Source organism: Linepithema humile, chromosome 1 (assembly GCF_040581485.1).
Source record: "Linepithema humile isolate Giens D197 chromosome 1, Lhum_UNIL_v1.0, whole genome shotgun sequence".
Taxonomy (NCBI): Eukaryota; Metazoa; Arthropoda; class Insecta; order Hymenoptera; family Formicidae; genus Linepithema; species Linepithema humile.
Window position 1 is genome coordinate 32,896,587 of NC_090128.1, and position 71,812 is coordinate 32,968,398.

General features: G+C 33.7%; 8 protein-coding genes across 15 annotated transcripts in view; 5 read left to right on the forward strand and 3 right to left on the reverse strand.

Moving 5' to 3' along the window:
• Positions 1-661: 661 nt before the first annotated feature.
• On the forward strand, positions 662-2,889 carry LOC105670984 (protein gooseberry-neuro). Its single transcript, XM_067348080.1, has 4 exons — positions 662-671; positions 861-1,057; positions 1,633-2,062; positions 2,282-2,889. The coding sequence occupies exons 1-4, from the start codon at positions 662-664 to the stop codon at positions 2,500-2,502; spliced, it is 858 nt and encodes a 285-aa protein (XP_067204181.1). The 3' UTR covers positions 2,503-2,889.
• A 482-nt stretch (positions 2,890-3,371) lies between these two features.
• Positions 3,372-5,254, forward strand: LOC105670996 (uncharacterized). Its single transcript, XM_012364795.2, has 3 exons — positions 3,372-3,498; positions 3,889-4,119; positions 4,384-5,254. Exons 1-3 carry the CDS (start codon positions 3,463-3,465, stop codon positions 5,023-5,025), a joined length of 909 nt encoding a protein of 302 aa, XP_012220218.1. The 5' UTR covers positions 3,372-3,462; the 3' UTR covers positions 5,026-5,254.
• Positions 5,255-6,363: 1,109 nt separating this feature from the next.
• Positions 6,364-10,617, forward strand: LOC105670994 (myb-like protein D). The gene is made up of 3 exons (XM_012364791.2): positions 6,364-6,459; positions 6,877-7,110; positions 7,385-10,617. The coding sequence occupies exons 1-3, from the start codon at positions 6,421-6,423 to the stop codon at positions 10,418-10,420; spliced, it is 3,309 nt and encodes a 1,102-aa protein (XP_012220214.2). The 5' UTR covers positions 6,364-6,420; the 3' UTR covers positions 10,421-10,617.
• Positions 10,618-10,765: 148 nt separating this feature from the next.
• On the reverse strand, positions 10,766-33,040 carry Nplp1 (Neuropeptide-like precursor 1). Of its 4 annotated transcripts, none has more exons than XM_012364792.2 (5): positions 32,889-33,040; positions 17,182-17,615; positions 16,013-16,869; positions 15,128-15,275; positions 10,766-13,501 (listed from the first exon to the last, which is right to left on the reverse strand). In XM_012364792.2, exons 1-5 carry the CDS (start codon positions 32,961-32,963, stop codon positions 13,297-13,299), a joined length of 1,719 nt encoding a protein of 572 aa, XP_012220215.1. In that variant the 5' UTR covers positions 32,964-33,040; the 3' UTR covers positions 10,766-13,296. The 4 variants fall into 4 exon arrangements, 2 of the variants coding, with proteins under 2 accessions (XP_012220215.1, XP_012220216.1); XR_010887960.1 differs by having other exon boundaries at positions 13,351-13,501; positions 14,770-15,275; XR_010887961.1 differs by having other exon boundaries at positions 13,351-13,501; positions 14,762-15,275.
• A 2,546-nt stretch (positions 33,041-35,586) lies between these two features.
• Rif1 (Rap1 interacting factor 1) lies at positions 35,587-49,545 on the reverse strand. Of its 2 annotated transcripts, none has more exons than XM_012364779.2 (15): positions 48,776-49,545; positions 48,189-48,392; positions 47,797-48,097; positions 47,375-47,721; positions 46,700-47,285; positions 46,387-46,595; positions 46,168-46,302; positions 45,952-46,105; positions 45,661-45,868; positions 45,355-45,578; positions 44,870-45,274; positions 42,344-44,788; positions 40,144-41,672; positions 39,280-40,048; positions 35,587-39,215 (listed from the first exon to the last, which is right to left on the reverse strand). In XM_012364779.2, exons 1-15 carry the CDS (start codon positions 48,874-48,876, stop codon positions 38,490-38,492), a joined length of 8,343 nt encoding a protein of 2,780 aa, XP_012220202.1. In that variant the 5' UTR covers positions 48,877-49,545; the 3' UTR covers positions 35,587-38,489. The 2 variants fall into 2 exon arrangements, with proteins under 2 accessions (XP_012220202.1, XP_012220203.1); XM_012364780.2 differs by having other exon boundaries at positions 35,587-39,200; positions 48,776-49,544.
• Positions 49,546-49,665: 120 nt separating this feature from the next.
• LOC105670988 (disks large-associated protein 5) lies at positions 49,666-54,413 on the forward strand. Of its 2 annotated transcripts, none has more exons than XM_012364781.2 (5): positions 49,666-50,320; positions 51,160-53,483; positions 53,597-53,795; positions 53,864-54,013; positions 54,090-54,413. In XM_012364781.2, exons 1-5 carry the CDS (start codon positions 50,149-50,151, stop codon positions 54,137-54,139), a joined length of 2,895 nt encoding a protein of 964 aa, XP_012220204.1. In that variant the 5' UTR covers positions 49,666-50,148; the 3' UTR covers positions 54,140-54,413. The 2 variants fall into 2 exon arrangements, with proteins under 2 accessions (XP_012220204.1, XP_012220205.1); XM_012364782.2 differs by having other exon boundaries at positions 51,163-53,483.
• A 1,042-nt stretch (positions 54,414-55,455) lies between these two features.
• On the reverse strand, positions 55,456-57,650 carry WDR79 (WD repeat domain 79). 2 transcript variants are annotated; one of them, XM_012364767.2, is made up of 6 exons: positions 57,550-57,650; positions 57,175-57,444; positions 56,460-56,968; positions 56,157-56,389; positions 55,844-56,077; positions 55,456-55,768 (listed from the first exon to the last, which is right to left on the reverse strand). In XM_012364767.2, the coding sequence occupies exons 2-6, from the start codon at positions 57,430-57,432 to the stop codon at positions 55,548-55,550; spliced, it is 1,455 nt and encodes a 484-aa protein (XP_012220190.1). In that variant the 5' UTR covers positions 57,433-57,444; positions 57,550-57,650; the 3' UTR covers positions 55,456-55,547. The 2 variants fall into 2 exon arrangements, with proteins under 2 accessions (XP_012220190.1, XP_012220193.1); XM_012364770.2 differs by having other exon boundaries at positions 57,541-57,624.
• A 770-nt stretch (positions 57,651-58,420) lies between these two features.
• if (inflated) overlaps positions 58,421-71,812 on the forward strand; it is a 63,561-nt gene continuing 50,169 nt past the window's right edge. The window contains exon 1 of one of the 2 annotated variants that reach the window (XM_012364774.2): positions 58,421-59,097. In XM_012364774.2, coding sequence (XP_012220197.1) covers positions 58,901-59,097 — 197 coding nt within the window. In that variant the 5' untranslated portion in view covers positions 58,421-58,900. The remainder of the gene's footprint in view (positions 59,098-71,812) is intronic. The other variant, XM_012364775.2, reaches the window with a different exon arrangement.

Sequence of the window (71,812 nt, forward strand, 5' to 3'; positions counted from 1 at the left end):
ACTGTAATTATGAAAATAAGTTCATAAATACGCTGGGATTTTTTTTTTTATATTAGATGAAATATCTTGATTTTAATCACGAGAAACAATTAAGCCGTAGGGAACACGATGACTATGCGCGATAGCGGTCGCCGGACACGTGCGCATATTGTACGCGTAATGATGATCATCTCATCAATATCCCATTCAGAGAAAGAGGCGAGTTCATCGACGCAATGGCGGGTCGAATGACAGAGCGGCTCAAGAGCGGCTTTTGTCGACGATTTATTGATTAGCAATGACGGCCGTTTTAACACCAATTAATAATTGCCGCGAAATTTTGCCGTCGTAACACCACGCTTTGATAGTGAAATTTTTTGCTGCTAAACACGCTCATAATTTGCGAATCGATCATTCGTGAAAGACATTTGACTTTGTGCGTCACCGTCGATTGACTTTCTCGAACAGGTCTGATAATACTTTGCGTAAACCAGAAAAATGTTGGTAAATTTGTGTTTTAAGCAAATACTTTTCAGAATCAATTCTCCAATTCAATCATTCGCTACGAGTCTGTGAGCTCTTATAACAAATTTGCATTTAAAACAGATTGACATAGAATATTTTGTAACGCGAGTGCATTAAAAAACACACGTCATTTATATACTCGAAAGAAATTTCTTGAATGTATTATGGTAACGCTAAAAAATAACACAACTGCAATCAAGAGACATCTCTCAGAGAATTAATTTATTGATGTTCACAAATTTATTATTGTAAAAGATTTTGGAACAAGTTATTCGGACATTTTTCTGATCAGATAAATAAGTATTTGTCAGCTGTTGCGAATAATTCAACAAAAATCGCGCTGTTATGGCTTCCAGGTCGTTGTGGTGACGACTCTGACACAGAAAGTGAACCGGGCATTCCACTTAAGCGAAAGCAACGCAGAAGCAGAACGACGTTCACCGGCGAGCAGCTCGAGCAGCTGGAAGCTGCGTTCCAGCGAGCTCAATATCCGGACGTTTATGCCAGAGAAGAATTGGCCCAGAGGACCGGGCTGACAGAAGCGAGAATCCAAGTAAGTACCGCGTGACGTTAATAGTCGATATTATCGTAAAACACACGTTGTTTGTAAAGATATTAATTCCAATACAGAATCTTTAGCACTTATATCAATCGTTGTCAGAAGTATAATTACTTGACATTTTTGTCTTGCTGGTAAAACTATTTTTCTCACCACGAATTATTTGTGCAACTCTCTTTGCAATTTATGACTTGAGAGAACAAGAAGTAGATGTGAAAGAATGTTAACACTTTTGATACAATAGTACCACATAAATAATTAATTTTTTCACCTTATTTGCCTTCATTCTTGTATACTCATATTTCTCAATTGCAGATTCTCTCAAATTACAGATCCGTGCCTTGAAATTTTACGAGAATACATGTTTTCGTCCAAAATGTAATATTTAACTCTTTAGCATTTAAAAAACTGCCAGATCCGAGAAGTGTTGAAAATAATGACTTACACACTTCACAACCAGTATAAATGTATAAATGAAATGTTAATGTGCTTTTTATCTCAATTATCGTGAGACCAATCCCGTTCGTGGAAAGTTTTGCTAATCTCGGCAATTACGCGCACTGTTTCAGGTGTGGTTCAGCAATCGCAGGGCGCGCCTTCGCAAGCATGCCGGTAGCATAGCTCACTCGGTAGCCGGCCTGCCGCTGACACCCTGTCAATACGCCGCAGCCAGCCACGAGCTCGCTCAGATACCGCAAGTGCCGCAAATGCCGGGCGGAATACCGCAGGTACCGACGACGCTGCATCACAGTCCGACGACGTTACACCAGGTGCCTAGCAGCGTGCACCAGGTACCCGGCGGTACCACTGTCGCTCAAATGGCAACTACAATGGCCCAAGTGCCCACCACGATGAGCAGCGCTCTTCAGGGACACACGGTCGCGATTCCCGGTCATCTTGGCTCGCTTCCGGCACACGCAGCCTCCATGCAACTCGCGCAGGTGTCGACGATGCAGCCGCCGGCCGCTCACGGCACATCGTCCCTTTCGCACAATACCGGTGATTACTTGATGATTTTTAATTCTTCAAGATTTTAAATAATATTAGAAGATGTTGTAATATACTTGGAAACTTTTATGTCTTAAAATCCGTTTTATATATTACTTTTTTAATCTATCAATAAAATTTCGAATTTTTTATAGACTTTGAATTTGGATTTTATTACAATTAAAATTAAAAATTTATTAAAATTTAATTTGTATTCGTTTTTATCTTCAGGTAATACGGATTGGTCTAGAACGCAACTTGGCTGGGGGCAATTCAACCATTTTCAGAGCGGCGAGTACGGGTCGAGTCACACCAGTGGTCATCAGCATGCGAGTCAGAATACTCAGTCTTCGAGTACTCCGAATACCGCGCCGGACTGGTACGATCAAGGTTACGATTACGCTCAGCACGCTCAGCTTAATTATCATCGCAGCGTGGGTGGAATATTTTAGCTGATTAGTTATTGTACAGAAATAATGTGTAAAAAATGCACCAGAAATATGAATGCTTTTATTGTATATAATTATATAATTATTATATTGTATATAATATATCATCAATCCAATCTTTTACAGTATTTTTATTCCCTCTTCTAAGATGTTGCTATATTGAAGCAACATTAATGTAACGCTAATGACTAATAGAAATTTTTGAATTACAGAAAATTGTTTTGGAAACTTAACTTGTTTGTTCATTTTTTTTATACAAAATCTTTAATTATTTTTCTCTAAATAAAAAATTCTGAACAAAAAAGCTTGCCATTTTTTATATATTTATTACTCTATAAAAGATGTTTCTATATCGCTTTACGAAAGATCACAAAATATCTGCTGTCTGAAATTGCGAAAACTGTATATCAGCAGCGATTAGATATCAATCATTAAAAGCTCGTTGGTCAATAAAGAATTGCAGACATTTGTTGCAAGATTTGCAATAGATTTTATCATTCTTTTTTTACAGAATTTTAAGTTAGATCTGCACTTAAATAATATGGCCTCTTAAACTTTGTATTGCAACATTTTTAAAGCAATCACACGAACATATACAAATTATAAGTATTAAAGAGAGATAGTGACATTTAAATATTATCCCTGACAGATTAAAATATTATTGTGTTTTTAAAATAAATTTTTTTATCTTGTAATTATTAACTTTTAATATCAATTGTGATAAAACTAAAAATACTATTGAGCATTGTGATTTATTTTCCAATCTAATCTAATTCAATTAAATTATTAATCTCAATAAAATTCTGTAAAAAAATTTAATCGCAATATTGTTTCTTGATAAATCAAAGTATATAAAAGTAAAGAATCGGAACGCGTTATCAAATAAATAAATTGTATCAGTAGATACACAAATTGAGTGGATATAAAAGGAAACGCAATTGAACTTTCATCAGTTTCATCAAAATGGATAAACGAAGCACACAGTTAGCGATCTTTTTGGTAAGTGCATATATCTTTAACATAATGTTAAACAATATATTTACAAGAATATTTAAGAACATATTTTGTCAGTAATTATTTTATACGAGTACCTAAATAAATAATACAAATAAAAATAACTAATTTTTACATTTAAAAATCTTTACTTTTAAAAAGATATAATAATAATATAAAGTATAATGGCGACTTTTTATTTCTTCTTTTAAATAAAGTTAAACGTTTAGATTATTCAAATGAAGAAAAATGTGTGCAATAAAAAAACTTTATAAATATTACTGTGTAGTAATACATACATATACTAGAGAAATCTTGCAATTATATAGCAAATATATATTTTTACATATATCTAATATGCAACACTATAATACATAATCGTATTTATATCGTTAGACGTTCATCTTCTGTTGTAAAGTGGCGTCTAGTCAATTATTGACTCTTAACGGGAACAGAGTTGTCATATCTCTGAATGATACAATTAGATGCAATGCTGAACTTGAATGTACCAATTGCAACACAGGGAGAGTATGCGTACAAAAAGACGGTAAATTGATACAATTCGGTCGTATAATGTGCAATGACAATACAGATACACCTTTCTGCAACAATGGTACATGTTCAAAGGTATCGATTATACAAAATTGATTTTAATTTGCAAAAGTATTTAATTCCATTTGAGTAAAATGTGATATATTATATAATAACATAAAATAGAAATATAATAGTATTGTATATACGTAGATTTTTTCTTAGATTCTTACAGGATTAAATTAAAATATTGTGTACGTTGCTAAAAATTTACTACTATTTATTAGTGATAATTTGTTAATATTTATTTTGCGTTACGTTTTATTATTTTTGTATTCATCCTTGCATTCTTATATTTAGACTCCTGAAACTACTTGCAAACCTCCATCGTTTGCCTGTACGGCCGACGGCATGTATCCTGACCTGACAGATTGCACGCGTTACTATATATGTGCAAATGACGTCGTAAGGACCAATCAATGTCCGCGAAATAACGTCTATGATCATGTGAATGGCACCTGTAAATATAGGCGTAGCACTAGCGATTGCGTAACCGTAAGCTGCACCATAAATCAGGAAGGTAACAAGTTCGTGTATCCGCTAGACAATCGCATTTATGGAATATGTCTGCTCGGCAAGCCATACATTCTTAACCGATGCAAGGATTACGAGAAATATGACCTCACTCAGGGAAAATGTGTAAGATACTGTAAGACGCGCGACAATCAACCGCCTGACGATCTTACAAACCCCAAATCCTGTGGAAAGTACTTCTTTTGCGCCGAAGAGTTACTCAACCAGTACGTGCCGCAGGAGATGTCCTGCGCCGCTAATGAAGGATACGATCCAAAGATAAATGGCTGTTCGAAAAACGCACCTTGCCTGTTTCGAACAACAACAACAACATTAAATACACCTATACCAACTACACCAACAACAACACCTAGACCAACTACACAATCAACTACACCACCAATTACAACAACACCAAGAAGAAAATAAACAATAAAATAAATAATCTGCTAGCATTTCCATTGATCATTAATAGTTCTGGAAATTTCAATAGCAATAATAACGCTGCAAATGACAATGACGATGTAAATGATAATAAACGGAAACGGCAACGAAAATAATTCAATCTCGAAGAAAGCATTTAGCAACATTGATTAACAATAAACACTGAAAGCAAATGTATTTGTGAAATAAAATTCTGGTTTTTTTATTACTTTAATACTATTACTTTAATATTATTGTTATTTTATTTTTACTTGATGTGTAAAAAATACGCGAGACATGTCGATGATTTTATCGTACATAATTATATAATTATTATATTGCATATAATATATTATTAACTCAACTTTTTACAGTATTTTAATTTTCTCTCCTAGATATTGCAGTATTGAATCAATATTAATGTAATAAAGAAAGCTTTTAAACAACAGAAAATTGTTTTTAAGACTTAGCTTTTATCTCTAAACGGAAATTAGTAAACAAGACTTGTCATTTTTGATACGTTTATTACTCTATCTTGTTAAAAATAACATAATCTCTGTGATTTGATTTTTAAAATTGCAGAAGATATACATTGTCAGCGATTAGATATGTATCATTAAAAGCTTGTTCCTAAATAAAGAAGCGCAGACGTTTGTTGTAAAATCTGCAATAGACTTTATCATTCTTTACATAAGAAAGACTTTAAAGTGCAGGTCTAAATGATATTATGATCTCCTGCGAATTATTTATTACAACATTCTTTTTATATCACACAATATATGTGAAGTGTCAACATTAAAGCAGTGATAAAAAATTTAAATATTATTTCTGACGGATTAAAATATTATTATGTTTTGGGAACAAATTTTTTTACTTTTTAATTACAATTTTTAATATTATTTGTGAAAACTAAAAATACTGCTGTAATTTTTTTTACCAATCTTAACATGTTCGCCACCATGATTGGAGAAAAACATCCATGCTTTGTTTTTTGTTTTCTTGCACAACATACTGAAGATTTTCACTTATACACACATAAAATGTAATAAATAGAAATAATGAATATTGTTATTATCGCTGTCACATTTGTGCGACGTCAAAATAGAAAACTCTCTGAAAACAGAATCGCGGCGCGTCACACATATATGACGTTGGTAGCGAAAGTGTTAATAAAACTCTGTAATGAACAGTAATTGCGATATCAGTTTTTGATACATAAAAGTAAATAGAAATTCTTGAAATGCGTTATCAAATGAATTTACTGCAAATCATTTTGCTCACTCACGTCACAAACATTCTTAAGTAAGACATATTTACTTTTGCGCGTATCAGTGATATTTTAAGAAATTGAGTAGATATAAGAGGAAATAGCGCAACTGAAATTTCACGATTGTCCTCAAAATGGATAAACATCACAGTGTATGGTTAACGATCTTTCTGGTAAGTGCATATCTTTAATGTAATGTTAAATAATATACTTATAAGAATATTCAAAAACACATTTTGTCAGTAATATCTTTTTATACAGCAAATAAGTAATACAAATATAAATAACTGATTTTAACATTTTTTATTTTAAAACAATATAATAATGATATAAAATAAAATTACAACTTTTTATTTTTTCTTTAGTTTGAAATAAAGTAAAATTAATTTATTATATCAAACAGAATGTTTTCAAACTTAAAAATTTTGGATTTTTTGAATAAAGAAATGTGTGCAATGAAAAAATTAATAAATATTGCTGTGTAGTCATAAATATATCAGAGAAATCTTGCAATTATATGGCAAATATATTTTTACATACATCTAATGTGCAATATTATAACACATACATAATCGTATTTATATTTTTAGACGTTTATCTTTTGCTATAAAGTAGCGTTTAGTCAACTGACTGTTTTTGACAGCGAAGTTATTATAATACGTCCCCCAGAAAAACCAAGTAAATGCAATGCTGAACTAGAATGTATCGATTGCAACAAGGGAAGAATATGCATACAAAAAAACAATGAATTGATTGAATTAGCTCATATAATTTGCGACCCTACTACAGACAAGCCTTATTGCAACAATGGTGTATGTTCAAAGGTATCGATCATACGTAATTGATTTTAATTTGCAAAAATATTCAATTTTATCTGATTTAAATACAATATTAATAATATAAAATAGAAATAGTATATAATAGTATATATACGTAGATTTTTTCTTAAATTCTTATTTTTTAAATTAAATAAAAAAATTGTACGTTGCAAAAAATTTATTACTATTTATTAGTGACAATTTGTTAATATTTATTTTGCGTTACGATTTATTATTTTTGTATCAATTCTTGCATTTATGTATTTTATGTCACTATTAGACTCCAGGATCCAAATGCGACCAAAAACCTTCATCGTTTTCCTGTCCGGCCGATGGCATGTATCCTGACCTGACAGATTGCACGCGTTACTATATATGTGCAAATAACGAAGTAAGGACGAACCAATGTCCGCCAAATAACGTCCACGATCCTACAAAAGGCGTCTGCAAATATAGACGTTCCTCCAGCGATTGCGTAATGATAAATTGCGTTGGTCAGGAAGGAAGGAAGTTCGTGTATCCGCTAGACAATCGCATTTATGGAATATGTCTGCTTGGCAAGCCATACATTCTTAACCGATGCAAGGATTACGAGAAATTTGACCTCACTCAGGGAAAATGTGTAAGATACTGTAGGACGGGTGGCAATCAACCGCCTGACGATCTTACAAACCCCAAATCCTGTGGAAAATACTTTCTGTGTGCTGAAGTGTCACCCGGTAAATACGAGCCGTGGGAGATGTCCTGCGCAGCTAATGAAGGATACGATCCGAAGATAAATGGCTGCTCGAAGGACGTAACCTGCTCGAAAAAAAACGACGAAAGTGATACAACGCAATTTTTATACATTATTAACAATTCTGGGAGTAATAATAGTGATAACAACGTCTCGAACGGCAATGATAATGTCGATGGAAATTTGGTGAACGGCAATAATAATGGTGACAATTCCAATTCTGGAAATGTTAGAGCGCGATCTTTATTCATTGTCAATAATTCTGGAAATAGTAGTAATAATAACAACATCTCAAACGGCAACGATGACGTCAATGGAAATTTGGTGAACGGCAATAACAATGGTAACAATACCAATTCTGGAAATGTTGCACCGCTATCTTTATTTATTATTAATAATTCTGGAAATAATAATAAGAATAATACTCTATCAAATGGCGATGATGATGTCAATGGAAATTTGATGAATGGCAATAACAATGGTAACAATACCAATTCCGGAAATGTTGCACCGCGATCTTCATATATTGTTAATAATTCTGGAAATAATAATAGTAATAACAACGTCTCGAACGGCAATGATACCTTCGATGGAAATTTGGTGAATGGCAATAATAATGGTGACAATACCAATTCCGGAAATGTTGCACCGCGATCTTTATTTATTGTTAATAATTCTGGAAATAATAATAAGAATAATACTGTATCAAATGGCGATGATAATGTCAATGGAAATTTGGTGAATGGCAATAACAATGGTAACAATACCAATTCCGGCAATGTTACGCGATCTTCATTCATTATCAATAATTCTGGGAGTAATAATAATGATAACAACGTCTCGAACGGCAATGATACCTTCGATGGAAATTTGGTGAATGGCAATAATAATGGTGACAATACCAATTCCGGAAATGTTGCACCGCGATCTTTATTTATTGTTAATAATTCTGGAAATAATAATAAGAATAATACTGTATCAAATGGCGATGATAATGTCAATGGAAATTTGGTGAATGGCAATAACAATGGTAACAATACCAATTCCGGAAATGTTGCACCGCTATCTTTATTTATTATTAATAATTCTGGAAATAATAATAAGAATAATACTCTATCAAATGGCGATGATGATGTCAATGGAAATTTGATGAATGGCAATAACAATGGTAACAATACCAATTCCGGAAATGTTGCACCGCGATCTTCATATATTGTTAATAATTCTGGAAATAATAATAGTAATAACAACGTCTCGAACGGCAATGATACCTTCGATGGAAATTTGGTGAATGGCAATAATAATGGTGATAATACCAATTCCGGAAATGTTGCACCGCGATCTTTATTCATTATCAATAATTCTGGAGGTAATAATAAGAATAATACTGTATCAAATGGCGATGATAATGGAAATTTGGTGAACGGTAACAATAATGGTGATAATTCCAACTCTGGAAATGTTACAGCGCGGTCTGCATTCATTGTTAATAATTCTGGAAATAATAATAAAAATAATACTGTATCAAATGGCGATGATGACGTCAATGGAAATTTGGTGAACGGCAATAACAATGGTAACAATACCAATTCCGGAAATGTTGCACCGCTATCTTTATTTATTATTAATAATTCTGGAAATAATAATAAGAATAATACTGTATCAAATGGCGATGATGATGTCAATGGAAATTTGGTGAATGGCAATAACAATGGTAACAATACCAATTCCGGAAATGTTGCACCGCGATCTTCATATATTGTTAATAACTCTGGAAATAATAATAGTAATAACAACATCTCAAACGGCAACGATGACGTCAATGGAAATTTGGTGAACGGCAATAACAATGGCAACAATACCAATTCCGGAAATGTTTCACTGCTATCTTTATTTATTGTTAATAATTCTGGAAATAATAATAAGAATAATACTGTATCAAATGGCGATGATGATGTCAATGGAAATTTGGTGAATGGCAATAACAATGGTAACAATACCAATTCCGGAAATATTAAAAAGAATAATTCTAACGTATCTCTGTTAATTATTAATAACTCTGGAGATAGTAACAATAATAATAATGTGTCCAACGGTAATGATAACGTCAATGGAAACTTAGTAAACGGCAATAATAATGGCAACAACCAGCAATCAGGCAATATAAAACGGCGTAGCGTGTCGTCTGTTCCTTTAATAATTAATAACTCTGGTAATAATAACAGCAACAACGATGTATCGAATGGTAACGACAATGTCGATGGAAATATCGTAAATGGAAATCATAATGGAAACAACAATAATTCCGGCAATGTTAGAAAGAATGATCAGTATACATCTTTCATAATTAATAATTCAGGCAGCAACAACAACAATAACAATATATCCAGCGGAAACGATAGTATCGATGGAAACATTGTGAATGGAAATGGCAATGGAAATAATGATAACACTGGCAATGTAAATTGTTCTAGTGAACAAGAGGAGGATTTGGAATTGCCAGAAGATGTTAAAAACTTTTTACGTTTTGTCATTGATTGGGTAATACGTATAGTTGTGGATATAAGAAGCAACCCATAAAATTATTTGCTGCATTAACAAACAAGATTACAGTTTGTGTATATTAAAACTCTACAAATAACATTTTTTGCAATTCTTTATTTTGTTGTTAAAATTTGATAATATTAAATAAAATTATAATAATGGTCATTAAATAATTACTAAATAAGATCAATATTGCAGTAGGATGTTTATAATTCATCAAAGTTATGTGTTATCTAATTTATATCCTGTGAAATTAATATGCGAATTATCTTTTAAATGTACAATATAGAATAATAAATCATTAATGAAAATTATTAAAATTTTAATAACATTATGGTTATGTATCGCATTTATATATTAATGTAATTCTTTCTTTCTTTCTATTGTTGAAAATCACATTTAATTATTATACATAAATAATTATGAGAACTAAAAGTAGAGCAAACGTATCTGTGGAATAAAATCCGGGGTTTTTTTTTTTATTACTTCAATATTATTATCGCTTTATTGTCACTTTGGTTATCCATTATTGTCTAGACAAACACATAGTACTTTAAATCGTAAAGTTAAAGAGAGTTGATAGACTTATATGTCGTCCACAGCAATGATAGACCGATGATGCCGTGACATCGGGCGTATTTTCGACTGATACGTGCAATACCACATACATGTTACACAACGACGTCTCTAACGATATTCAAACGAGATACAATGGAGACTAGGATGAAACCGAATTGGCGTTATCACTATCGAGCCTGCATGCTCTGAGCACTAATTTGGCATTTACACCGTATATGTTACTACGCTCACGGAGATTATTTCCTGGCTTCGTCGATCTTGCCCGGGTGCGTGCGAACGATCGAGATTCTCGCAGCTGTAATCGTAAAATTTCGGAAAAGAATGAAAAAGATACAGGACACAGACGAGGGGAGGACACTGCAAAATGTCCTAATGTCTAAGTTCGTTACATGCAAAAATGCTTTCTGTTTTCCACATCTTTTCTTTTAAAGTCTGTAAACGCTTCTGCGACCGCAACGTATGTCACCTCAATTGACTTTTTTAATTGATTCACCACAGAAAAAGATGTATGAGTCAAAATGACATTTCGAGAAAAATAAAGTCAAATATTTAAAATCTTTATTAATATTCTAAATTTTAAATTTTAAAGTTCTAATTTTATAGCTTCTAAATTTTATAATTTGAAAAATGGTTCTTGAAAGATACAACTGGAATATATAATATAATAAAAATATCTTTTTGATTAAATTTATTTCCATTCATATATATATATATATTTCCTTTAAGTTTTTATCCAGATAAATTTTAAAATTGTATGAGAAGAACTAGAAGTTGTTTCATTTTATCATAAAATTTGGTAAAATTAAATAATTTTGTTAAATATTATTCCAACATATGCAGATATTGTTTTAACAAATAATGAATTTGAAAAACAGATTTGTTTCTAATTTTTAATATCCCGTATCTAAAATCATACGATGCGTCGCAAAAGTATTAATTATAACACGGTGAGAAATATCTGTAAAATAACAATCATTTCGTGCAGTTAATATTATCACATTTCACAATTGCGAACTATTTTGTTTCCAATTTATTTTTGCATAGCTGCGTTCAACGGCAATTTATGGTTTTGCTCAATAACAATCGTCGAATTGACGTGCGCAAATCTTAATCCTCTTTTTATGATCTTAGTGGCTCGCCATGGTCGCGCATAAAATATTTCGATCTCTCAATGATTTATTAGTAAATCCAAGTTAAGTAATAATCATCAAAGTGACATACAGCCTTTCGCGGTTGTGCTCGTTTAAATTAGAAACCGAGCGCGGGATAAAATATTTCGATCCCGCGACGATTTATCATTCAGCTAAGTAGTAATGACAAATTGATATACGATCTTTTATCCCTTTTTTTCGTACGTTCAGATAGTTACAAACGGATTACGATAAAAGGTCACGAGAGCAGAATACATTTCTCGACGAATCGTTCGAAAATGATCAGCAAAATCATTATGCAAATAGCGTCAATGATAAAAAAAAACGTTGCCAAATTTAATGCGTAGTTTGACTATTGATAAAGATTCGTTAATTGTTGATCAAAGATATTTCTCACCTTGCCTTGAAAGATACGTGTTACAAAAGTGACGGCAATACGTTTGCTATACACATCAACACTAAGAGAAATATTAAGTTATAAATATTAAGAGAATAATATAATATTAAGTATAATATTAAGAGAAATGCGTTTTTCAGAAACTCGTGTAACATCTACCGATGACAAAGTCTCTTATATAATATAGATCCAAAAACTTATATAACTGTGGAGAAAAATTTCTTGAGAAAAATCTATCTGTAAATTGGAATTTTTTTTTTTTTTTAGACATACGCTTTCTGCATAACAGTTTAAATCTGTTAATTCGATACAGATGGCACATTTAAGGCGTTACATTAGGATTACGTAAGATTATTGTCAGCAAACAGTAAAGCTTATTGTTGGATCGATAGAGCCTGCGACAAGATCAACTCCTGCCGAATTTTTACTGGATTGTCGCTGACAAATTACGCGACGTGTTTCCTCACTTCTGTCTTTTTTTCAATTTCAATTAATTACAATGCTAATTTTCAATAATTTTTCAATATTGTTCAATATTATTTTAAATATTGTATTTTCTGAATTATCATTTGATAGTAATCGAGATATTCAACGAATCTACGTTTGATGAGAGGTGAAGATACATCAGCAAGGAAAAACGTCAGAATCCAAATATTTACACTCATACAGTCTCACGTGCTCATTTCCCCCCGTCCTCCTTATAATTACACGCGTGAATTTGAGATATAATAATAATATTTGTACGGCGGTGCCGCGCTGCGCGAGCGAGCGGCGAAACAAGGACTTTACATGGATCGAGATGCGATGCGGGAGTTCGACGTCCGTAGAAAGTTATCCATGTCCGGTAACAGCAGGAACTTCTTGAAGCCGTGTCGACAATCTCCGTGCAGGGACTGCAAGTAGCGTGTTTTCGGGGTGAATATCGGCCTTAGCGACCGTGTCGACGCGTCGGGGGTGTAGTTGGACGAGGACCCATCTGCGGGATTCTCCCTGAAATTCGCGTCTTCATTATATCACAAAACACCACTCGCGCAACACCACATATCGGATCCATCGAATCGATTCTAAACATGTAACTAATTAATAGCGCGCGGTGCTGACAGCGTCCTACATTTATAAAGAAAATAAAGGAAATCCAATAGAAAAAATTATGATAAAAATTAAAAAAAAAAAAAAAAAAATTTATTATATTAATTGATTGTTAAGCATAATTGTTTCATAATTGTATCAAATATTAAATTTTTTTATAAAAAAATTTGATCAATAAAATATAGCAAATATAAATAAACAATATATGAAATATTTCAAAGCGGACATTTTAATAATAAACAAATTTTTTTATTCAATTTGCAATCAATTTTTTCTCAATTAAAATATCAAGAAAAATTTGCAAGTAAGCTTTAAATTAATATTCTATTAAAATAAAATCTACTAAAAATTAAAAAATACAGTTTTGCTTGTTTATTTATTTCTACGACGATATTGATTATGTCTTTTTTGAAGCTTTGTAAAAAGACTTCTTTTTCAATTGCAACGTAGAAATTCTTGATACTTTGGTATTTTTGCTTGAGAAAAATTGAAATCAAATTAATCAAAAAATCATTAAAAGGGCATTCGTGAGCTTTGAGACATTCCAAATATCATAAAAATTTCCACATATAAGTAAAAAAATAATTATGCGATTAATTTTTTCTGATATAACTTAATAATATTTCCCAGGACGATTCTGACAGCACAGAAACGTTCAACATCATTGAACATATAACATCAATGTAATATAATACAGTGTCCTTCAGTAATGGTTTTCAATCCTGCCTATCAATTGCGTGAGTTACTCCTCTGAGAAATGTAATCACGGATCTTTAAAATAAAAGTAAAATAAAATAGAAACCATTCCGATGTAACACTGCAGTTTTGAATATATTCAGAAAAACGCCATGAAGTGGCACATCAATGATTCCCAACGTTTATCGAAAATTGCAAGTGCGATAAGTAGAGATCGAATCGAATTGCATCCTTTGCGTCGCAATTCTCCATTCTGTTCAAAAATGCATTTAATTAACGTTGAGAACCATTCGATTAAACACTGAGAGTAATCAACTAACACCGAATGAACGTAAAACAAACTATACACCGACTCTACGCCCACTAATCGACTAATATTGATCTACCAGCGATCTAATAACGGTCTAATAACATTGAGCCGCTAGTCTCTAACAGCGAGAAACTACATCGAGACAATTTGTACACCTAGCTACCGTGACGAGTCCTTGGGGTGGTATCATGGTAGTAGTAGAAGAAGAAGAAGACACAATTTGGAGAACATATTTGTTTTGTACGTGGTGATTGTAGATTTGTTGGTAGGTGGTTGGTTTTTTTTTTTTTTTTTTTTTGGTGAGTTATTATTTGCGGTGACGTAAAGGCTTAGATAGTTCTGTTGGTACTGACACACACACACACACACATATAGATATGACATATTTTCTCAGTTTGTAGGTGGTGGAGCTCTACTTGACTTGTTACAGGTACGACAAAACGGTTGACATATCACATCGAGGTAGGAGACGAGGACACGGCGGAGGACACGGAAGAGAACGGCTGACCTAACGGCCTGACCTTTCGACCAGATAACGCGGCGATCGAGAGAATCGTGGGGCGCGGAACGACGGGAGCCAGCCGAGGCGTGCGAGGGCTCCGATATGTCTCTTACTCAGTTGCAACACTTCAGGGTAGCCCGAGTCGGCCGGCATCTCCGGCGCGGAACCTGTTCCCGACAGAGTATTACAGTTGGCAGCGCGCGTTGATACGTGGTTAACGTAGCGTGGCTTTCACCTACGCTAATTCAGTGGAATTTCGAGAATTCGAGCTAAACGAGCAAAGATATTCCACGAATGTATCATGGATGTAAAAGAGATGCAATTAATTTGATCCGAGTTTAAGCTTACCAATTGCAGTTCAGTAATTAAATGTAGATTTTTTATTAACAGACCAATCAGTGAGTTAGATGCATAGCATTGAATTTTTGAGATTTACTTTTTTATATTTTTTTTTCAAATGTCTTTGATTAATTTTTCGTCTTCTAATTAGTAGTTCGACAATTTACAGAAAAACCTTAAAGTCGGCCTTTGACAATTTTTAATATTATTTAAATTTATTGAAAACACCCTATTTGAGTTTCTACGAGCCTTTATTATATATTGAAAGAAAAATCAATATTAATTAATTTAAAAAAAAAGTAATTAAATTCTGTTTTTGTAAAATTATCCCCGTGTGACAAACCCAGCAGCAACATTTTGACCTTTCAGATAAAATGAAATATTTTCCGCTCGCATTATAAATGTAAAATAAACTTTACGAGATTTCTCCGTAAATTGATTTCAAACAAATTTCAACAGAAATCGCATTAAATGCGTTGTAAATGTAAAACAAACTTTACGAGATCTTTAGAAATAAATTCCAAATTTCAATCGGGAAATGTCGCATTAAAACAATTCTACTCACCCATGAACCTCTTCTCTGCGTTCGGATAGTGATCGGCAAACGCCTCGATCATGTCCTCGTAATCGAGCATATTGGTGTTTTGCACGACAGGCAGCGGATACTCATCGGAGAAGTCAATCTGCCTCTTGTGCCTTGTTTGCGACGAGCCATCGATTCTCCTGTTTGATCTGTTCTTCGCCTTGTTTTCATCCAGATCCTGCGAGACTCCGAAGGAAGGAGATGCGTTCTGCCATTCGTTTTCCTTGGTCTCGTCCTGGCTGTCGTGCCCTTGCTGGATGAGCTGCTGCAGATCCAAGGGCTCGCTGTGCGTCTCGCGGTCATCGTCCAAGGATCTGCCTTGACGATTCAGCACCCGGATGATCATCGTTCTCGGCGCCATGCCGCCCCGCTTCACAAAAGCCGCTGGCAAATCGGAGTTCCTGGCTAGCGAGGCGATGCTGCGCTTATCCTCGTCGTATTGGCGAACCGGGTAGCCAGAGCTGCGCGCCAACGAGCCGAGATAACGCTTGCCGTAAGGCAACAAGGACTCTCGGGCCAGCGCGGCTACGTTCCTCTTGCCGGCCTGCGGCAGCATGTAATATCGCGCCAACGAAGCAACGTTCCTCTTGCCATTCTGCGGTAGCGTGCTTTGCCTAGCCAGAGCGCCGATGTTTCTTTTACCGTTCGGCAGACCGTAATCGCGAGCCACCGAGGCGATATGACGTCTGCCTGTGGGCAGCGCGAAGTCCCGCGCCAGAGAACCGACGTTGCGCTTGTCTACCGGATACTCGGCTTCCGGATCCAGCTCAGACAGATAGTCGTAAATCTCAGGTCGATCGTAGTACTCCTTGTATATGCGTATCAGGGATCCGTCCAGGCTGTCGTTTAATTTGATAAATTCAATTAACTGGGGCAATTGAGTACATTGAATAAATGAAGCAACTCACTTAATGATAAAATTAATATAAAAATTATTGCAGGGTTATTAACTAGGTATTTATCTGGAACAATAAATATCTAGATATAAAATTATCATAAAGTGATTAAATATTTATCTGTAATAATTATCGAAAAATTGTTTCGTCACAAAATAATTTTTTTAATCTTCTTGTTTACATGCAAAGACTTTAATTACTATGTTCTATAAAAGTTTGAATTATTTAAACTTTATAAAAATCTTTGATAAATACCCGGAAGGTGCGCTTCTCTTCTCCTCATCATCGGCATCACTCTCGTGGCCCTGCATACTCATCGGCAGATCATCGTTCTTGGCCAAGGTGGCGAGGCTGCGTTTTTCCGATTCGGGAATTAAGATTTCCTCACTATCGAGAATGCGTCCGGGAAATTCGGGCAACTTTTGAGTACGCGCCATGACACTGAGATGTCCTCGCAACGCCGGGTTTCTGAAGAGCTCCAAGTAAACGGCACCGGGTATACAAATCTCCTCGTCATTTTCCTCTAAGTTGAGAACTTTTTCCATGTCGTTAGGATTCTTTGTTTCCTGGATAACTCTTGCTGTCCTCGAATAGGCTGCTAGATTCGAACTAACTTCCGGTAAGCGCAGCAATGCCTGGAAGGTCTTCTTTGGTATGCATTGACTAGCTTCTTCGTCCTGGCACGTCACCTGGAGCAAGACGAGAGGCGGTTACGGTTCAGTAATTTTTCATCGGCTGCTCATTTTTAGCTTGTAAAATGCAAATTATTTTCTTGCATGAAAGGATCCAGCATCGATATTCACATCCTATTTGCTTTTATTAAATAACTATTGTGCGCCATATATAATTATTGCTAATTAAATAAATATATATAGTTGTTTATAATTATTTTTTGCTATAAAAATGTATACATAAAATTACGTAATAATAAAAATAATACGTATAAAGTGTCCGTATAAAATGTTCTAAAATGTTTGGTAGATGTACCAGACATGACATTTATTCTTTTTCCGCTTGCTTGCATTATTGATTTCTGCTACAATTTTATCAAATTCTTTACAAATGCGCTTACCGGGACAACCGGGATACGCTTATCGACAAAAACCTGCGCCTAATATCACGCCTGAGTGTACTCCGAAATATCACGTAAATGTATTTTACCTCCAGTCAGAGAGCTAAGAAAAATACTTGACTGACCGATAAAAAAAACACAATAAAATGCAGAAAAGATTTGTGCCCTTTTATTTTGTGCTCAATATCTCGGGAGCGATAGATCCGAGTTATTTGTCCTCTCCCTGCTGGACGTTATTGATTTTATACTTATGTGTTTATATATATATATATTTCTAATGCAATGTATTTCCACAAATTTAATTAACAATTACAATCTCTTTATTCAGCGTACTGAGAATAATTTTTAATGATTATTTTTAGAAAATATTTTATCTCTGTGTGTTGTGCAAAACCTAGTTTTAATTTTTCCACGTAAAAATCGTGAGATATTAAGGTACGATGTCTAATTTTTTAATTAATTTCCAATAAATTAAATTTTACACTCAGTTATTACGGTATTTAATATTGGAGATTATAAAAAAGATATAAAGAAAAACAGACAAATTGGTTCTTCAAATTTGCCTCGCAAAAAAATCAGTTGTCAAATTCGTAAAGCAATTTACAAAATTGATGAAAAACGTAGTCCAACAACGGAACCCCCAGAATTTATTGCGAGAATGAAATACCGGTACAACGTGTTCAATGTTTCCAGCATTCCACTTCATTTCAATCCCCATTATTTCGCACACGTTCAAGGTAGCATAGGCGTTTATACAATACGTTAAATCTCGTTTTAATCGATCGTTGCGGATCCAAGTCACGTGCGCGTCTGATGTGCGATCCAGTCGTCACGTTTTGACATTAATTTTTCAAGGAAACGTGACGCAGTAGCGTTACGATATCGGCGATAATATGATTCACGTCCGCGAAGGATTTATGAAAATTCGACGTGATACGAAATGTTGCATGCCGAGACCGTCTGGAATTAATCTGAACATAATGCGCGAAACGCCAGCCAGCTGCGACGTAATTAAATGATCGTCTCGATGTCAGAAATGAGTTAAATCTCTTTGCAACCGCGACACTCCCGTAGTTTACGAGAATACACGAAGCGAAAATGGAAATGAAGGGAACGTGGCAGGAAAGTGCGCAACCGTTTAATACCTGTTACTGAGATTTTGCACACCTCCCGTAACAAGTATATCGATCGTTGTTAGCATTTATGTGGGCGAATTATGTCGGCAATGAACTTTTTATTGAATTTTGTAACTTTTAACAATAAACGTTAATAGAATTTGCAAATAATGGCTGATGCATATTTTATGAACATTTTCAATTTCGATAAATTCTGTGAAAAATTTAAAAAAAAGTACTATGGGGTTAAAAAAAATGAAATAATGCTGATTTAAGTTGTGCCAATTTAATATAAAAAAAAAGAAAATAATAATTAACAATCTATTATCGAAATTCCGTTAATCGCAAACAATGTTCATATATTCACAGGCCGATAATATTTCAATTAAAAATTTCTCCTATCAATACATTTTCAAATTTTTATAAGTTATTTTCTTTGAATTTGCCACTTTCTTTTTTTCTAACTTGCGTTTATCTCGCTCGGTAGCTATCACACTTCTCAACACGTGATTTCCGCAGTGTGCCTTATCTCTTCTTAGAAACCACGACATCACATTAGAATGCGACCTTTTCCGTAAACATTTTCAAATCATGTTTGAATCATAATATTAATAGATAAATCATCGGTAATGACTTTCTTATTTATCGATTTGCTGTTCGAGTTTATTAGGTGTTTATGTAATTCTGACGATTTTTATCTTACTATGATTTGTCGTACAAATCTCATTTTTCAGGATTTATGTTGTGTGACGTTGTTGACGTTATATTTATAAATGACATTTTGCTTTAATATTAACTTGTTCCACTTGTTCCACAGTTTATGCTAATTTTAACTGAAATCAACCCACAGCGTCTTGACAGTATTATACAAGCATAAACTCTGCAATGGTTTGTAAATTTCGCTCAGATGCCGTTGACATTAACTGAGTCTACATGCTGGCGTGCGAGCGTTTGATAATATTCTCGGAACACAAAAGCGTATGCATTGCGTATTCGAATATTTTTGTCGTCGAAATATGATAACATTGTAATCAGAGATTTTATATATTTGGAAAATGTAACGCGCAAAGTTAATCAAAACAAAAATATGGATGATAAAAGTATAAAATCTACGAAAATAATATTTCAACAAAAATAATTCTTATATAGTTTATATAATTTTCGGAAACTGTGTCGGAGATTGAAATCAATTGATATTAATGTAAATGAGAACGAAACGTGAACGAAATTACGCGCAGTTTGCAATGAAACATTCGTCATCGCTGTACAACGTAATTAGCATTATTAGATTGCTAGATTAGTGACGCTTCAAGTCCAATTTTGGTGAAGCACATGACGTCAAGCTCTGGATATGATAGTTGCAATTATAACGCACGTCCACGGCCACGGAACCATGTGACACCTGTAGTCACATTTTGCAGAGCAACGTGCATGGTAAATTTAAATGCACAGCTTCGACATTTGTAAAAATTAAAATATTTGTTTATACTGCAAGCGTTTTATGTTTGACAACTCAAGCGTCGAATAAATTTTGTATGAATAATTGAAAAATGTTTATAGTTTGACCGAGATGAGGAAATTGCATCGCGAACGAAAGACCGAACCCGTATAAAAAAGTCTGTATATAAATTTGTCAAAGATAAAGAAAATTTATTCGAGAAAAGTTTGTTGCAGAAGTCATTTACAAGTAAGAAAATTTATTTTTCTCAGTCCAGGTTTTAAAAAAAAGTTATGCTCACTATTTGGAGTTAGCACATTTATGCTGAATCTTATGCAGCACCGGCTGCGTTTCATACTGTACAATCTATATTCTAGAAGTATAAGCACATTCGCGTAGAGGAAACGCACGTACATTTGGCGACAATTGGCAGATAGTGCCGCGTCAGTAATTTCATTTCGTTTATCATTTTTATCTGTACTTTCTCTTTAATAAAATTCTCTTCTACAAAATTAAGTTTTTCCGATATCGGATCAGAGTTTGTATCATTAATATTAACAATTTAATAATTAGCAAATTTTATTTATTATTATTAAAACTAACCAAAACTAATTATATATTTCTACACAGCGCTCGCATTTTATCCATGTAATACACCGCACGTAGATTGAACTACGTAACTTTAATGCAGTAAATGCTTAATTATTGGGTCGCTGCTGAGGGATAGAGGATTATCACTTCCCATGAAAGGTCACAGAATAATTTTCGTTTGTACGCAGGAAAGTGTTGCCGGTAATCACGACCGTGTTTCATTAAAGCCTTCCGCCTCTTCGACCCGTGTGGTCCTTGGTCACAGCGGGACTAAATTGAATTCCTGGGAAACTGCACGGGCTTATCTTGTGAGGAAAGTCCACGTTCTACTAATTACATCATTCAAATACCAAGTATTAACTTCCTCGGTAGACAGCCACCTCAAAATTCTGCTAACATTCTTGCGAGAAACTACGACCGCACGAGCTGACTGACAGCCAACCAATAAGCAAAATTAGTTTCTGCAAGAAACAGTATGCAAAAAAAGTTCTGTTATTTAGTTATTTTTAAACAATAAAAAAAAATAACTAAATGAATAAATCTTCAGAGTCACAAGTTGACGAAATATGTTACGATTTTAAACAACGTAATATTTCATTTATTAATCTGATGATTATATATGATTTATTATAGACATACTGGCTGCGTTCGGAACGTTTAGTGATTATCGATTATGATCGAATTTGTTTGATATAAGTATATTATTATAATCATAATTCACATATTCATCAATTCAATTCACTAGTCATCGATCATTGCCTAAGTGCTCTATTTATTGAACACTGTTATAATTTTATTTTGCTGTAGAAAGAGTTATGTAAAATAATTGATAAAAATTATTTAATACTGATTAGCCTAAAATAATTAATTAAGCAGTAATTTTTTGAAATTTTTTTATATATATAAAGACATATCTTTAAAAAAAATTTTATCACAAGAAATTCAATTTACCAGTCTTTTTGATCAAAGTTTTTTCAATTTATTGAAACTAATATTATATTGCGGATTTAGCCGTATTTCTATAGAATTTGACCAAGACGAACATTATTAGCTTTAATTTTAGAGAATAGAATTTTCTTAGCATCTGAAAGATTCCAAGTATTCGAATACTTTGGTCGATTGTGAGAACAGTTTCCTACGAGAGTAAGGCAATGTAAATTCTTGCTGTCCTCTATACGTAACTCTGTCACGCTTCTAAAAATGTCTCATTATCTTTCAAACAAATGCTTCCAATTCTTCTTTCACTGCGTTCCCCCATCTAAGTTGATTTATTGATAAAATAAATGTTTCTAGAAAATTTAGTTCTCTCTTTCTTTTTCTTGATTCTGCAACTGTGTCGCGAATTCCGCGGGGAGATGTTGCGGTTGAACTCGTATATTCTGAAAGCTATTTTCTTCTGGGGGATTGTGGATTTACTCAATCCCAGCTTAATAAGATTTCATATACCATATATATAATATTGTTACAGGCGTGGAAATACTGATTCGAATGCAATATTATTATTGTGAAAAATTATTGAAAATGTTTCTCTATTGAACATGAACTGTAAAGAGTATTAGAAAAATAAATGATTATAAAAGATTATAATTTTTTGCTTCTATAATATATCAATTTGGTAATAGAATAAAACATTTTTGATTTTTAAAAGTTAAGAAAATTAAATTAAGTTAAGAAAGTTAAATTTTATTATATAATAAAATTAATAAAATATAAATTATATAATATATTGAGAAAGATATATTTATAGATTTTCAGTAATTTCTCTGTTACATTTTATAGTTTAATAAAGTACAATATCATTTGAAACAATTTCTCAAACTGTTGAAATGAAATGTCGACCATAACTCGATTTCCAAATTGGAATATTATTATTATTATGAATAAAGATATTATTATTATGAAATGTTACATTAATTAAATCCAAATTAAATTATTATTATATTATTAATATTATTTAACAATTTGAGTATATATTACGAATAATGTTAAAGTTTTTATGACATTTTGTATTAAATAACTTAAAAAGCCACAAACTGCACATATATAATATTTATATAGACAAATATAATTATTTTGAAATTTCGATATCTCAGTTGTTTTGCACACGTGCTACATTTTATTCAAATATTTCTAATAAAAAAATTACTACGAACGGGACAAAACTTCTCCGCGGAAGAATCACAGATACACAAACGGAGCACACTTGGATGAAACGCAGTGACAAAGCGTTTTCCGATCCGTCGATGCCAACGTGCGCTACGTTACAGACATGTTCTTTTACAGTCTCATGAAGGATGTATTTGTATTCTCTCTGCATTGTCGTTTCTTTTTTTTACGAGCGATCACTTGTATTCCGTATACCGACATTTCACCGTTTTTAAGTCCACTTACACTCAATAGAATATATCATTTATATAGAACTCCGGATAAACTTTGCGTATCTTTAACAAAAAAAAATTTTAAAGTTTTGGAAAAGCTACGGAATCGGCAATACAAAACTTGATAAGCAAATACGAGCAAACTTTAAATGCTCGATCGCGCATTAGAACTCTTGAAAACTCGCGCAATTGTTGATCGATTTTACATGCATTCGCACTCACACTGCAAATCGCGTTTGAGAAGAAGATAAAACTTTTCTTTCACTTTCAATGTATTTGTCGAAATAAATCAGAGCTTTTCTGTATATTTTATAAAATATTATTAATGTAATGTTGCTGTAAATATATCTTTAATAAAATTAAAACTCCGTACAGAGAATTTAAGTTAAAACTGTTTTAGGAAGCTATTAAATTTTTTTCTTAAGAAACTTTTTATAATGAAAAAAAGAAAATACAAATACATATATCATTACGTAATTAATAAGTTTAAAAATACAAATTAATTATTTTGTATGTTAAATCTATACATAAAATTACATTTATTTTTTTGTAATGCATCAAAGTGTATAAGATTAAAAATTGAAAAGGAATGTTTCATAAACTATATTAGTGTGCCATTTAGCATTATATTATGTTGCAGTGAGAACCATCTATAACCAAAGCCATTTCCGAAATCCTTGCTGTTAGGACACTAAGTCGATCTGCTTTAACCCCATATAACATTCATACGTTTCAGCAGCTGTTTCTAGAACATCTATTAGTGCGCAAGGGAGTATGTTAAGGTAAGTTTGACGTTTAAGTCGGATTATAGCTGCTTGTTTGGAAGCTTATTGTTAAATGCTAATTTTAGAAAATTAATCCGCGCATTTAATACTCCTTTGTAACATTTATGATAGTATACATCCGTTGCATTAGCTATTTAATTGATTCTTGTACACTGACTCCAATTAAGCAGAATAATCTCATTATCGAAACTTGCATTCAGATTTGCAGATTAATCAGATTTCCTTTGCCGTGCATTTCATATTGCTCCTCAGTCCGACAGTACAATCTACTTGTACTACTTGCTCCAAACTGCGCCGCAATAACATGTGGATGAATCAAAGAATTTTTGCAAATCGTTATTAAAAAATAAGTATTTATTATAAAGATTTATATAGTTGTTTACTTTTATGTATAATCACCATGTTTTTTAATACCGGTTATTTAATTTCTCAAAAAAAATTCTTTAATTAGAAAATTACTCTAATGTAAGTGCAGCTTTATGCTTGTCATTCAGCAAGAAAACATCTTTTATGTCCTCTCTTTTGTCTCCTGTACAGATCCTCTTAGATCACAATTTTCATAATAGTTCAAATACATAATTTGATGTCGCCAGATCTGGAGTAAAATAATATGATAAGATACTTTTATATTAAAAGTTTAATGGATTTAACTGAAGAATTTTCTAAACAAAACATTTTTATACAAAATTAAAAAATGTCAAATTGTTGGAGGAAATGTATTAAAAATATGGCAATTATGTAGAAAAATAAATTATTATTTAAATTTTTATACCATATTTTTAAATTTTTTACCTCTACATGTACTTCACATTTTATTTTATTTTTTATCCGGTCGGATAAAGGTCTCTTCCATAAAAATGTACATTAATTCATTCCGCGTAATGCAACTTCTAATTTTACCGAGCTTTTATTCGAAGAACGTGATATACATGTCACGCGTAGCACTTTGTCGTGACGTAATCGATTGTAGAAGAGATCTTTTTGCTTTATCAATTACTCCTCCGTATCGTCCCACGCAATGAACGAAGTTTGGCGGCGTCTCATTTTCTGCGAATAGGTATGATTAACGAGCGGCACGTAGGCATCAAATTCTTGGGAATAGCAAAGATTATATAGCGAGAAACCTTTTCGGTGACAAACTGCCCGAAAAATACGAGATGCAATTGGCAACCCGACGAAAGGGACGATAACGACCGTGGGTCCTCTAAATTATGATATCGCTTCTCGTCAATCTTAGGCTATTTTTGTCCTCAAGCAATACAACCTCGTCCTTTTCTGCGCAAACGAGCATCCGGAAAAAAGAAGCCTCAGTCACTCTGATACGGTTGACGTATCGATAACCATAACTGGATATTTTTTTTCCTTCTAAAAATGATCTTATCCATCAATGCTGTTTCGGGACGATCAACTTTCAAAGATATTACTGTAGAATGTGCCAAAAAAAGATGATTCTCAGATGAAACTAGCAGTGATATTTACGTCTTTCGTAAATCAAGCACATCGAGAACGATAGAAATAAAAATTGTCGAAACCGAAAATAAGAATCGCCGAAATTGCCAATTCGGATTCTATTTCAGAAATCTTACAATCATTAATTCAGCTGTTGTTTAAAAGCTCTTTCGACTAAATTACAAATTTACGGGTTCGTTCATTTGTACATGTCATCCAAGCTTCATTCGTTCATTCGTTCGTTTATTCGTTCGTCGTAGATAAGCTCCCTTTTAGCGGTACGAGACGCTGCAAGCTTCAAACTAATTAAGGGAGAATATGAGTAACGATGTGTGGCGTAAGATTTATGAATTAAATCGGAAATATGTCCAGTGTGGTTTGAACGACGAATCGAAGCATTTACACGTCATCACAAAATCCATCATAAAAGCACAGCAAATAAACTCGTTGAAAAAATGTTTCTAGCGAATAGCTATTAATTATTTTACAAAATATTATATTTATTAAAATAATATAATTTATAAAATTAACTAAAACTGATATTTATAATATTAACTATGATTACCAAAACGCTGCCATCGATCTCTGTTGCGCTATTAAGATTCAAAATGCACCGAGCTCTGAGTTTAATAAACGCATCATCGTGGGCAAGGAAAATTGGAGCAGCTGACGTAACAGCGGTTCAAACAATACGCGCGACACGCCGCACAAAAGAATCGTGTCACAACGCCTGGGTTTCTCGTAAAACGCGGATGGGAAACGTCGCGCTGTCTGACGATGCGGCAGGAAGCGCATCTGCCGGGCGCGTAACACGGCAAGTGACATTAATCTTCCGCGAAACTTGCACTTCTTTCCAGCAATAACGGGAGATTATTATGATATCATCATGAAATGTCACGTAATCGATACCCGACATGATCGACGAGCTACTATCCGCAAGCTTAATCACGCGCAGGCCAGCTTTAATCGCTCGAACCATTTATAATGCGCAACAATCTTGATCATCCTCTATTTAAGGCTTACATGTAGATGCACGTGTCAAAATTGCGCCTTAAATATACGAAGCAGCGACATAAAATACATTTTTATTATCTGTAATAAAATAATGAATTTATGAATAAGCACAGACGATAAGTCCGATATATCTGATTTAATTAATTCCTAATCTGAAAATCGTGTTAACGTAATCGGGATAACCGAACACAGAATATTATCGTTGTTCTGTATCGTCAGCACTAGCTCGCTCGCGCGCAAACCAAACTCCTAAAATTACGCAATTAAATACATGTGTTCCAGGAAAGATGTCTATCTCGTTTATCAATAGTTTATCGTTCGTCACCGCGGGACGGTGCCGCGACAATAAATCACGATCACTAACTGGTACCGGTAGTGACGCAGGACAGATGCGTAGTTGATAACAGGTGCCGCGTATGTTGGTGTGATTAATGTGTTTCGCATACGATTGCTGCGAAATTTTTAAATTAACCTGCAAGCTCAAACATTCGGGGTACACATTCGCGTGGCGTTCGATGCTCTTTCCATTCTGTCATATCGCGCACGCGTTTCAGTTGTGCTTCGGACATTGTTCTGACGGACACAATTTATCAAAGAACTTTTATGCAAATAATTAGTTGCAATATACACAGTGGAAAACAATCTGAAGTGTGTTAATAATACGTAAAATTTTTAAGAAAATTAGAAAGTGCCGCTGTACGTGACAAACAATCTGCATTCGATTTGCATACAACCGCGCTCTCATTTGCTTTCGCCACGGCCGTGTAAAGAAGGGAAATTACTGATTGGAGATATAGACTCGCAGATGCTACGAAGAAAACCTTCGTATTGATTACGGTCGAATTCAACGGCCGATAAAATGATCAGACACGTCGCGCAAAGAGAATGCAAGATTTTAAATCTTTATTCATACATTATTCAAGAAGCGCCTAAGAGAAAGAAGTGAATAATTTCAAACATTGGTAAAATGTTCTTTAATCTTCTTAATGTATGTACAGATTCAACTGACCCGTTTTATTTCTAAAACAATATATAGAATACCTATTAAAGAAATAAAGGAATCTACATCTTCAATAATTTGCAAGAAAAGTGAATAATTTCTGAAAATTTATTCTTGATAGAAAAGAACGTATTCTAGAATTTACATTTAGTATTTTAACTGAATAAAAAAAAAGGACTTATTCTAGAATTTAAACTGAAGTTTAGAGACAAAAATAGAGTTAAAATCGAAAAATAAACTGTCGAGAAATATCACGATAGCGACGTCAATAACGATGTCGATCGGTCTGACCATAGCTGTATTTATCTACTTGGACTGAAACGACATGGGATAGCACCGCAAATTCTTGTCTGCGAGGATGAAGATCTAACGAAACAGATCGAGAAGCTTTGAAGTTACCAGAACTTCAATGTAGATTAACTGCCTTTAATACCATTACGTGGCGATGTATGCGAGACAAAGCGAGTGCTCTCAACTTCTCCAGAAGAGGAACAGACCGAGATTAAGTTCACACGCTTAATCTAGCATACTCTTTGATCGCAATAGAAAAGAACAAACAGGACCTTCGTCGTAATGATATGAAATTTTACTCACGATTAAATTTTAGTCGACGAAAAAATAAACAAATAAAATACGCAAACTAGCAATGCATATAAGTTATTCGCGATATATTATAATGAATGTTCGAATATCGGTTCAATCTTCAAGCATTTTATTTACAGTATTTAATTTTAAAGTTAGATTGTGCGCGACAAATTCTTTCCGTACAATGCAAGAGTTATCGTGAGTAATAATTCGCGTCTTTACAAAAGGGCCTTTTCAGGAAGATCGCGCCGCCTCCTCACAATGTAATTTACACACGGACGCGTCCGTACACGCACGGGACACCTTCACTCCGACCATTTTCTATAGTGCCTATAATACCGCGGTGAAAGCTACTGGGCTTTTGTTTTCGTCGATTAAGAACGCCCACTGCTATTTAAACCATCACAATGTATACGGCTATATCATATGCGCGTTTCGCCGCAGTCTGTTCGCGCGAGATATCTTGTAATACCTCATAAATTTACTTATGGACGTGTCACTCAGTTGATGATGGTTGCGCTCGTTGTAAAATGCAAATTAATTCCAATAAACCAAATTTTAATAAAACGCGTTGTAACTTTAATTCGCGTATATTTTACGATTGTTTTTTTTTCGAATATATAATGAAAGAGATTATTATGAACGATATGCAAGATGCATTATGTTAGGACAATTTGTATTAATCAAATTTCGTCCCTCTCTCTCTCTTTCTCTCTCTCTCTCTCTCTCTCTCTCTCTCGTCGCAAATGTATTTTGCATTTATAATAAATTGCAGCAACTTTAGTGTGCCAGAAAGCACAGCCTTAGGAAATTAATTAAATTCTATGTCAACGGTATCGAGAAATAGTTTCTTTGAGGAGCGTCGTCTCTTGGTAAATCAATAAAACGCGCTTTGTGCGACAAGTCTTTAAAGACATTCCCTATTCTTTCCGCGGCTATGAGTATAAAAGGCAACAGGTTTGACTCTCGACATCTTTACTTTTTGATGCAAACTTTCGAAACCTTTTTATACGCGACATTTCCCGTCGCGGCGTCACGTCCATTGATACCAGGCGGAATGGGTGGAAGTAAAGATCCTTGTAAAACCGTCTCTTTTTATACCCTCCATACCGGAACGCAATCTAATATCACTCTTTCACAATCAATTGATTGTAAAGTTGTGCTTGTGGAAGAAACACTTTGCGAACATTTTTTTACTAAAAACGTAATTGCTTTTTTGATGAATACTAATGCATCTGAATTTTTAATATCATAAACATTATTATATAATAAAAAAGTTAATAATCTTTCTTTCCACACAATTTGACAATCAATATTTGCAGTTAAGCACGTAGTAAACTTTAATAATACGAAATATCTAATATATACAAAATTTGTCGTCACATTTACTTTTGACTCCTTATGATATCGCCTTAGGTAAACATCGACATAATATGCCACATTTAATAAAGTTTACTTTGATGTGAGACGAGAAGAAAACTATAAAATCAAGCGCGAGTTCCGAAAAAAATACAGAAAGAAATCGAGATGGAAAACATTTGCAAAGAAGATAAACCAGAGATAGGATTCCATTTTCTGTGATAAAAATAAAGAGAAAGGAATTTAGCCAGCGGCTTGTGAAATTGCGAACTCCTACTAAGCGTCCTATACAAATTTACAGTATGATATTATGAAACTTTGTGACTCGGTCACGCGGGATTAGGTTCAACAGTCGAACTTGGTGTCTTGTACTAGTTCGCCGTTATGTTTGGCAAAGTATCGACCATGTGCTACAGGCAATCGTACAGTAACGAAATTTGTTCCTATTTTACACACTTGCAGATTATTAACTTGAGGAATTCCAGTGTACACAATGTTCCGAAAGGAACGGATCAAATTTTGAATGTCAGTAATCAGTTATAAAAATATTTAATAAGAGAAAAAACCTTTAAAAATGTTTACGAATTTAAAAAAAAAATCAAAATATAATTGTTTCGTTAAAATAGGAATTAAATTTTGCCATCAAGATTTAAATTACTTAAAATTTCTCTCAATTCTTAACCCATTTTTAGCCAAGTACACATTGTTCATTTTTCATTCAAGTGGCTCTTGGTTTTTCCTGGTTGGACAAACGCGTCGGAGTATTAAAAGTGATCGAAGAAGAATTAAAAGGACCCTCTCTTTCTCTCTGTGTGTAAAAAACTGTTCAATTAGAGTCTGTTTGATCGCATATAATCTGTCGTAATTAGAATGCGAGTGTAGTCAATTGTGGCTAACAAAGAATCGAGGAACTAATTTAGAAAGATTTATCGATGCTCTACCTGATAAGATAAAGTTGTGTAATCTGTGCTGCAAAAGTTGTTAGCATGTCACGGTAAATTAATTATCTAATATATTTAGCTTTATGAAGAAAAATATTATAATAAACAGGAAATTGCTTTAAAACTGTTTCCATAAATCTTTTTTTAAACCCTTTATAAATAAAGGATTTTTTTCAAACTTTCATATTTTTAAAAATAACATTTATTTTATGCTTTGAAAAAAAAATACACGAATAAATCAATTTTAAAGTTACTGTGATTAAATGTAATGCGTTTAAATACATGAAAAAAAAACTTTGTGTTTCTAAAATGGTTTCGGAGCTTTAAAACCAATTACGAAGTACTGCAATTTCCGAGGTTCGCTGCAAAGCCACAATCAATGGATTCGTTAATTTTTAGATGGACTTCAATTATCCGTGGCATACTGGTGCCACCGACGTATTTAAAGCAGTAATCCGTTCGATCAACCGATTCCCTTTATACCAGATTTGTGAGGTTTTATAAAAGCATCGACGGCAGGGAACGAACGTGAATAACGGTCTGCTCTGAGAGTGAATTCTTGAATTTTCCATACACAAGAACGTCCCGCAAATCACATCCCGCGAATTATCTAAATGCAAACGGCATCCGAAAGGGATCGTCAAGAATTCAGCATTATGCGGAACACAATCTACACCATATTTCGGATGCACAGAAGAGAAGTGGGCGTATACGTTGCGCGCATCTTTCGGCTATCATCCGCTGTGGATGACATATAGCGCTTGTTTTATCACGTAAAGCTTCCGAAAACTTCGTATGCGGAAGCTGACGGGTACAACAATGCATCTGATTTACGTATAAAAATTACGATCTAGTAGGATATAAAATAACGTTAAAATTCGAGCAGCAAAAGCATGTAAATGTTGTTTTCTGACTTGCAACTTGCGTTGCTTGAAATACAATAGAAATCTTTATTCGTTTACATTTTTGTCCTAACAGAATTTGCGTCTTCGCAATAAAGTTGAACGAATAGTAAATTTTATCTGCTTTCCGGTCGTATAAGCATACATAACAGAGGGAAATACGTTCGAAATTTAGCATCCTTTAACAGGTTCTGTCATCCTTATATCCCATAAAATTGAACGACGGACAATTTGTATCAATATCTAAAATTCTTTTTGTTTTAAATATAATTTCGTTAATAATATTTCGTTATAAATATCTTTAAATTGTTACCGTAAATATTTGCTTTAAAGATACGATTTTAAATCTTTATTTTTGAAATATTTTTGTTTTCACTGATATAAATTTTGGACGAAAATGCAATTAATTACAGCGTTTCTGACAATTTGGACATTGCAATAAAGCAACGCGAGATTGCGATTTTGCAAGTGCATGCTCGAAGTGCCTGCCCAGCATTCCTTTGTACGCAAGTACGTTGTAAACACGTTATTCGCTCAAAGTGTAATCTCTGGACCATTTCCTCAAATCAAAGTAAAACGTCAGTCCGGTAAAAAAAGACAAATAAAACATGCTCCAATTAATTTTCGGTTTAGAGAAATATATATACCTTTTTCACGTTTCTCCAAAATTAACAGTCGAAAATAAAGGCGACATAAAATATACGCAATATGCAAACCAAGATTTACCGAATACAAATCTAAAAAGTTTAATAAGTAAAAACTAAAATAATTTCGTGTTTAGTGTTCCATAAGCATAAAAGATTTTAACGTAAATTCTAAGGAACTAATCTAAAAATTAATTTAAAAAACTAATCTAAGGAACTAATTTGAGAAAAATCATACTGAGAATTGAAAAAAAAAAGAAACTAAATATATAAATTGCTTTTAAAAATGAACCTTTCACTAAAATTTAATGTAATCTTAAATGCCAGATATAATAAAGTACATTTTATTTAATTTTTATCACAATTTAATGTTTAAAAGTTTAAAAGGATAGTATACAATACTGTAAGATCCTATTTTTCTGAGAAAAATCTCACTTAATATTTATTATAAAAAACGTGTAGATAATCGAAAGAAAAGAAAGATGGATCGGCAATTCACTATAATACATTTCATTTCAATCTCAAGTATTGTTAGCTCGGTGCTTTATGTAAGAATTATCCATTAATGCATATCAATTGTATTTTACGGCATATTTAAATAAAATGAAAAACGTTCATAGATTTTAATTCAATTACAAATCTATATATCAAAAGAAGAAAGATATAAAACTTTGTAAAGAATAACTCACCGCTGGTTGACGAATCTCGTTGACGATGGAGACGTAGAGAAGTAGGCTTACGAGGTAGTTTCTGGTGAACCCCATGTTCGCGGAAAACGATCAACCTGTCCGTCGCGACGCGGGCTTCCGAATGTGAGTATCGCTTCAGTACGTGTTGCCTCTTATATAGGGTGCATTTCAGCCGGCGCAGGCGTTCCACCCCCCAGCTTACTCCTCGCCCCATAGCGCGCACCCACATACGACGGTATACACGTAGTCGCGTCTGTCCTTTTTTTCCCTTCCTCTCCCTTGTCGACGATGGATAGGATACGCACAGATCTCACGGCAAATGGTGAAACATTTGCCAGATTTTTCGCGAGAAAAGGGGAAAAAAAAACAACGAGGGCGAGGATAACATGGCTAATATTCACGTTTATTGCGCGTCGACGAAAAGAAGAATATTTGGTGTTGTTTCACATATCAGGAAGCAGTGACGTGCTCTTTATTGGAAAGTTTCCGCCACTTTCTACGTTTGTTATAAAAGAATATAGATTAACTGCTATTCTTACAACAATAACGATAAAATCGTGGCGATTTATGTTACTTGAAGTCAAAAATTTTATTCAATTCGAGGACGATATGATTTTAAACAGCTAAGGTTTCCACATTGTATCTACAATTTCAACAATCTTTCATACAATTATAGAAATTACTAACACATATAAAAAAAAGTAATAACATAAAATTTATACTAGTTTCATAAAATATTAAATCCTGCTTTATTACTTTTTATAACTTTTAATTAGAACCGTGATTATTATTAGTTACAATTAATTATCTTAATTAAACATTATTGCGTTGAAGCACATTGGAACAATTTTAGATGTTACGCCAGTTAGAGATCATAACGTTCTGAGAAAATATACGCTTGACATTTATAAAATAGCATTATTCTTTATTGATATTCTCAGCTTTTTGTTAAATAAATTCTTTTACTGTTGTAATGTTCACTGTTGCTTGATTCGTAATAATAAAAATATCCTTTCCAGCTATTAACAATATAATATAATAATTATAACATTTTTTTAATTGTTCTGTTACAAATCTTTATAAATCTTTTCAAATTATTTTTTTGTAAACTTTTAAAAATAATAATACCAGAAATCAATATATTGATGATGTGATATAATTAGAGAAACATAATTAGAGCGTAAAGAAATATTTAGTTTCTTGGAAACGGCATCGTGTTATATACATTCTATAGAATATTTATTTCAAGTAATTGCATAATAACATTAAGCGATATTTTTTCCGATATTATCCAGCTATTAACATACAATATTGGAGAAAAATTAATTATAATGTGTACGTATATAAATTTAAATAAACTTTTCTTCTATCTATAATTAGAATACTAATATAATTTTTAAAAGTGAAAATGTATCATCACGGATTTGCTCGAAGTGGAATAAAAAATAAAATACGAATAGAAATTCTCGTTACAGGCTGTCGTAAGTTGGTGAACCAAGGGACTTGCAATAAGAACCAAGATATCACATAGTCTTATGACGTCCGTGGTATCGTATTTTGATACAGTCTTTTGGGAATCTAGAATTTCTGCTATAATTGACCGCGCGTATATTTGTCACACGAATATTGCGAGATCAATATTCCAAATGCGAAGTAAACAGGAAGCAAATAGCAGCCTCAATCGTCTATGTCAATGAGATCTAAATAGAAGAAAATTGGACAATTTGAAAAATTACAATGCTTTGTCAATATATTACGCGCAAATTCTACAACTTCTATTACGATAATAGAAAATTACGTTTTATGTAAAATTGATACGACAATATAATTAAATCATAAAAATCTGAAAACCTTAAATAATTATTATCAAATATTGTTTAAATTTAAAATATTGTAAAATAATTAAATTGATTGACTTGGGCTTCATCTTATGAAGCAATTTTGTATTTTTTTATTATGTATGTTATAAATATAATCAATAAATAAATGTATTTTAAAAATATAAATCACGTTTCATGTAACAGTTATTTATGTCATAAATAAAAGTGATAAATATAATATGCACAGCATAAAATAACGAAATACGACGTAGTCGCTTTATGAAATATGTGCTAATTATAAAATGAATGTAAAAAATTTATTTTTACAATGCATTTTCAACATATTTTTAGCTATCGAATCAACAGAAAAGCTGGACCAAATAATTAGAAAAACAAACAACAGGTATTTAACAATAAATTGATAATAAATTAAATTAAAAAAAATTATTTTTGATTCAGTTGTATAAAATACTATTGTTTGTATAAAATACTATTTGATTATTATAGAACATTTACATTGTATTATACGTAATAATATTCCGTGATTTACCACAATAAAGAAAATCGAAGAAGTTACACACGTAAGATACTCACATTTCATTCTTATATTAATTTACTGACATCTTTATATAATCACTATAAAAAGAACAAATAATTAGATTCGCATGTATTAATCACAGATGTAACTAAAAACTACGATATCATTACCTTTGATCAATGTGTCACTTTACTCATGCACGAATTACTATAACTTCTTCAATATTTGCCAGTTTTCGCCAGTTTTTGCGAATTTTCCAGTCCCTCAATTCGGTCCGTAAAAGTAGATGTATCTATATTCTATCGATGCATTAGGTATAATAAAAATGATACATAAGAAGCATATTAATTAGTGGATATATTGATCGTTCATAATTGTGAATAATATACATACATGTATATTTACAAAGATATATGTTTAGACTTAAAAACTGATTAACTGTTACGTCGCCTAAACATTAAATCTTCAAGTCTGTAAGCGTATTGAATTCAATTTCAACCGAAAAGGCAGTATTTCATGACTTTTGACACCATCTTATGAGAATTTTTTACAAATAAATTTGTTTAAATTTATAAATTTTTTCGATTTGCTGCTAATTGTATGTTAAAAACATCGATCACATATCGAGTACTATTTGACATAAATTGTCTTATTTAATGTAGTAACAATGAAATATGTTGAAAATCAAAAGATATACAAAGTGTCACTCTTATCATAATTTTCTCATCTTGAAAACTCTGATCATAAAAAAAATTTTTCAAAACTATAAAGTTTACATTTTTTAAATTTACATTTTAAAAGCAATTAATTTCTGTGTTATTGTAGAGAATAACACATTCAAAATAGTTTTAAGAGAGGCACCCTATATAAATTTTTTATACATATTTCATAATTAACGAGAATTTTATTGTTTAAAGAAATAAATAATTATCGGTAATTACGTATTTAATCTTACTTATAAAAATGGTAATCATTATATTTGTTCAGAAACGCACGCAATATATCTTTTATAATTTGGTCACTTTTATAATTTGGCAAATCATCTAATAAAAATTTAAAAAAAATGGATTTTTAAAGTAGGCAATTGCAATTATTAGGCATTTATGGTGCATTTACATACAACAATCATATTTTTTTTTTTTTATACAAGAAGCAATTTCATTTATATATGAAAAAAAACAATTTTACTAACGAAAGCGTTATGCTGCATATTACATATTAAATACGATAGCAAAAATTCGACAACAAAGCTTCGCTACTATAATTAATTTTTCAGATTATTTGGCATATTAGTAAAATTTACTTTGTTGGCAGAATAGATAAATTTTGCTCAATACATTTGTTTACAAAAATAAATATTAATTTGCTGCTGCAATAAAATAATTTGTTTCTAATAAATGCATTCTACTATTGTAGCTAAATTGTCGTCATTAAAAAATCAATTTGTTATAATAGCGATATAATTTATAGATTTTTCAATATTATTTTTGAATAAAATTAGTATTCTCTTTGCAGTTCACAAAAAAATAATATATTTGCTACAACAGTGTAAAATTTGTTGCGCTAGTAAACTTTTTTCCCACGTATAATTAATGGTTTAACTGCTTCATATTTATAAAAGACAAAGAGAATCAGTGAATTGTCAGAAGCGAGAAATGCACTATTTTCTTACAATATAAATTAAAATGCATCAAAAATTCTCTCCCCTGTATTGATAAATGCACATTCTAATTCTAATAAAAATTTCTAATTTTCTAATAAAAATGAGTTTTCTAATAACACTTATAACAGTTGATGACATTTATTATTAATTTATTTTATATATAATTTATGGATCAGAAGTCTTCACTATACCTTGCCAATCTTTATACCATTAAACGTGAATAATAACACGCGAAAATTAATTTCAGTATGTGAGACGAAATTTGGTACAATTGATTTCTCGCGTTTCTGACATCATATCATAATTAAACATGATTACAGTGAAACAAGTGAACAATCGGGACCTTTAAATATCCCTGTGAATGCAAATGCACTAATAATCACAATTAATATTTCTAATTATATATTAAAAATTATTATGAAGAACATTGAATAATTCTAAAGTAGTAAGACTGCAATTTCAAAAAATATAAACTATAAAGTCTAAAATGCAAATATGTAGATTTTTGTATACTTTAACTAGATTTCTGATCAAAGTAGCAAAAAAAGCTTTCCTAGCTATGTAAATATATAAATTGTTGTATTGTAATATAGCGCAATCGATTAAAAACAGCTATCTTTTTATTATAAATCCTCGCAATACCAACGAAATAAGAAACAAATTTATGAGTTTATCACTGGTTTTGTAATCTTTTTATTTCTATGCGATTTAAATATCTATTTTTTCGAAAATATTGATAGATATGTTGTTTGAATCGGTTATTTCCTTGGGGAAAAAAGAAAAGATAAAAGAATAGAGAAAAGTCCATACATGCAGGAGATGCAATTTTTCTTCAAATAGTGAAAGATATAAGAAATAAAATGAAAATAAAGAAACCTACAAGAAAACACCAATTTACAACCAATATATTAAGACATAAATATTGTAAAAAGCACAATTAAAAAACACAGTTAAAAAGACACAATTAAAAGACAAAGTTAAAAAATATACATAAGATAAGACGATGCACAAATAAGGAATGAAATTAATTGAAAGTGAAATTAACATATAAAATATAAGTGAATATTCTGATTATTTATCGTTATTTCATGTTAAAAAAAAAAATTATTTTTCTTTATCATTCGTAGAAAACCTTTCTCCTACAATTATTAATCATTCCATACAAGAGTATTAATTTTATTTAATAAACACAAATCATCTCTTATCATCACAATACATGAAATCTGCCTGGTATTACGAGAATTAATGTAACATTCACATAATTGTTTACAAGTATGAAAATGTAAATATAAGGTGTATCTTGCTTAACATGATGAATACTTACAAGTGAAACCGATTAAATTAGCAGTGGTAACAGAGATAACGTAGAAGTCGTTAAGTGATTACATGATGCAGATATGAAGTAACTGTCACAAACAAATTCAAATAATCAGCATTTTAGAAAGATAAGTGAAATAATTGGTTTCAATATACAAGATATGTCGATACTTTTATGGAAAAAAAAAAAAGAAAAAAAGAAACACACATCAGTCACGTTGTTCGATACTAAATCTAGAATTGTGATTTCCGTCAATTCCGACTTATTTCTTTTCACTCTTTATGAGCTTGCTTGACATAGCCTCGTGGAACGCATTCAACAATTCTTGCTCAGTCAATTTCGAGCACACACTCTTAAAAATGTTAAGCAAACTCTCTTTGGATACTTCATCATTGTCGATATTCGCGATCGTGTATTGATTCGTCCACAGTTTGTCCAGGACACGTTTGGCCAGCACAGGGGACTGGTTTAATGCCTGCGCTATGTCTCCCGAGCTGTTGTTTTGCAAAGCTATGTCGAGAACTACCGACGCCGGAATAAGTTCCTCATTCGCCACGGTGTGACTAATGATCACATCCATCGGCAATCTTTGTAACATCGCGTCGAGGCTGGACAACGTCGGCACAGGTTGTGTAATGCCTTCTTGCTGGTCCTCCTTCAATTTGTCGGACAGCATCTCGACGAGTTCAGACGACGTGCACTTTTGCAAGATCGCGCTTTTTACTTTGCTAAAATCGAAAACGTTCAAACAATCGTTTATACTGAGCTTCTTGCTGTACACGTTAAGCACTTTTTCGAAGAATTGTTTGTCGGAATTGAAGATGTCAGGTAACCTAAGGAGAACTTTGCTGACACCGCACGCCCGGGCTGCTGATTTTAACGACAATTCATTGAATTTGTGACTGCACGGCACATCGAGCATCCTCAGGGTTTCCTTTACCAATTCAGTGTCGTTCAAATGCGCCATCTTTGTCTGAAAATAAAGTGGCTACTTATATATAAGATAATACTGATGTAATCGATAAAATTGATATAAGGTAAACAAAACTTACCTTGTATCGCGAAAGGAGCGCCTCAGGACTGCATCTTCTAACTGCATTTTCCAACACAAGATTTACGTCGATTTCATCTAGTAAATCCGAAGTTGTCATTTGAGATTCAACGGACATAGTAATCTTCCTTTTCGAAGTACTTTCGGTATTGGTACCGACGGACGAGTGCGTGGTGACAGCTTCATCTTGCGTGACAGCTTTATCTGGCATGATGACAGGTTTATCTCGCTTAACAACAGGTTCATCTCGCGTGCTAACAGGTTTATCTCGCTTGACGACAGGTTCATCTCGCTTGATGACGGGTTCATCTCGCTTAACCATATGTTGATCTCGCTTGACGACAGGTTGATCTCGCTTGACGACAGGTTGATCTCGTTTGGCGACAGGTTGATCTCCCTTGACGACAGGTTGATCTCCCTTGACGACAGGTTCATCTCGCTTGACAACAGGTTCATCTCGCTTGACGACAGGTTCATCTCGCTTGACGACACGTTCATCTCGCTTGACGACACGTTCATCTCGCTTGACGACACGTTCATCTCGCTTGATGACAGGTTCATCTCGCTTAACAACAGGTTCCTCTCGCCTTTTTATGTACGTTTTGAGTGGTGGGAGAATTATCTCGGGTCCACATTCGTTTAAATATGGACGAGGTAATATGCGTCTGAATTTAGTAGTAGTAGTAGTAGTAGTAGTAGTAGTAGTAGTAGAAGATGATGACGACATGTTTGCGTGCCCACTTGAAGACGGTGCTTCGTTCACAGTTGCACTAAACAAAACATAATTTTTATCGCATATTAAAAATTTGTAAATGTAAACAATACATTGATCTATAATAAAATAAAAACATAAAAAATTACGTACATATTTTCGAAGGTTAATTGAGAAGCTGGCATGTATATAATGTTATTTGTACATATTGCAGGCGTGTTTTGAGCGATCAGTATCGCCGCGCCTGTCTGTTCAGTGTCTCTAAAAGTGCCCAATGTTGGCAGAGCAAAACTTCCAGAATACATTGATTCTGATGATATATCCGTTTCACTGTTAATAGACTGTGTTTTATCCAAATTCTCTGTCGGTTGGTTATTAGAAACATTTCCAGTAGGCAGATTAAGCGGCTTGTTACAGCTTAAGGTTGTATTGTTCATTGTCGTAGATACTGTTTCTATGTTGGATACCGGAACGAATGGTACAGTTGGCGGATTCTCCACCGCGGGCAATCGTTTCTGCACTTCCGTGACATTTGACACGCTTTCGGAGGGAGGATTCGCTTGCGGCATGCTTGTGCTTTCAAAACGTTGCAGAACATTCTTCACATATTCGATCTTTGATTTACCTTTCACGGGCAATCTGCTAATTTCGCGTTCCGATAATTTGGCCAACTCGCCGATCGTGTTTATACTTCTGTTTCCAAAGTAGCTGCATAAGTTTCGTTTCCACATAGGATAAGTTAACTGTTCGATGATAGTGTCGATTGGTTCCACGCACGACGACAATGTTGGATAAAAAGGCTGGACGGAATCCAGATATTCGGGCTCGACCTGCGCATTATTCTGTGTCGGTTGACTTTGAGTGTCTTGGCTTGCCAAACTCGAAAATATGGAGTCTGTCACCGGCAAAGTGTCCTGCTCTGTCAGATTTTCTGTCGCGTGCGTACTGGTGCGCATTAGCTTTCCGCAAAATATATCATCTGTATTTGCAGTGGAATTCAATTCAGTAATATTCTGGACGTCTACGGTATCCTCCATGTTTATCGAATTGCTGTCTTTGGTAGGTAAAGCCGCTATCACAGAGTCATCAGTCACATTCAGTTTAATAGAATCCACCGAACTATTTTGGATAGACGTATTGATGTTATTCGTGTCTACCCCATCAAAGATGTCTTGCTGTGTTTCGGAATCTTGCGTTCCGACGTGATCTGTCAGCATATTAACGGAGTTTTGCGGATCTTTCGAAGTTGAAAGCTGTTGATTCTCCGAAACATTAGGCGTAGCTATTACGATTTCCTCCATTACCTCTATTTCTTCGATAATCGTAATTTCTGAATGGGAATTGTGTTTATTATCGGTTTCCGAAGCATTGCCAGGCTCATTAATGTCCATCATAGCTTCCAAACTCAGTTCAGATAATGTTTTTTCTAGCGATTCACTCTTTCTCTCGGCTTCAGTATCCTCTATGTCAATTTCGTTTTGAGCGTCACTCTCAGTTGTTACTTTTTCTGCATCAGTTGATACAAATTTAAGTTTGCTCTGCTTGAACTTCAGCGAGGAATCCTTCCTTGACATAGCACCGCGTGTCAGAGAACATTTCGTTGTTTTTGAAGAATCTGTAGTGGAGATTTCATAACCCATCTCTTTCGATACTGGTGGATCTGCAAAGCTCACGCGTTTTCGCTGTAACAAACATATTTTATAAACATATAAATTTAATAAAGCGATAAATATTGAAATATAATACACAATCCGTAAAAGAGAGATAGAAAAAAAGGTAACATGAGATTTTTTAAAATAATATTTTTGGAGATATCAAAGATTGCACATTACTGTTAAACTGTTATATTCTAATAATATAAACCAGCGCTCGGAATTAGTTGCACATTTCGGGCCGATTCAAGAGACGACGCCTCCTGTTCCTCCACTACCGCCCGGCCGCTGGCGGCCGAGCCGCCGATAGCTCTGGCTCAGGAGCGTTTTATATTAGAAATAGGCTGGATTGTTTAGGCATTTCTCAGGAAATCGTAACATTTTCTTCACTACATAAATAATGTTTATTTTCATTAATACATAATATATATATATATATATATATATATATATATATATATATATATATTTAATTATTAATAAAAATAAACATTTATGTAGCAAAGAAAATATTACTATTTTCTGAGAAGTGCCTCAACAACCCAGCCTATTTCTTATATAAAACGCTCCTGCGTTAGAGCTATCGGCGGCTCGACCACCAGCGGCCGGGCGGTAGTGGAGGAACAGGAGGCGTCGTCTCCTGAATCGGCTCGAAATGTGCAACTAATTCCGAGCGCTGATATAAACTATGGAAAAAATACCTTAGGAGTTAAATCTAGATCTGGTTCTGGTACACTCGAGCGGTGACGTTTAAGAATACTAGCGCTCGGTGATGCAGTTAACGACGGTGGATTAGCGCTTGACCATTCCAACATCGGTAGATCATCTTTCTCATGCGCGGATGATGCATCTTGTTCATTGTCTTTGTCAACTGATATTTCCATTGAAGGATCAGACAAAGTCTTGTCCGATTTAAACGAAAGTTTCTCGCCGTCGTTCTTCAAAGTGGTAAATGTCGATGGAAGCGCACAGTAATCGTGCGATCTCATGTTGTTGAAAATTTTTTCCTGTCGGCTACCGGAAGGTCCGCCTATTTTATCCATTTCCATAACCGTCGGCATCTTTTTGCTCGTTTCATTCTCCGCGTCCTTGGTTTTTGACTTCTTCACTGACGATTCATCCTCGAGCGCAATACTTGAACTATCACCTTCGATATGCGATTTCGTGACCAAACCTAGCATATGGGCAGCACGTCCCGTGAAGGATTTAGGCTTAGCAAATACTTTGCCACCGCTTTTCGGCGAAGAAAAACTAGTTACACTTGTAGTTTTAGTCGCCGATGTATTGTCGACTGCCTTCTGACCTTCCGCAACTAAAACCTTCGTGTTAGAATTTTCAGTCTCCTGAACGAAGTCTTTTACATTATCTTTGTCTCCCTCATCGCTCACTTCTGTATTATTGTTAGGATTAGCCTCAGCTGATTGCTCACATGACTCGGGCACATTGTCATCACCGCTATCTACGGGGATGGATTCAGGTACGTAATTTTTTTCAATTTCAGTCATGTCTGAAGTCTTAACAATAACATTCATTTTGTTGATCTTAATAAAGCATTGTTTCTCAGTACATTTTTTATCTAATTTTGAACTAACGGTAGAAATTTGCGAGCTTTCGACAAAATCCTCAATGTCTTCCTGATTCTGTCCACTTGGTTCCGCAAGCTCCGGAGTCTTTACACTTGTGTCAGACTCAAAAGTGTTTTTATCAGGTTTTTCACTTTCTACTGTATCAGTCGTTACGTCTTCTATCGCTTGGCTAGATGTCGGAGCTGCATGCGTCCTATCTATGTCCGTCGAGCTCTTTGATTCAGATATTTTGTCACTGGTATCGCAGAGTCTTTTAACTTCTTTATTAACGTCCGAATCACTCTTGTTGGCCTCTTGTTTTGTGCTTCTTCTCCCCCGCCTTTTAAGTATTCCTTGATCTGTGTGATCATCTGCGTCTTTCGCATTCTTCTCCAATTTTGGAGATTTCTTTGATCCTTCTGTAAATTTCGCATCCATCGATTTCAACTTCAAATGCCTATTGTCAGGTGTCCCGTATTTTCTCAACCCATGCGTAATTGTTTCTTTTTCGTCATCCGAATGTTTGACTCGACGACGATTTACCGAAGGACAGTCGAACACCATGTCGATTTTTAAACGAGATATTTCATTTTTCGTACGTTTCGTCACATTCTCCATGTCTATATCCGAGAATACATCACTGCAACGCGATGTTTCACCACCGTCCTCACTAACCAATTTCCGCTTTCGACGTTGCATGGTTCCGTCTGATTCAGTATCTGACACGTATTTGCGCTTTATGCCTTTCTTATTTTCATTGGAATTGTCTTTAACTTCAGCGTCGTCAACTGACTCCTTTTCTTTATCGTTCGTATCCAATTTTTCCTGAGTAATTTTCACTTTCAATATTTTTTGTACATTTGACGCACTTGAATCTTTTTGACTTTCCACAGTTTCATCACTTTTTAACGATAAATTCAATTTTGTAACACTATTACGATTGTAATACTGTCGTCGTTTGTTACTGTCTAACATAGACGGGGATGATCCTCGTTCGTGTGTTTTATTTTCAGGAAACTCCTCGCGAGATTCAAAATTTAATTTTTTCGCAATGGATTTTATTTCATTTACAGCCGTTTTTTCGTTTGTTTCTGATATAGCTTTTTGTCCACTGGAAGATGCCAAATTGGAATCTGTCTGTTTTGATGTATCCATCTTTTTATCCTGTTTTTTCTTAGAACCTTCTTTCTCAATTTTTTCCATTAAATCTTCGTTTTGCTTTGTATCCACGATATTTTCTTCAACAGTATCATCCAATCTTTTACTATAAATATGATCTATTATGCCCGGTGAAGAACAATATTCTGTTTGTTTGACCTTATGTTTCTTGTCAGCATCGTTATCAATGAATTTACGTGGTGTGAGCTCATTTTTCTTATTATTGGCTTTATCCGATTCGTTAATGCATTTGGCTTTTATATCAAACCATTCTTGCAAATTTTGCGAGTTTTGCGAAGATGATTGAGAAAGATCATTATATAATGCTGGTATATCTTCTCTTTTTTTCTTTAAAGTCTCTTTTTGATGCTCAGTCAAACGATTAACATCAAATTTCAAATCTGTTTTTATGTACACATAGTCCTGTAAACAAAATTAAGAAAGTAGAACATTGATTGCGTAATAAATGTAAAAATGTGTGCAAAATAAAATCAAAATATTTACCTGTGAATCAGGTTCAGGTTCAAGTTTAAGCGTATTTTTAACAGTCTTCTTTGATGGATCATTGGGCAACGACTTTAACGTAAGGTTTGTATTAGATTTTCTATTCAAAAAGCTGCCAGCCATACGCACTTCTTTTGATTCTTCTGCTTTTTTCTTTGCGACACTATCAGATGTAGAATGAGATACAGGTTTTTCTATTTTTCTTATTTCATCTAAAACAGACTTAGCGCTATCGTCTAAGCCATCTCTAACTTCAAAAATAGATTGTGTTAAAGATCTTATATTTGAATTATTGTGTTTCATGGCCGTTATAATCACTTGTTTGTACGATAATAAAAGTTCACGATCTAAATGTTTATTGAGCCCTTTGAAGATACTGATTATGTATTCCCATGTGCTTGTAATCTGTAAATAAAATTGCTAGTTTAAAAAAGAACATAAATAATGCAAATTAGAATATTTCGTGAAGAATATGGATGTCGTACTTCTTTGACAGATGCCTTCATTTGCGATGTAAGTATAAGTTCAATCACTGATTTACATCTGTGCAGATACAACACTACTTTTTCTAAATTGTGTCCAAATACAGTAATCAGTAAAGCTGATAATGTTTTTAGAGTTGCTTCAGCGTTAGTGTTTTGTATATAGTGAAAAGAAACAGTTATAACGTCTAGTATTAACTGCAAGATAGAAGGAATTTCATCTCGATCTGAAACATAAATTATGTATTATTGCATTATTACATTTTGAGTGTTAATATTATTTCGAATAAAATACAATCGAGTACATACCCAGTAAGGATTCATAATCAAGAGTGCTCAATAAAGTGTCAAAGCAGTTTACAATGAGAGAACAACAATTTTTATTTGTTCTTAAGCAATCTCGCATCATATTTGCAGTATCCAATAAAATTTCGTTTGGTTTTATTTTAATTATCGAATCTGATTGTAACACGAGTTGTTTATATAAAGCTTTCCACGCTGGTATTTGCTCTTGTATCTGTAAAAATATTAATATATAAGAAAGTTGTCATCCGATATGAACAAATGATGATAAAAAGAAGTCTATAAAATTATGTGAACCTGATCAAGCTTTTTCTGAGTTGCAATTTGAAATGGAAATGCCAAAATCGGCTTCACATTTTTAAACTGATATTCGTTTTTATGGGCTTCAGATTGTTGCATGTATTTTGTTAATATTTCCGCTATTATAGTCCACAAGTTCAAGTAAACTACCCTGTAACATATTATGTAATTATTGTCAAACACTGATTATATTAACAGACTTTTTAGACTTACATATCTCTATGTTGATTGTTTACTTCCAAATTTTCCATTATTGTTTCCAGAAATCCAAACACACCTGAAGAATATGTAAATTCTGAACTAATACATCGTTTCAAAAGGCACTTAATTGAATCATTTCCATCATCCCTGCAATATAATAATAAAGGCTTGTATAATATATAGAACAATATAGATAGATACAAACAAGTCATTAATTTAATATATACGTACGAGAGATACTTTGGCACTTCCTCGAGCATTGGAAATGATAAAAGTTTTAACACCAATTCTGGTAATGCGTTGTCACGAAGCTCAGCATCCTTCACGAGTTGATGGACGTGTGGCAGAATTACGTCAAAAATCATATCTTTCACCATAGGTTTGTTTATATGATTCCCTAATTCAGTTACAACTAGTATTACATCTTTATACAAATGATCCTGTAAAATTCAATATAAAATTCAGTATAAAATTTTTTCAAAATCTCTTCGTTATATACATTCATATCATATGCCATAAAAATAAGAAAATAAAAAATAGTAACCTTTTCTTTGAGTGCTGTATCTCTTATATATGTCATCAAGCTTGCCCACAACTGTTTGCCACGCTGAAAACGACTTTTCAATTCTTGATCTGTGAGTTGACCAAGAATGAGTAAAGCCTCTCCAATGCTGTGAATAATGCTCTTGGAACATTCTTGAAATACTGCGTCAGATATAGCATTAGGCAGTTTCTCTTCTAATATTGGACCACAAACTGTCAAAATATCTTCCTTGTTCACAATTAATTGATACAAGGCATCCACTGCAACTACTTTTGTCTTAAAGAATCGTTTGCCTGGAGAGGCAACAACGTCAAATTTAGAAGAAAGGAGTGGTGTGTCTCCAAGTGGTCCAAAGCAATAATTTAGGAAATGCGTAATAATGGGAGTAGCAAATTTTGCGACATCTTTATACAATTTAATAATTAAATGCCACCAAACTTCCAATTTCGTTAATGCGATTAATTCAGTTTTACTATTTTTAGCGTTCAGTGGAATGCAAAGCAATTTTATCCTTCTGGCAGTAGCAAGTTCTTGATGATCTAAAGCAAAATTGTCAATCAATAATTTCCACGAAAGAAAAGCTTGTCTGCAAAATATAATAAAAATAGTGTTAGTTTATTACTTCATTATGTGGATAATAAAAATCAATTTAATCATACAGAACTGTACGTTTACCTGCGTATAATAGGATCAGTAGATTTAAAAGCTTTTTCCTCAACACTTAGTAAATTATTGATAAGACTAGCACCACGATGAAGATCTGTACCAAGGAACTGGATAGTGGTATTCCACTGAATAGTCCAATCTGGATCACATACTGTTACCAGCAATAACATGCGTTTACAGTATGTAGATTGTAAATTTTCTTTATACTTTGCCCATAAAGCAGGATAGTCTTCACAAATACGTAAAGATATATTAATTGCAACAGCTTGCTGCAAAACTTTTAAAGCAGGGGCACGTTGTCGCTTGTGTCCCATATAGGCCAATGTTACTATCTTGTCCAACAATAATGTATCAAACTGGAAAAAAAAAATGTTTACAATCCTAATTAGAATTTCAAGAATTGTTCACGATATAATCATGTATGTTTATACCCTCTGAATATTTAAATGACTGTCAAACGTTGTAGCAGCTAATTTATACAATCTATGCAACAGAATAATGGAGTAACTGATTGTATCCTCCTCTAGTTTTTCTTCATCTGATAGCTGTTGTTGTTCAACCTCTATCAGCATTTGTATGTTATCTACACATGCAGTTGGCGTTATCCATGCCATAAAATTAGGTTGTACACTAAGCATACAGTCTTTAAAAAAGTTCAGAGCTTGTCCATCCTTAGAAGCTGCAGAAATAGCATTGTCATCTACTACCTCCAATAATTTAAGTATTTTTACTCTGAAATAAAATAAGAGCTTAGTATCTTGTTAAAATCTAAAGTAAATAGATTTTTATAATATAAACTCAACAGTATAATATAAAGACAAACCTTGTCCTCCTATCTGTTGGTAACATGGCTTCAAAAAGATTGATAGAGTGTGCTTGAAATTCTCGCACAATAGCATTAAGGGCGCTTAATGCTTCATTTTGTATACTGCCTTCATACTTCGAAATTACTTCTATAACCACCCTACATAACTCCTTGTACTTTTCTTCTTTAATAATACCACTCGATTCCAATTTTTTAGCTTGACTGCAAGATAAATAATATGCTTTAATATAAAATTTACATTTAATTCAAGTTGCAGCAATTAATCTACAATTCTCAAAGAAAACACTCAACAAAAAAACAGTTCTTTCTTCTCTGCAGTGTCTTATGTACTTTTTTGATTATTTTTTCTATTTTACTTGTTTAAAATCTGAAATGTTATCTTGTTACATATTTAGAACGTATAATACAATTAAAGAATTAAGATCTAATATTTAAAACTCATTATTATATTAATTCGTCCAACAAAGAGTTGTTAATTCTAATGCAGCAATTTGTTAAACGAGGAAACAATTATGATGTCTCATCTCCTCTGTCTTGTCATGCATGACAAAGAATTTTATGAGGGCAGACCCGTGATACTTTACCTGGTGATATAGGTTAAAACCTCGCGTTTTTCTTTGACATTGCCATTTTCCCGCAATGTCTTCATCATCCGCGAGAAAGTTGTGCTCGCGGTCGTAGCCATCTCGTCGCGTCCACCTCCTTCCTTTTATGATGACTACCGATTGTTCATCTCGTGTCGCGCACGCGAGTCGGCCGGATTCTCCTTTCTTCGGACGTTTTTACCCGCGTGTCACAACGCGTTATTCGTCCCAGCGTTAAAAAAAAAATTTTTCGCGCCCGGAACGAATCGACGTCCGACACGATCGACAAAGCTCGCTCAAGAGAGAGCGAGAGAGTGAGAAAGAGAAGAGACGCGAACAATTCTCTTCCGCGTCGCGAATTAACGCGAAATGGCACGTTTGTCCAAAGTACGGAAATACACTGTGCTTTTCTGTGTTTTTCCTATGCGCAGTTTCCAGATGTGCTGTCAAGCTCTTTTCTCTTCAGTACTTATCTTCTCACGGCGTTGTCGACAAGCAAGAATTTAGAGCTCGCGTTTGTTTTGCCGCACGCCAACCAGCTTCGCGCGCCAGCCAGACTCCACAAAGGCGCTCGTGTTCGCGTTTAGTTTTATCTCCACTTTCGGTCAGTGTTTTCATTTTGGTGAGGAGAAACCGAGAAGATAAACTCGTCGGTTGCCATTCGATGTCACGATGAGTCGTAATAATTCTGATCGAATAGTTCGATGGAAAAACACCTGGCTGCCAACTTTTCGATTCTTCGATCTCGATGCTGCAATGTTGCTCAATAATATATTATGCACAATACCAACTGTCAAAAAACACAAACATCACGCACAAACAAAATAAAACAATTATCATATTTTTTATATAATGCTATATTATGAAAAGAAACATTTTACTTCATGTTTAGAGCAGTTTCATTACTTTTGCAATTTGCAGTTACTTTTTAGATTTGGTTTTAGAAAAGTGTATAATTAATAATTAAATCTAATTTTTTTTAGGGAGAAAAATGTTATTATTTTACATTGATCATCATATACAGGCTGCGTTCCGAAATTTACTGCCATTGTTACTCGACAGTTGCATACTGTTATTTTTTGAACGATTTAGGTTATATCCATAAAAAAATGCATAAGGAAGTAGACCAATCCATTTCCTTACGCATATGCTTATGCGCTATACAAGTTTGTCTGAATATACTCTTATCGTCGATTGGCAGTACTGATCTCGTTACATGAGTTAGCCAATGGGAGCCTTTCGCGCGTTTATCATCTCGACGTTCAGCGCTATAACCAACTATTTAAAGTGATTTTCAGTTGTACTGCCGTTGACTGCCCGTTATTCGAGAACGAACAGTTGCGAACGTCATTGGAAAGAAATCTGATTAGAAAATGGATTTCAAGAACCAATATAAAAATCCACGTCCAGGATTTGGTGACGCGGATCACAAGAGGGATTTACGTGCTGTTAGGAGAAATAAGTCACGCAAAGAAGACCGATCGCGAGCCTTCAATTTCAACCGTGACCTACGCGACGTTTCGGCATCCACAAGTCCACAGCTCGGTAAGTTCTCAATTATTTCTAATTATTTTATGAGGTACAGCTTGCATCTTGACGATAATTGCATTGGAATTAATTAGATCCGTTAGTTTCTTTTTCAAGAAAATTTTATCTATCATCTTTAATTATGTATTTATTATTGAAACATTTTCATGTTTTTCTTTTTTGCTTGATGTTTAATATATTGTTTGACGAAGGTCACTATCTTTCATTATTTTTCAAATACGTTATTCTTTCTTCAAATTTGCATGAGATAAACTCGATTATATGTAATAAGGTTGGTTATTTCTGGATAAATTTTGATTTATAAATTTTATAAGATTATTGATAAAATTGTGTCTAATTGATGTATGAAATAGCATGTTGTGATGTTTTATTTGGCAAGAAATTTTATTATGTGAATGTATAATCTTATGTTACAATGTAATCATATAGAGACTGATAATTCAATATTAAAATATATATATTTTGCAATATCAAATTGTATGTTGTATTATGATTTTATTGAAATTGAAATATATTAGTCTTATTTATTAATAGCTAGAAAGTATAATAAGCTAAGAACCATATGTATATATATGTGTATATATATCGCTCTGTTGATAGAAAATATCTCAAAATTAGAATGTTTTTATTAGGATAGTGAATATGCATAACTTTCTTTCTATGTAATATACTTTTAATCATAATGTATTCTTTAAAAGTATGTCATGAATCAATTTCCTTTCATTATCTCAAAAATGCTAATTTTTCACTTGTGTCATTTTTCTACGAAGTAATATGTAAATAGATTCTAGATATTAAATAATGGATTGCTAATAAGAAACTTCTATTATTTTTAGTAGAAAATAAAGCTGAAATTAAGGATGAACTTATGAAAAAATTAATAAAATGGAGAGAGGATCGCGATAGAAAAAAGAAAATGGAAGCTGCGAAGAAAAAACCTGCATTTAAAGTTGGAGTTGTTCATCATTCTCTATGTTCTCCTAGGATTAGAACAGATAAAAAGTTACCTCAGCAAGCAAAACGGCCAAATAATGTCCCTAAAGGTATTACAAAGGCTACGGAAAAACGATTACGAGCTAAAGCAGCAGCTGCTTCTACTAGTATCAAGCAAGCACCAACTACTTCAAAGAATACTACTTTGACTTCAATAAAACATTCTACGAATAAAATGGAAAGAAAGTCAACATCTGCTATTAAGAAGTCATCATCTATTAAAAAGCACGAATCATTCGCTCCTGCTGGTCACAAGTTTAGACCTCCTTCTGGGGTGAAAAAAATGCCTTTATTTGGTCTTGTGCAAATAGAACCAACTCCACAAGAGAAAGGGGACTTCTTTATACAAGAGAAATTAAAAGAATGCAAAACAATTGATATAAATGAACAACAGAATGCAACAATCGATATAGATAAGGAACATAATGCAACAATCGATATAGATACGGAACATAATGCAACAATCGATATAGATAAGGAACATAATGCAACAATCAATATAGATAAAGAACATAATGCAACATTTGAAATAGATAAACCGAAAAACAGTTCACTAGAAAAATTAAATTATAATACTCCTGATAGAAATGATATTAAAAAAGGATTTAGAACTTCAAGTCCTAAGGAAGAAGATTTTATCGTTTTTTCACCGTATCTTACACTAAGTCGTGGTAAGAAAAATGCCAGAAAAGAACAACAGCAGCGCCTTGGTATCGGTCGTTTATCATCCAACGAAATTCCAACCAAAGATACTGTAATGCAAAACCTAAACATATCCGTAGAAGACGAGGAACGCACTGCTCAGTACTTTAAATTTCTCTTGAAGAAAGAAACACTTAGACTTCAAGAACTTTGCCAAAATTGGTCGAAAATCCGACTGGAGAATGATGTCCCAGATGACGCTGAGTATGAAATAAATCAAGCAGTAGGACAAACAAATTTGTTGATAACCAAAAAGTTTGAAAGATTTCGTAATTTAGTACAGGATTGTGAAACTGGTCGGGGAGAAATGTTGGTTACGTGTAGAGATTTGCAAGGATTTTGGGATATGATGTATATGGAAGTCGAGAATTGTGAATCGCGGTTTAAGAAACTGGAAGAACGTCAAAGTAGAGGATGGCAAGAGGAAGAACATACTACGATCAAACCAATTGCCAAAAAACGGGTGCTTCCGAAAAAGCAAACTGTCTCGTCGAAGCCAAGTTCACTTCGATCAATAATCTTAGCAGCTAGAAAAAAGAAAATTGAAGCAGGGACAGCAAATAAAGAAGATTTGTTATTACAAGATGAAGATATAAATGAAAAACATATTACGTCGAGTGGTAAAAAGTCAATAACATTTAAAGATGTTAATACTCGACATAGTACAAGGAGATCCAAGTCTCACGACGTTAAGGAACACAACAAATCGACTCCAGTTCGACGTGAGAGTTCTCGAGTAAGTTTGGTGAAAGCACAATTTTCGGACACATCCAAAAGAATGAAGAGTCCATATACAGTCATGAAAATAAGTCAAATGTGTAAGACACCTGAAGTTCAGTTAGACGACACAATATCATACGTTAATTCTGATCAAACACCAGGTAAAAGTATATTAAAGAAATCCGAAGAATTAATAAATAAAGAGACTCGGATAAAGTCGGCACATAAAGTCAATTTTGATGATGAAGTATTTTCGCTTGACGTCCCTCTTGATGAAGAAACGCAAGTTAAGCTAAACTTATCCGCTGCACTAAACAGGATAGACGGTCTTGATTTAAATGAAGCAAGCCCACAAGAGAACATTGATGCTGTAAAACAATTGAAATTTGAAAGTTTCTCTGAAAATATTGAAGATTTCTCCGAGAATGAAATGGGCGCAGCAGAAGCAGAAATAAAAAAGAAACGAAATAGATCTAAATCATCTATTCAGAATATGACAGATTTTAAGGAGCACTTATTTGACATATCATCAGAGTCTGTTAAAAAGTTATGGGATGATATACGAACTATCAATCAAGGTTTAGAAAATCCAATTGAAGACAGGAACATATCTAACACGCCACCTTCAATAAATATTTGGTCTGCAACGCCTATTGCTTCTGAAGATAATACAGAAGTAAGAGTGCTCAGAAATAGAACTATCACAGCAACTGACACCCCCAAGACGAACAGAAGAAGCAAAATGGTGAGTTATGACATTAATGATCTTTTTCAATGTAATATTTAGAATATGTATCTTAATATATTTATACTATTATAATTTAATAAATAGATAATCGATAAAAATAATTTTTTCAGACTCCAAAAAATGTTAGTAAAAAAGAAAATAAGAGTCCTACAAAATCGCATAAAAAAAGCTTGGCAAAATTATCACAAAAAGATGGAAATAAAAGTATGACAAGAGATAAAGATGATATAACAGAGATTCAGGATAATATATTAACAGAAAATGTTGATAAAAGAAGAAAATCATCTCGTAAAAGTGTTGCATTTAACCGTAAGTCTATATTACTTATATAATTTCAAACATATGTACATTTATACTTTCACGCATATATATTATAGCTGAAGACTGTTTGGTATGTTCCGAAACCAAACCAGTGCTACCTATGACTCCTCATTTAAAAAAACATCGGAATAAGACTTCCTTCAGACAGAGTCGAGGCAGACACATATCCGATGAAGATCTTATATCGTGGACTACACCTGAACGAAGTAAGTTCTATCATTATTTAAAGTGTAATAATTTTATAAAATAAATATTGCATTAATCAGAATTTGTTTCTTTCAGTTCCTAATAGAATTACAAGATCTCAAGGATTACGAGATACGAAAAACTAATCATTATTTTTTTCAATTTTATTTTTATCTTTATTTTATATTTTTTAAAGAAATCGCGTGTAAATTGCAGATATGAAAAATTGATTATATTTTTTAAAGATTAATAATATCGTATTTTTTAAGTAAAAAAGCACATATATAAATATTTATTATATGTTATATTCAGATAAATAATATGCGATATAGACTAGAATAAAGATTTTATATATAATGACATATTTTAATAATGTATGATGCATTTATAATAAATGTACATATTTTGTCTGCAACATTATTACATATTGCCTATTATGTCTACAGGCAACATGCCTATTAAACAATTTCAAATACAGATACAGAACTATAGATGTTACAGAAATATAATTATATAATAGTCGATATAATTATATATTTTAAATATTACACGCAAGATTCAGAAATAAGAGTACTTCGAAAGAGATTGTACTGTCCGGAAAATTCACACGAATTTTTTCTATTAAATTCATTAAAGAAAACGGTATAATCTGGACAATCTAATATCTAAACAAATGATAATTCCAAAATCAGAAAAATAATCTTGTGTCTATATATAATAACAAAAATAAATGTATATAATACTTCTCTCTGAAGTACAATTAGAAGACGAGATCTAATATTTAAACTTGGTTGAACTTGGAAATTAAAGATTCTCTCAAAACACACAGAAAAAAGAAAATCTAAATCTTTCAGAGAATTATGCATTCATTATCTTCTTTCAATGTATCTATTGGCTATTCATTACATATGTGTCATATTCATTACATATATGTCAATTTAAAACTGAACTTGATTTGCTTTGTGAGACTGATGAATAGACAATAGATCCAAATGGAAAAAAGATAAATATTAATGACCTAATTTAGGATTTCAATTAATACTTAGAATTTGATATAAACAAAACATAACTGAATCAAATTTAAAAAATAATTTTCACTGATCATTAATGATTTTTTAAATTCGATTTGTGTTTTATTCAATATCTAATTCTAAATATTATATGATACACAATAATTAAAAAATATGAGTATTTCAAAGTAGAATTATATGAACGGAATTCTGAAGGACAATTTACAGATTTAGTTATTTTATGTTTGTGCTTGTGTTTTAGGAATTCATCCAATTTTCTTGATGGGTTTGGTCAATTTTCAATCTTTGTTCGTTATTAACATATTTTTGAGAGCTTAAGAATTTTGTTCAAAGTAATAATTAAAATATGTAACATAAAAAAAAAGTGTAATGTATGCTATAAAAGTTATTCCCAACGCTTATGATACTATTACTAATATAAAATACAAATATTTACAAAAAAATATTTACAATTTTTTTTGTTTTTATTTTACCAGTTACGTTTAACACGTTAATATGTAAATCAAGCTGCCTAATTACCATATCAAGAAGCCCACCATAATCTTACGCTGTTGTCTCTATATTGGTTTTCAATACCACATTGCCTCTGTCCAGAACTGGTTGCTATTATGGGTAAACTTCTGTGTAAGCTTGTTCCATTTATGCAATCTTCAGATAATTTTATTTTATATTTTGGACTTAGATCTTCATCGTAATGTGTAATTTCTGGTAATTCCCACACAGCGATATTTCCATCGACACCACCTGTAGAATACATAATATTATTGAAGTATGTTACATCATATGCTGAGACTATTATTTTGCACCTACTGAACTAACCAGAAATTATCTGTTTAGTATCAGGTGTTATACTAAATTGTATTCTTTGATTGGTATTTGATTGTCTTCCTCCAAGAGAATAAAGTATATTTCCAGGATTACGAAGGTCCCAGCATAAAAATTCATTGTTTTTCCGAACAACGGAGAACAATTTCGTTCCGCAAGAGCTAAATTCAATTTGTGTTACACCACTTCCAGTTTTAAAAGTGCATAGTGGTCCATCTTTGTACAGACCTTTAAATATAAAGAAGAAAAATAACATAGTTAGTATACAAAATATGTGTAATAAGAATTATTAAATTGAAATGCATACCGATACATTTAGAATACGTGCCGAAGGCAATTAGGCCCGACATAATTGGATTTTCACGAATGCAGGAGACTAATCCAGTCATATTTGGAAAATCGTGTTTAAATTGAATGGTATTTGTTTGACGTCCAGGACGGTCCGTGTCAAAAGTTCTCACAGCGTTTTTAAAACCACACCATATTTCCTTTCCTGAATCCACAAATTGGATACTTATAGATGCTTCTACTTCATCAACTCTGAAACAAAATGCATTTTTTTTACAAAGTTGTGTTTAAGATTTAATTAAGTGAAAACTATGTTACTAACTGATTGTAAGCTCGATACGTTGCACGCAGTTCTCCTGTAAATGCATCCCATAAATGAATGGGGCTCTCTCTACTGGTACTAAGAAAGCAACATGTTGCAGGATCCCATGAATTCATAAAGGGATACCAGCAAGTGTCGTATATAAGACCTCCTTCTTTAACTGTTAAAGCAGGTGTAAAATGGGTCTCCTTAAAATCAAATGGGATTTGGCCAGAATATAATTCTCTAGGAAGCTCATAAATGCGCAATCTAAAGTCTTCTGATGGTACAAGCAAGCATGTTCCATCTGGGGACCACTGGCAGCCTTTTGTAAAATTTTCATACAAGTCTGTAGGTTGATATTCTTCAGTAGCTACACATAGTAGCCTTGGTGTGCTGGACAAATTGTACAGAATACAAGTAGAATCTGTTAATTCAGCATGCTCCAAATTTGTACTTCTTAGTTTTGTATCATTTACTGTTTCATTATTTTGTGTCTCTTCTAAAGATTGCGTTGTGTCCTGTGTCACCTATAATTTGATTAAATATTAATGTCAGAGATTTGAGGATTAATCACTTTACAATTTGTTTTAATACTACAATAGTTGATTTATCAAATATCTACTTGTACAAATTAAGATCAAATATCTATCTTATACAAATATCCACTTAAAGAAAATATTCTTAATTTTTTAAATAGATGAATATTATTTATTGATATTTATATTATACTTACATGTGACTGTGAAAAAGTATGATGGACAGTTTTGTTTGTGATTGAAGCATTATTGGATTCTAAATACGTTTCAGTATTTATTAAATTGGAACAGTCTTCAGGCTGTATAAATAAACTCTCTAATTGTACATGGTCATTTTCGTCAGTTTTTGCATCATTTTGACTTTTTGTATTTATGACTACATCACTTTTATTTAAAGTTTCATGCTGTGTTGCTGTCAACAAACATGATTCAACCTTGAGTTCTGCACATTCCATTTTTATTTCTCACTGTAACCATGAATTTTTTCTCGTTTAGAAATTTTCCATTTTATTTGTAAAATAAAATATGTAAAAAAGAATTTTTAAGCATTCGTTATTATGTACAATATTTACTGATTTCTAGAATCGCTAGATTATTCTCCACCGATAACTTCAAAATAACGTTAGGCAAGGTAAGGTTGGGACGGTTAGGAAACACGTTTAGTAGGTTAGTTACAATATTGTACGCTTGGTGCGCTACATTGTGACGTTATATCCGCTTGTAACAAAAAGTTTCAATAGTGATTTGCTGAAGTCAGTTACAATCAATTGTTAATTATTGTTGAACATTAAGTTATTCTCAATTAAAAAGCATATTAGGTAACTATTGAGAAATATTATCTTTAAAATCAATAATAAGATACATAAAATTAGATAGAAAAACTGATAATATTAATTATATTTTTAGTAGATGTGTGTGTAAAACAATTCTTTGATGATAAATGTAAGGTTAATTCTAGAAGTCTCTGAGGTCCATTAAATTTTTACGTAAAATTACATTTGGATCTGCAATTATGAACAAATTTTTGGATTCTATTTTACAAAAAGAAAAATTTAAAGTTTTATCGATAACTTCTAGTTATTATAGTTAATAAAAATACAATTGACTGATGCACTGGCATCTAATTGGAACAATTTGTACGACACATATTTTTGTTTTTTCAAATTTTTTTATTTTGATAATTTATAATAATTATAATTACCACTTGAAAATAAAATCGAAAGCGAATTGGAATCTAATTAGCAACACGTATATTGTTTCCAATCGGAGGCGATCTTCGACATATATGTTTGCTATAAATTGTTTATAGCTTTCTCTCTCTTTGATGATTTGATCTCTTCACTGTGATGATGTACAAAAAATTCTATTACAATATAATCGCTATATATACAGTTGAAACAATTCTACAATTATGTAATTTAATTGCTATAAAATTCGATTATCATAGCGCTGTATCAACATTTAATTGCAATGAGCCGCCGTCGTTGCAATCCACAACTCAAGTGCCGGCATCGCACGCCGGCTCACGGCGCCGTGGGTGGGAGTCTCGCTCCGGCCGTCGAGAGTCGCACGCGAGTGAGTGAAGACTACCCGAAAGAACCGAGCTTCACTCAGTCTGTCTGCGGGCGTCCGTCAAGCAGACATCTTCGGCTCTCTTGCCCTCTCCGACCCCATCGTCGTCCTCCCTCTCGTGTCTCGAGGGCATCGCGGAAGACACATGTCGTCGGCTGGTGCAGCTGCTACCGACTTAACCCGCGTCCGTGCGCATTGACGTTAACATACAGATCTAGCGATCGTTAAGCCAGTGTAGTACATCTTCGCGTCGTGTGTGCGATCCACGGTTTTTCACGATCCGCGTAAATCATATATGAGAGTGACTCGAAAAACACGGTGACGAAGTGTTTAGCAGTGCAATCCGGTGATATGAATCCGGCGGACAAGATGCAGTTGACGAGGCTACTCTGGAGCTTCATCGGGCTTGTTGTCATCGGTTCTCCACCCCGGCATGTCGTCGACGGTTTCAACGTCGAAACAAAACACTACGCGGTGTACCGCATGGAGGAGAGGTCCATGTTCGGCTTCTCTGTGTCGACGTATCGTGACAAGTTCGCCCGCGGATGGTGAGTTTATTTTACTTTTTAAGAATATCCAGAAAAATGTATTTCGATAAGAAATAGAACGAACTGAAGTAAGTTGCACATTTATTTGAATTCAGAGACTGCACTTTAATGGCACGATTTACAAAGGATAACCAACACTTAAATTTCAATCAACAGTTTGCTTCAGTTTGTTTTGTCTCTTATGGAGATGTATTCTGATACTGTGCGCTCGCAGGATCCTACACACTCGAAAACTCGGTTTTTGGAGATGGAGACAATAGTATCTGACAATAGTATCTGAAAGTGATAAAATAATTCGATTTTACTTGAAAAATCGCTGCCAACGCTTTTAAAGATAAATTCTGTATTTTGAATTCTTGATGCTCTTACATCGAAAATATGCGACAGTCTGCATTTAAGGCATATTGTAAAAGGAAAATTTGTAAATAAGTGATTCCACGATAAAAAATTAAAACAATAGATCGTAAGAGGAGCGTCAGTTGCTAACATAATATGTGTCGGAGCGAATCTTATTCATTAGCCTTAAAGAAGCATAGCGTAATCTGATGACACATAGGGTTATCTCAGAAAATGGGAAACCGTATTGCGTTGCTGTATTTTTTTTCATGCATACTACGCTAATCTTTAAGATTAAAACTATGACGATGCACACGTATGCGATACAAAAAAAAATTTACTTTTTACGAGATCTGGAACAATTGGAAAGCCAAGTTTTGCTAGCTTAATTTTTTATACATGTAAAAACATTTCTAGCTAAAAATATTACTATATAAATAACGCATCTTTAATATTTCTTTTTATAATTTTTATAATTAATCTTTAAAGAAAATGAAAATTGTTCGATTCTTTTTCCGTACGCGATTTTCGACCAGGTGTTTGACTCATCGCTCGATTACACAAATGATTGACTCATCCGGAGAGACTGCAAAATAAAAAACATTATTGGACATTTTAAATTTAAAACCGTGTGATTCGTTTTAAGTTTCATTCGGATGACGACAATAGTAAAATTATTTATGACAGCATTTTTGTTTTATGAAAACGAGTATAACAGCTGATAGCGCTTCGCATGGAATTTATCCATTTATAGATAACAATATTTTTAATATTTTCGTATCTTTGACATAAAATTTCGAACAATATTTCAGTACGTATTCTTATATATTTTTTATCGTGAAATAAATTGTCAGTCTTGTATCCCGCAAGTTAGAACAGCAGCTCCCTCGTTTGAGATATCAGAGTGCGGGATAAGGGCCGCGTCCTCGTGTTTCATCTCGGGGTTTAATAACGAGCGATAATCCTCTATCCATCACCGATAAGTACCGCTTCAGGGACGTGTCAGGACTATTGCTACCCTTAGAAGCGCCTAAACGACTTTTCTCCACGCTGCGATCTAGTGTGCGAACGAGACTCTCGTTCTCGAATTTCGTGACTCACGCTCACGACGGGCCACGAATAAACTTTTCTCCTTCGGCTCCCGCGTCTCTCTCTCTTTCTCTCTCTTTCCCTCTCGGCGACGATTATAAATAATATCGGCGAAACGGGAAAACGCGGCCAATAGCACCGCCCGCATCCTCGGATTTGCGGGAAAAACAGCACCCACGTCAACGGAACAATGGGATATTGCATTTAATACACACAAGCGATTAATGATTAGATCCAAATTGAATTAAATTTAATCACACAACGTAATATATTTTTTAGAAATAAAATCTTTTAAGTCTAATATTATTAACAATTCAGTTTAATATGTTATGTATTAAAATATAATAGATATTATTTTGTTCGAATATGTATAAAATTATTTTTAGGGAATAAAAAAGTTTTATTCTTAGAAAGTTTGATATTATTAACAGTTTAAATTAAACTATCACGCTTATAATATTCTGTGCAAATATATTAAAAAAATATATTAGTATTTTTAGAAAATAAAATAAGATAATGCTCTTTTTTCACTAAATTTTTATAAGAAACGCTAATGTGGATTAACAAAATAAAATAAATCTTTGATTTTTTATACTTTTTAGAGTCTTTTATAATATAGAAATAAATGTTATTGCATTTATTTGATATTTAAAGTTGACAATTCATATTTTTGTGTACTTGGTACTATTTTAAGAAACAATGTTACTTAACAAGCGATGAAGCATTACGTTAATAACGAGAGGGAAACGAGCGAGAGGAGAGCCGCAGGAAGTCCGGATTACATGAAGCCTTACAGGAGGCTTCGTGGGCGCTTATATTTAGGCCAGCTCGAGCTTTACGAGCGCTCGCTCACGTCCTCGTCAATCCATCGTTCACGGGGATTAAAGCACTCGATCGCCATAATTCTTGAAATAGAATGGGACCCCGATATTTATAGCACTTCTTCAGCACTCGCGATTTTTATCGCTCACGTGCGGACACTCGATATCGCGAGATCTGAAACCTGGCGTCTGAAATTACGAGTATCTTTTGACTTTGCAGAAATAAGGCGCGAACGAACCGTAATTGGATCGAGACAGATTTAAGTCTTGCATTTATTGCGTCGTTCGTGAGAGATGAAATAACGTGTTCCTTCTTCGTGCATTTTCGCGCAATATCGCGGAATATATGTCGCCGGATATATGCGTGTCGTTCGTGCGGCGATGATTTAACCAGGTACGATGGATGTGTCCATAGCACGGGACACTTCGTGATGCAGGATGTTAGGTCATCACTGCGACTGCACGGTGCGTTACGTAGGCGGTTCATCACTCCCGCGCCGCTCTGATTAATACCTTTGTAATCTACGCGTTCGATCTCTACTACTATCTACTACGCGATACTGCTCTTTCACGGACTTCCTCATTGACCGAGTCCCTACTTGACGCTCGACTGCTAAAAGAAATGTGCTTTGTTTTTAATATTCAGATGCATTTTAATTTTTTCCAGTCGAAATAAACTCGACACTTTATGATAATTCTCTGCATAATTTTACAAACAATTGAAACAGTAGATGATTAGTGAACTATATTTTTTTCTAATCTTTCTAGATAAAAGTTGATTGTTACATTTGACTTATTTCTTGGAAAAATCTAAATTTAGATCGCAAAGAGTTAAAAAAATAAAATTTGTTTCTTCTTTTGAGCATGTTAAACTTTTTTTTTCACGGCAATAGAATGAAATTAATCTACTTCGAAAGTATTATTCTTTTCTAAAACGCAAATTTTATCGCATTACATTAATAACCTACTTGTATTAATTACCGTAATATGATTAAGAAATTGAAATTTGTTTGTGACTTAACAACGAATTACTGCAATATCTTTATATATTCAACGCTTTATATATATAATTTTTGGCGATCAGAAATAGTTTATTTCGCAAAACGATAGCATTAAATAAAATAAAATCTCCGTTTAATATAAAATGTATAAAATATCTTGTAGTAATCTGTGGACTAACAATAAGATAAACCACAAACTGAAAGAATCCTGTTTCGGAGGAGAGTAAGTTGAGATTCGGCTTTCCGTTGCGGTCTCATGCATATGATTGAGAGCAGTGTGCATCTCGCATCTGATGCCACGTAATATCTACGAGCTCTCTAACGTCCGCACAATGCGCCATTACCACCAGCGACCGATAATCTCATCCATATATCTGGTCCGGTCATATATACTCATGTAATCCCGGTCTCGTTTACCATTCACAAAAAAATGTAATGCGATTACGCTTGCGCTTGCGTGAACAGCGCGAACGAAAGTTGGTGTCGTGTAAATCCTACAGGAAATTAGTATTAAGATAACTCCTTATGTGCGGCCTGTACAAAAGTCGTTTAATTTATTTTGTCGCGGTAAGTTGCTGGCGATTTAAATTTTATAATCTTCTCATTAATTCTCCGTTATGTCCGACGAGTATCTTTTCGCACGTCGGAAGCGCGAAAAACCGTTCGTTAATTTATCGGCGCTTAAATTCAATACGTCCGCGACTGCTCCGAGCGTGATGTATCTCGAGGATTGTGTGTCACGAGGAAGGCCCGAGCAAGGTGTATAAATGTCAGCGTATAGCCGGAACACGTATTGTGTGATTCATTATGCGACTGCATCGGCGCGATCGTGTCTTTAAGAGGCGAGTTCAGTCACGATCGCGTAAATGCATAGCGAGGCGAGCAAATAGCAGATCGAGTCATAAGGCCGAGTTTCGATGAGTCGTCCATTTCCCGAATTCGTCGATTATGTATGTAGAAACCTTCCCGCGAGACACACCGAGTCGCGCACTAAATATAGAAATTATTTCACGCCGCGAAGTCTCGGTGAGCAAACGCATGAAACGCCGATAAGAGTGTCGCGAACGTTCAAGGCGAAATATCAGGAATGGCGATATCGCTTGTAGTTTCTCACATCGTTTATTACCGAACAATTGAACGCTTCGAGTGGAAGATTACTCTAATTATACGATTGCGATAAAAGTTACTTCTGTACAGCGTGCCCTGAGCGTGTCGATATTTTTTTAATGACACTTTCTGGCGAATTTAGAATATATTTTTCTTTAGTAAAAATATTGAGGCATCATTAATCGCATCTTTGCAATTTTTAACATTATTTATTTAAATTAAAATTTTATCAAAATAAAATTAATTTAACTAAAGAATATGAATTTTCTTAAAGTTTAGTTTGCAAAGATTTTTCAATTGCGTATAACTCGAAAACTATTAATATTTCTCGACTTTTTTCCGATATTATCTAAGTTAAAGGAATAAATAAAAAGTAAACAATTCAATGTACTATTGTTAAAACATCTTGATATGCGATTACTGATTGACCTTATTGCTGAAGATGTCGCAAATATCGGCGATGACGTTGAGATTGCACAGCGAAATGCATGCAAATGATTTCATGACGCGACGTCTACGAGCAAAATAAACACGCCGATACCGCAATGTGTTATTCGGAACAAAACAACGGACTCGATGCTAGTCGTTTCTATTGTTGCTCGCTTCGATGATTGAATTGCTAATTGACGCATATCACAACACAACGCGGAGATATCGCCCGATCATTTCTTCAGAAAGAGAAATTAACTCTCCTTTGTCCCTATCATGCAAAATGCCTTTCGTTTATATTCCAGGAAGCGTGGCCTTATCATCCGCTTCCATGTGATAAGTACACGGTATGCTTGAACAACAATTCGCAAGCAGCTTTATTTCGTAAATTCTATACAAGAAGATGTATTTGCGAAAACAAATATTAATAATAATAAATATTATTAAAATTGTAAAATAGCTATATTGACCCAGAGCCAGGTGTTAGATGCTCAAAAAATAATTAACCAAAATATTAATTTATACGTTTCGGCACATTTATTTTGGCCATCTTCAGTGATAACATAATAGAAAGCAAACAATCGTTACAGAGGAAACATGAAAGACAATAAAAACAAATATAGCTATTTTACAATTTTAATAATTTTTTATTATTAAGGCCCAAGTTTGACATTTCTTTCATAATTAATAATAAATATAATGACATTTTTTAAATAGCAATTTGGAAAAAAGAAAAAATCGAAGAAGTACGAATAATATAATATCTACTATTATTCAAATCCATATTTGTATTTGTAAAAGAATATGGCATAATTAACGTTTTTAAAGATGACTTTCAATTTCTCGTGTGCGGTACAGGCCAGCTCTTTCAACGCGCGTAACGTTACGTTCGTCCGCATAAAAAGTGCGGTGCTTACGACGCGTGTCGAGACAGAGGAGGAAATGAGGATTCAATTTCCCCGCTGCTTCCGGCTGGCGAAACGAAAGTCGAGACCAATCGAAACGCGTCAATCCGGTCGTGTTTTTTCTTCGCATTCCGGTCGATTAATTTATTCGCGTGCTTCGTATCTCCCATTCAGCGCGTGATTCCGCGTACAGCTTAACAGCCGCGAAAGTTTGCCGTTTATGGCACAGTGATATACGATGATTATGCGAGTCTCTCTCTCTCTCTCGTTGTGACTCTTACGAGCGGAGATTTAAAGCGGCGGCTCTCAAAGCGATCGCCAGTGTCACAACCTCCCGGATGAATTGCGGGACGCGCGAAATCGTCATCGTCGTAAAAACATGAAATGAGAACGCGCATTAAAAAAAGGCGCAAGTGATATTTTATAAGACGTTATAAGGCGTTGTGTTAACCTTTCGCTTCGCATTACCATGCAATTCCGAATTAATTCACATTGTAAACTGCACGGTTGCCCGCTGAGAAGATAGCAATTGTAATTGTGACTTGTAAGATGGGAAATCTCTTGGCGTGTTATATCTGCCACTTTCATCGCGAAAAAGAATCAAGTGATGAAATATACAAAATATGTACAGAGTCGCTCGTAACTTCAACTGTTAACCGTCTTCTCGTATTTACTTTCTGTGGTTCACCTTGTTTTATTCATCTCGGCGCCCACCAGCGCATATCTACCACACCTCAAAACTGATTATCAATTTGCAATGCGCGTCAGATATTGATATAGATACGGTATGACGATAGTAATGTCATTGAATTGCATAAGGCAGTACCTTTCATAAGAAACTAAGGGATTACATTTCGAAAAAGTGTTTCACCATCTACCTTAACTCTTTCACTGATGAAGAAAAAAATGTTAACATATTAGCGATGACTTGTTTACATGCAATATTCAATTTTGCAATTTAATTTTAGTATTAAATTAAAATTTCAAATTTTATCTAAATGGAGTATCAGATCGTGCACTGATCTGAAGATCACAAATAATCACGCGCGTTTGCATAAATTAACTTTGCGACGAAATAGAAAATCATTCAATCTCGATACGTACATAATTATTTTCGACTGCGATAATTTCATTCTTCCATGTTACGATGAGAAATGAGGGTTCACCCGATCGCAATCGCGAAGTCGTTTAGTTCTTTTCGCTTCCGAAAATTGGTGAGATAGAAGAAGCGCGCGGGATCCGAGAAAAAAAGGGGCAGAAAGAGATAGGGATAAAAGCAGAAGGTAACGAGGATCGCGTGAGGCACGTGCCCCGAAGCTCAGGCCGTGTCATTATGCAGACGAGAGCCGGTAGCCTCGGGGGCCTGCGTTGTTACCTTTACCTGCAACACGCGTGCAAACGGCGCCGCACGTATACACGCACACGGGAATACGGACGGTTATATCGCGACGGCACGCGAGCCACCGTCTCCCGCCATAACGCATAAAATTCGTAGTTGTCGACTAAATAGTTCCACACCGAATGTCTCAGAGCGATACTTGGTCGCAGACGGCGACTCGAATTGATGGCCCGTATCGTGTGTCTGCGTCACGTTGTGCTACCGAGAATGATTCATGATTCAACCGGAATTGCAAACGCGACTGTACCACTTGCAAAGTCGAGCGGATGTGTCGCGGTTATTGTCTACGGTGGACATACGATTATGCAAAGTGTTTTTGCATCATTAAGAATATAATTATAATTCTCAAACGATCGTAAACATCGATCATTCCGAACGAAGCGATAAAATCATAAAGAATCGTGGCACTTTAATTTCAAGTAAATTATCTTAATGGCGTCTCATTGAGACGTCTATTTGATTAATATATGATGCGACAATAGAAATTATTTATTAAAACGTGCTAAAATAAGAAAAACTGCAGTAAAAAACAGTTTATTGCTTGCTTTAATAAAAGAATAATTAAACAGAAACTAAAATTAATTAAAAATAATTCTATTATTAATATTATTAAAAAAAAAAAAGAAAAACACAGTTGTTGCAAGTCCCATTTCTCTCAGAATAAGAAATTTCTGAAAAATTTTACACTGTTGTTTCTCTTTCAATGGAGTAGTAACTTTGGATGCACAACATGCACGGTCAGCTCTGCTCGCCATATGGCTGCGACACGTTAACGTGTCACTCCCCCGAAATTGCATTGTTCCCTGTGACTGTGTTTGACATATGTTTCCTCCGCCATTGAAGTCTATGAAGGAGCGGCGCGGTCCACCCAGTCTATGGAAAAACGTTTAGCATGTCCCGAAAGATTTATAATTCTTTTTAACACTTCACTTTTCTTTTTCTTTTTTTTTTTTTGAAATATAAATCTTACATAAACGAAAGTGAGCGCTTTTCTAAAGTTGGAAAAGTTTTTTATTGCTTGCAGGAATTTATTTTTGACTTATTTTTACAATGAATTATAAAGTAAGTAATCAATATAGCAATTTATAAGAACATTTGACGTCGAATTTGTAAACGTTGCACTATCTTCGACAAATCATTCTCTATGACGGATTAATTTGTATGTCATTTGTATATGTTCCGTCGACTGAGCACCCGACAAACCAGACAAACGACCGGGCAATCTCGGCAAATGGTACAGTTACGTAATCCCAATCGCGTTAACAATAGTGTCGCCTCGATAGAATTGGGTCATTGTATCGCGACCCGAGATGAAACGACGATTTACGGCGCGTTAATTAATGAGATTAGAGTCACTTGATTAATCCCCTCTTATCGTTCTACAGTTGTTTACTAAATTAAAAATGATCTAATGCCGTTTCTTTGATGTTTCACGCTAATTTAATATTTGCACGAATTTTTTATTAGAGAACATATATGGATGCGATTGCATCATAGTGGAAATATATCATGGTGGAATTTGAATCGCAGATCTTAATAATATTGGAATAAATAAATATGTACACAACTGTTCGATAATGAGAATTGCGAGATGTGAGTTAACACTCAGCATATATCCAAGTGTGATTGGAGCGAAAGAAACTTTTCTTGTATTTCACAAGGTCTGCCACCAATATGGTCAGTTTATGATCGTTGTTACCCAAAAAAGTCGAAAAGCCATTCGCAGCGACTGAATGTTGCTTTTATCAAGTTCGTCATCAATCAATAGACAAAATAAATCTGGAAACGACCTTCAATTCATTGAGAACTTGATAATTCCAAGGGCTCGGTTGCTCCGGGCAACGATAGATGCAAATTATGAGCGAGAAACGTTTACTAGCTCGCGATATTAGCTCGTGACCGAGATTAATCAAATGACTTCGCTATCGTGGGAGAGAACGTATAAAGCTTTCTGTCCCGCAGTAAAGGCGTGGCAAGGCTGTCTTTAATCGATCACACTCTCTTAATTTAAAAAAAAAATTTTGTTAACCATCGGTTGATATAAAAAAATTAACAATTGTTATATCTATATTTGAGATATACAAAAATTAAAAAAAGATTATAAAGATTGAAGATTCCTATTTCTAAAGTATTTCATATTTTACGTATTTATACTTATAAGAATATATTTACTTTCAGAAATAATTTTATTTTGTCTAAACTTGTATCTTAAAAAATCATAATATCTTAAAAATATGTTCTATTAATGATATATTGTAAGAAATTCTTTTTCTTGAAAAGAACACACGTAAACGGGATAAAATATATTCGTTGTATATTGAAAGTGACAAATTCGTGACGTCGAGAGTGAAATTGTCAATCGAGACGATGGTAGATTACATTACCGCAGAATTACGGTGCAATTACGCGGTTCACGCACACACGCGATTTCGCTTTGAATGGTGGTTACGAGTTTGCCCACAGCGAGAGCCGAATGGTGTTAGTGAGGAGGTGCTCCTTATAAAGTAGCGGCGACTCGACATCGATACACGCCTCCGTTTGCGTTACGTCATCAACTGATCGTGCGTATCCTCGAACGCACGTTGCGTACGACGTCTTTACGGGTCTTCTTGCGTAATTAAGTTCAAAGAAATTTTCTCAATTTTTCTTAAATACAGAAAAAAGTTTATAATTAAGATCCTTTTATACAGAAAAAAGTTTATAATTAAGATTTTTTTATACGAAACTCATATTAACTATCAACTTTAAAATAATATTTTTTTAATATTTTGAAGTTTCAAGATATACTTTGATTAAATAAATGTATAAAATATCTATAACTCTTGTTTTAAAATTATATAAAATTAGATTATATATTACTATACATTATCATAAAATTTCACATTTAATATAAAGTTTACAAATATTACTTCGATAACTCGATGCAGCACAAATGAATTTTAATGGCTTGGCAGATTCTGTCGATTAATGAAGCAGAAAGTTATGTAAGCTGAAGCTCTAAAGTGATTATCAGAATTAAACTATGAAATTTAATTAGCACATACATACAAATACCTATAACAAAACACACGAATCACGCAGCGAAGCAAAATTTTGCGTCGATCGGATACCGCTGAATTACGCTGATTTTTACTATCCTCGGCAATAACACGGTACACTGTGTGTGCATATTGTACGGAAGATGTATTCCACGCTTGGTTTAAATTTCCTAGCACGCGCGAGCTCATTAACATATACGCGTTCCTGGGGAATCTGAACCGCGCACGGGTTCGCTGAACCCGTGTTTTAATCGAAAGGATTTTACTCCAAAAATCTGTTAGATATTCAGTGCTAAGATTAAGATGCACAATACATTCGAATACAGACGATAAAATAAGAAAATTTAAACAATTAAGAAAATATTAAAATAATCACAATTTTTAACACATTACATTATTAAACATAAAATTAACGAATTTTGTGAATATATAAAGTATATTAAAAAATTGCGGAATTTGTGCCGATAAGATCAATATTAAGAAGCAGGAATATTAACGTGATTTTAAGATAATGTTTGGCCGGCACTTCTCGAGGCAGAGACAAGCTGTACGTATTTTTCATTGATGCTTAAGAGGCGCTTCCCTTTGCGGAGGAGGAAAGGGCCTTTAAGTATTACGTGATTTCCGGCTTGAAACCCGAGGTTGCATTACAATCGTCATTCTTTATGCTCGTACACGAGTCTTTATTTGGCTATAATAGTTGTAACGGAAGTTATCCAGTCAAACACATTCGACGCGACATGATATATCGCGTAATAGCACGTGGCTACATGAAAACGATTTGCTTTATTGAAATCAATTGAAATCGACATAAGCATCTTTAAATAAGCATATGTATTTTTGATCTGTTAAAAAATAAGTAGTTATTAAGTTGATAAATTATTTTAATTAAGATGCTTATCATCGATTACTTACCGTGCAACACTCCATATATTGCTCAAGTTCTTCTTAAATTTCTTTTCCATTTTATTTATGGTTATACATCTATAAAAAGTAAATAAAATAAAGTGAAGTAAACTTTATTTCTATGATATATTCGAAAATATAATTTTAAATTATTTGAAGTAATTTCTGGTTTAAAAATTAAATATTTATAACTGAAGTATTTTTATAACTTCTTTCAAAATTATTCATCTATCAGTATTGAATAATTCATCTATCATTCATATATTTTTTCACCTGTAACTTTATAAATAATTTATATCTATTATTTGAATGGGGAAAAAAAAAACATTTTTGCGTATGAAAAGAAACTCATGCGGGTAAGAAGATTCACGCGAAAAATACAAGCATTGTATTTCCGGAAAAATAGCGCTGTGCCTATTTTTTTACGAACAATAACTTTGCTCCGCACGCGGCATGACAAGCCGATTGCGGGTTGTACCGGTACTTTTGACGCGATTCTACTCACGACGCCCCATAGAAGACGCACATTCATCCCATTGCACGCACGACATACGTGCGTGAATTCGCTTCACGACACACCGAAGACAGAGAGAAAGATACTTTTCAGAGATCACGGCACCGACATCCCACGTGGAAGCGGGGACGGCGGCATTGAGCAATTCGCCAAGTACGGCGCGGCGCGTCCGATGGAGCCGTCCCGATTTTGCCAAATACGGGATTACGAATGCGCGCGACGACGGTCCGCGCCGTTGTAATATAAGTCAATACAACGCTGCGGCGACGGACGGCATAACGGATAAAAGACACCGATATTCACGACGCGAGAGACTCGAATTACACCTGATGACCGACAAGTCACTCTCTAATTCATGCGCGATGGATGAATACGGCGGCATTTAAAGGAGCCGCTGTGCACGGCCTATGCAGATTTCGTGGTTTGCCAGGAAGCTTATGCAAAGCAGGCAGTATAACGTTGCACGTGCTGCATCTCGCGAAACGATATACGATATACTGGGACTATCGAGTTACTTCGCGCGGTTGACACTTTTTGTCTGACTTATTTCTGCATCATGCGCTTGATGTGATAGTCAACTAAAAAGTTTTTCTTGAAATTTTATTCTTAGCTTTCATATATTTTTATCTCTTACTGTTATTTTTAACACATGCTATGGGGATTATTTTATCGAAAATCGATTTTCGATCTTACAAACATTTCAGCTTATAAACGATAACTTATGATAATTTCTAAAATGTATTAATATATTTTTATACGAGAATTAATTCTGTTACTAAATAAATAAATAAAAGTAAAAAATATAGATTTACATAAAAAAATAAGGATTTAATTGTGAAACGTAAATCTTACTCTTGTAAGCATGTTTCGTAAGATGAAATTGACTTCATAATAATAGTTGATTAATGTTTCTATATTGTTCAAGGTAATGCTTGTTGTGATAGACTTGGGAAATAAATATAGCACAAAGTGCGTAGATATTTTTAGAGTTGCTGTCATCATATTTGTTATTCAAGAAACAGGCCGCTTGAAAGAGAGTGCTCCATATTGTCTGCATGAAATGATTCTTGTCTCATTTAATGAAGAGTGCGATTGAATAGAATGTTCTCCATTTTACGATCAAGACCTTGAAAAAATCGCCAGCTCATCAAATTCCTTTCGTTAAAAAAT

Coding starts and splice junctions, on each gene's coding strand:
- Rif1 (XM_012364779.2), bottom strand. CDS start 48,876: ATGGCTACGACCGCGAGCACAACTTTCTCGCGGATGATGAAGACATTG. Junction 47,286..47,374: donor ACTGATCCTATTATACGCAG/GTAAACGTACAG, acceptor TATATTTTGCAG/ACAAGCTTTTCTTTCGTGGA. Junction 39,216..39,279: donor CGCTCCTTTCGCGATACAAG/GTAAGTTTTGTT, acceptor ATATATAAGTAG/CCACTTTATTTTCAGACAAA.
- LOC105670988 (XM_012364781.2), top strand. CDS start 50,149: ATGGATTTCAAGAACCAATATAAAAATCCACGTCCAGGATTTGGTGAC. Junction 50,321..51,159: donor ATCCACAAGTCCACAGCTCG/GTAAGTTCTCAA, acceptor TATTATTTTTAG/TAGAAAATAAAGCTGAAATT. Junction 53,796..53,863: donor TAAAAGTGTTGCATTTAACC/GTAAGTCTATAT, acceptor TATATATTATAG/CTGAAGACTGTTTGGTATGT.
- LOC105670996 (XM_012364795.2), top strand. CDS start 3,463: ATGGATAAACGAAGCACACAGTTAGCGATCTTTTTG. Junction 3,499..3,888: donor CACAGTTAGCGATCTTTTTG/GTAAGTGCATAT, acceptor TTATATCGTTAG/ACGTTCATCTTCTGTTGTAA. Junction 4,120..4,383: donor ACAATGGTACATGTTCAAAG/GTATCGATTATA, acceptor TCTTATATTTAG/ACTCCTGAAACTACTTGCAA.
- Nplp1 (XM_012364792.2), bottom strand. CDS start 32,963: ATGGGGTTCACCAGAAACTACCTCGTAAGCCTACTTCTCTACGTCTCC. Junction 17,616..32,888: donor ACGAGATTCGTCAACCAGCG/GTGAGTTATTCT, acceptor GTCTTGCTCCAG/GTGACGTGCCAGGACGAAGA. Junction 16,870..17,181: donor AAGAGAAGCGCACCTTCCGG/GTATTTATCAAA, acceptor ATTAAACGACAG/CCTGGACGGATCCCTGATAC.
- LOC105670984 (XM_067348080.1), top strand. Junction 1,058..1,632: donor TGACAGAAGCGAGAATCCAA/GTAAGTACCGCG, acceptor GCACTGTTTCAG/GTGTGGTTCAGCAATCGCAG. Junction 2,063..2,281: donor GTCCCTTTCGCACAATACCG/GTGATTACTTGA, acceptor TTTTATCTTCAG/GTAATACGGATTGGTCTAGA.
- WDR79 (XM_012364767.2), bottom strand. CDS start 57,432: ATGGAATGTGCAGAACTCAAGGTTGAATCATGTTTGTTGACAGCAACA. Junction 56,969..57,174: donor ATACTTTTTCACAGTCACAT/GTAAGTATAATA, acceptor ATCAAATTATAG/GTGACACAGGACACAACGCA. Junction 56,390..56,459: donor ACGTATCGAGCTTACAATCA/GTTAGTAACATA, acceptor ATTTTGTTTCAG/AGTTGATGAAGTAGAAGCAT.
- LOC105670994 (XM_012364791.2), top strand. CDS start 6,421: ATGGATAAACATCACAGTGTATGGTTAACGATCTTTCTG. Junction 6,460..6,876: donor TATGGTTAACGATCTTTCTG/GTAAGTGCATAT, acceptor TTATATTTTTAG/ACGTTTATCTTTTGCTATAA. Junction 7,111..7,384: donor ACAATGGTGTATGTTCAAAG/GTATCGATCATA, acceptor TGTCACTATTAG/ACTCCAGGATCCAAATGCGA.